Consider the following 71,089-nt stretch of genomic DNA (forward strand, 5'->3'; position numbering starts at 1 on the left):
AGGAAATGTAGATGGCCTGTTTCTTCCGGTGAGATGCAGAAACACTCGTTTTTGCATGTAGTGAGGAAGTAAAAAAAAAAATTATGACACATTAAGATAATAACATATACATTTTATTTGATTTATATAACCTTTATTTAACTAGGCAAGTCAGTTAAGAACAAATTCTTATTTACAATGACGGCCTACCCCAGCCAAACCCGGACGACGCTGGGCCAATTGTGCGTCGCCCTTCGGGACTCCCAATGGACATATACAGTGAAATAGCAGTGGTAAAATTTCCCTTTAATAGAAAGACCGTGCTGCATTTTCCTGAGCCCTTCTGTAAAAATACCTTCCTTGTTCAGCCTTCTCAAGGACCAGATAAGAAATAGAGAGGGCAGGAGTGGTTTTAGAGCTAGTATTAGAGGACAGAGGGTGGAGTTCACATTTGCTTGTCCTAAAAATATATTTTTAGTATGTATTTTATTGATACACTTTCCTTGGACACCTATGTACAACCCCATTTTATGGATCATGATTTTTTATTTTATTTAGGATGTCGTCCTAACCTAAACTGGCCCAACTATCTCCTACACCTGTTCAGGCTGTGGCTTCTGCTCTCTCTGGTTGTCTTATTGACTTTTATTCATTCAGTGTAGCACAACTGAGACCAGGGTCTCTTTACCAATGATGCCCTGAGTACAAAATGTTTCTCACAAACAGGAACAAAAAGTAACATTACAAGAAAAGAATCACCTGGTTCATGACTTTATTCATTAATGTGTTTATCAGCTTCTCCTGTTGCGCAGACCTTTGATGTGCTAAATTACGGGCTGGAGGGCTGGGGCTGTGGTTGGTAAGGAGGGCTGGAGGGCTGGGGCTGTGGTTGGTAAGGAGGGCTGGAGGGCTGGGGCTGTGGTTGGTAAGGAGGGCTGGAGGGCTGTGGCTGGTTAGTAGGGCTGGAGGGCTGTGGCTGGTTATTAGGGCTGTGGCTGGTAAGGAGGGCTGTGGCTGGTTAGTAGGGCTGGGGCTGTGGTTGGTAAGGAGGGTGACTCAGCAGGGTTAGTGGCACAACCATAAAATTATGGATATAACACATATATGTATATACGTAAATAGATTTTCATCAGTGGAGAGAATGCTGTATTCATTAGCAGTTTGTAGGGGGCCCATGGTCTCCTCTGCATAAAATAAACCCAGGTTTCTTAGCTCTTGAGTACAGTTCAGTTTAGACAGTGCTCACACACCCTCAAGGCATTCTATGAGGCTTCTCTGTCGTTCTGAATATCATTTCCGAGGTAAAAATCCATTTTCAGATGTGCTCCACTGGCGCTGACGAGACATATGACTCAACAGTGTAAACTGTTGTTTACTCTAGTTCTGTACTGTAATCACATCGCTGCTGGTTTTGTAGAGCATTCAGTACATTTACTTTTCCCATTTGCTTTCTTTGTAGTACTGATCTCCTTAAGCAGTCTATTAGGCTCAGTCAGGTTTTATAACATGTCTCTCTGCCTTCTCTTCATGGGATAAAATAGTGTATGATAGTGTACGTCCATACACTACATATTTCCGAACATACTTAAATTTGATTGGTAGAAATAATTTCAGAACTGTGTCTTATTTTCACCATCAAAGCCTCTGTTTTTGTGCGGTTCACTGTGACCATGTGGTGTCCAGGCAACCGTCACTGTGTCACACCCGCGAGTAGCATTACTGTGTTATAGTGAGTCAAGTATTGTTGCTTTTCCTTCCAAAAGAAATGAGTATTTAAATAATTTATGTTATCTCTGTTGTTTTATCCCCACAGTGCTTCTCCTACAGATGTTTATTTGTGTTGTGTGGGTTGAGCTGTACAGAGTCAGGTTTGTGGTGGTGTTGCCCTGTCGTGTTGACACAGGCCTGTTATCTCTCTATGATGCTGTGCTATGACGTGTTTCCATGGTGCGTAACCACGGTGATGGTGTTAGCTGATGATCTCTGACTGTATCAAGTGCACTGTGTGTCTTGGCTCCTGTCTCAACGAGGGAGGCTACAATATGTGTCTGAATATCACAGAGGGGTTCAAATGGGAACGAAAGTCTGTCACAATTATTTTAATTTCAGGTTGATGTTTGAAGCCATGAAGCCAGATGAGTTTGCTTTGGTTATACACACACACTAATTATGTCACAGCACATCCACATCTGGAGAAGGAGATTCCTATACATGGTACAGTATGGATGAGGAGAGGAACAGCTGTGCCAATATGAAGTCTGTTGCTGAACCTCAATTCTCCTGAAAACCAATACAAATAATCCAAATCCTAATAGGACACTCCCATGACTTATCTGTTGTGTGTGGCATCTTCCATGTTTTAACTGACAATCAGCAGGAACTGTTTTACTCCTATAACGTGAGGTGATCATCAGCCCAAACAGTTAGTTTGATTAGGTTATATTTCAATAGGGAAATATTGATACCCAGACCTCTTAATAACCCAGCCAGAAGAGAGGTGCCATTTAGTCAGCCAGACCTGACAGAGCTGATCACTTCCCCCAGATGATGCCTGATGGCTGGGTAGCATCATGTTCTGTAGCACCATAAACTGAATGAGGAAACAAGTTTACTAATGGCCTGATTTGTGGATTAATGTGCAGAAGAGAGTGCCAGGCGTTTTGACAGAGCTCTGGTCTGACAGAGAGATGCCTGGATGGAATCCTGTGGTTGTTTCTGATTGTGTTCACTTGTACAGTCAAACATTGTAAAAGTAATGTGATACAGTACACAGGCAGAGTTGTGGCAGTGACTCCAGTACAGTAGTTCAGTGCCTATAAATGTGAGGTAATGCCTCGAATATATGAATTCTATAATAAAATATTTTGACTTGATGTCTGATTCCATTGGTTGTGTGTGCCATTATTTCTGTCAGTTGTTTTCTCTTACTTTCACATGCAGGCAGCAACCAGGTGCCTCATCTGCAGTGTGTAGTTCAATGTCTGGTTCGCAGAGGTGTATCAAAATGTGTGAACATTTGACCTTGTTCATTATAGATGAGCCAGGTGGTACAAAACAGTTCAAACATTACTCAAGGTTTCTGCTCCTATGGTGAGAATGGAAGTGGTTTCCTTCTTGTTATAATGATGTTAATGTATGGCTCCACGGTCCACAAGTTTTCTAAATGAATTTCCTTCTTTTTACCATTTCACTGTAAATGGTATGTCATCCGCACTGAGTGTCATATTCAAGTGAACAGTGTGTAACGTAGAATTCCAAATACTGAATTATGACAGGGAAGTATTGTATGTTTCTACTGTGGTACTCTGTTTAGCACGAGTTTAGCCCATATAAATAATCTGCCAATGTCCCTGTTTCCAGCTACACAGTTTCTTCATTGTACATCATATCAGTGTATAAAACCCAAAATGTTGTCTTAAATGTGATGCCTCTTGGCAGTGAACTTGGTAGGGGAAACTCCCATGAAGTCAAGGGCCAATTAGGCAGCTCCCTACCCAGAACACTCATGGTCCACACAAACGGCAACACAGTCGTGAAGAGGGCACAACAATGCCTCTTCCCCCTCAGGATGCTGAAAAGACTTGAGTCCTCAGATCCTCAAAAAGTTCTACAGCTGCACCATGAGAGCATCTTGACTGGCTACATCACTGCTTGGAATGGCAACTGCTTGGCATCCAACTGCAAGGCGCTACAGAGGATAGCGCGTACAACCCAGTACGTCACTGGGGCCGAGCTCCCTGTAAACAAGCACCTCTATACCAGGCGTTGTCAGAGGAAGGCCCTACAACTTTTCAAAGACTCCAGCTTCTACCCCCAAGCTATAAGACTGCTAAATAGCTAGTTACTGTTTATTATCTGGCCCTACCTATATGTACATATCTACCTCATGTCGACTCAGTACAGGTACCCTCTGTGTATAACCAAGTTATTGTTGCTTATGGTCTATTTATTCCTTGTTTTATTCCCTAAATTATTTAGACTAGTTCTCCATTTAAAAAATAAATCTCCGCATTGTTGGGAAGGGCCCACTAGTCTGCACCTGTTTCTTAAGAAGCATGTGACAAATATCATTTGATGGATTTGATTTGATTTTGAATCCCTAGCCCTGAACTCTGCGCTTAGTTACAGTGGGGCAAAAAAGTATTTAGTCAGCCACCAATTGTGCAAGTTCTTCCATTTAAAAAGATGAGAGAGGGAAAAGATGCAAAGGGACCAGGACGACTGATCCGTGGAAAGGAAAGAATGAATGGGACCATGTATCGTGAGATTTTGAGTGAAAACCTCCTTCCATCAGCAAGGGCATTGAAGATGAAACGTGGCTGGGTCTTTCAGCATGACAATGATCCCAAACACACCGCCCAGGCATTGAAGGAGTGGCTTCGTAAGAAGCATTTCAAGGTCCTGGAGTGGCCTAACCAGTCTTCAGATCTCAACCCCATAGAAAATCTTTGGAGGGAGTTGAAAGTCAGTGTACTTATTTTCCACCACAATTTGCAAATAAATTCATTAAAAATCCTACAATGTGATTTTCTGGATTTTTTTTTCTCATTTTGTATGTCATAGTTGAAGTGTACCTATGATGAAAATTACAGGCCTCTCATCTTTTTATGTGGGAGAACTTGCACAATTGGTGGCTGACTAAATACTTTCTCGCCGCACTGTAACTGAGAGGTAATGTGTTCAGGTTCACCAACCAGAACCCAGGGAGAAGCAGGGTTTGATGAGCTTGTTTCAAAAACCCATTGTGGCTATTTGAATATAACCCAGATACACATATTGAACTAAATGGTTTTCTCTTCTCATCTTGTGGCTTTCCCTGGCCTCTACAGTATATGCATTCATAGATGTGTCATGCCCCAATAACTGCTTCCTTACCTATGCATATTTTCTGCTTCTTTTTCCAACTGTTTTCTTGATAGTTCATTTTCTATTCTTGTCAATATTCATGCATACATCATTGGGTTTGTTTTGTTTGGGACGGTTTTGATTATTCCTGGAGTTCTGGTTTTGTTGCTGCACTTTGGTTCTTTGTGAGGCATTCAGTAATAAACTACTACATCTCTAGATGCTTTTATAGTTTATTTCATGGTTGTAAATGAGGTTATTCAAAAATATATACGGTTAGAGCTAAGGTCAACATCCTATCACAATGCTCAGGCCTTTACTTATGTATTTATCAAAATATCAAGGTTGTCTTTTGTTTTTGGAGGTAATTTAAAAATCTAATCTCTGATCTAGTTATGTCTGGATGGTAGAATCATTCATTAGGGACATCAGAAGGAGAACGTGTGTAAGGTACAGTACACCATTAATTGAATCACTTATTTACCAGCCAAACTTGATTAGAGCACTGAGCCATTGACAGGAGCCCAGAGGGATTCTATAGAAGCCTCTGAAACACTATCTGCACTAATTGAGTTTAAGGGTGAGGCAATTAAAACGATGAACACTATTCATGCACTACAGATTAACAAGAGGAAACATTTCAGTATCAGCAGTGCATGTTCTCGAAGGACCTACTCAGACCGGTTGTCCGCAGACAAATAGTGAGAAATGGACGTCATTACATCCTCATAAGAGGTAATGATAATGAGCACATAATGTCTCCTCTGCATCTTCCCAAGACGCATCAATCATTTTCTGATACATACGATCATACAACAGGATGATGCACACTACTGCTGGATAGCTTGTTTGTCTTGATTCTCACTAAGCAGAAAAGTAGAAGAAGAACATGAAGTTGTGACTGGAGAACTTGTGAACACAGAAAATGGAATTAATTCCACCACCACTGAGTATTATTCTAAGTCCACATCAACACTAACATCAAACGCTAACATCTATTTGTTGCCTTGTTTCTTATCGTATTACAAGACAAAGACCACTTTTAGTAAGGCTTGAGTGACGTGGGTAAATGTGTGAATGTACTGTATGCACACGAAGATGAATACCCGGCTGCACTCACACCCACCCATGCATCCTCACATGCCCATGCACAAACACACACATACAGTTGAGGTATAGGCTACATGCTACGGCTGGATCTGAGTGCATAAAAGCTTTTCCAGTTGAGAACATGGCGATGATGAGTAACTAACACAGGAGCAGAGTCGTTCGCTTATAGACTCAGTTGTTGTTGCCGCTGCCTTCCACTGCTCTGCCTGGCTGCCTCACCATCCATTAGGAAATTGGGAGCTAAAACTTCACAAACTCAATTAGCTCTCTCTCTCTTTCTGAATTCTCTTTCTAATCTCTCTCTTTTCAGTATAATTAAATTTTCAGTAGAATGAGATACTCATTAAGGCCTACCTCTCCATCAGTTTCTTTCATAGTTTGTCAGATAGAGAGAATCACATAACTTAACTCATACCACATCAACCTTCTATATGCTACGCAATTAACCCGGTAACCCTAGAATAGTAATACAATGTACCTACAGCTATAACACTAACCGTTAACCCTACAATGGTATTACAATGTACCTACAGCTATAACACTAACCTTTAAACCTACAATGGTATTACAATGTACCTACAGCTATAACACTAACCGTTAACCCTACAATGGTATTACAATGTACCTACAGCTATAACACTAACCTTTAACCCTACAATGGTATTACAATGTACCTACAGCTATAACACTAACCTTTAACCCTACAATGGTATTACAATGTACATAACAGCAATCCTGACCCTAACCATAGAATGGTATCACAGTGTTCCTACAGCTGTAATGCTAACAGCAATCCTGACCCTAACCATTGAATGGTATCACAATATACCTATAGCTGTAATGCTAACAGCAATCCTGACCCTAACCATAGACTGGTATCACAATATACCTATAGCTGTAATGCTAACAGCAATCCTGACCCTAATCTTGAAATATATCTTAACCTAACCTCAGCTGTTATCCATAACCCTGCAGAGTTGTGGTTGATAGTTTGAGCATCTACAGACCATCAATAGATGCTCTATCCAAATAAAGTGGGACCCTAGATTACATGCTAAATCAAATGCAACAATAAATACATAAATTGTTTTTACATACAAAACATATTCAATTTGTGATGACATTAATTTAATCTAGTATTTATCAAGACTATATGAAATGAGCAGCGGTCTAAGGCAATGCATCTCAGTGCTAGAGGTGTCACTACAGTCACCCTGGTTCAAATTCAGGCTGTATTCAAAACCGGCTGTGATTGGGGGTCTCATAGGGCGGCACACAATTGGCTCAGCGTTGTCTGAGTTTGGCCGGTGTAGGCCGTCATTGTAAATAAGAATTTGTTCTTAACTGACTTGCCTGGTTATATAAAGGTTAAATAAAGGTTAAATAAAAATGGGTGAACTGTGCGTTTTAATACAAAATAGTTGTCTGTGTCTGCCACCTACTGGTACAAATTTGTGGAGCAGCCTGTTCAATGACGTCACTCAATAATGTGAAGGAAAATAATCCATGTTTGGATAGAAGGAGTTGGCCATAGTTTCAACTCTCATTCCATAGGAAATGAGTATTCAGTTGCTTTAGAAATGAACTTTGCCAGTTTACCATATTTCTATTTGGTACAGAGTATAATGTGAGTATGGACGTAATTGCCTGACGGGACACACACATAATGGTGGGTTTAGTACACTGAAGATTATTAATAGATTATTTTTCTCACCATGTGACATTTGAAACCCATGGCCCTTTGGCAGTTTATAATAAGTGGGACAGTAACATTTGGGTTTGGGAAATAAGGATGGTATTTAAAAGGTCCTATGCTGCCATTGTTATCTCAATATAAATATTCTGGGTAAAAATGCAATACCTGTGAATGTTTTCAACTAAAATGGAAAAAAAAAAAAAACTAAAATAGCTTCTTTGCAAGCAAGAATTTAGCTAGGACTTTCTGGTATTGGGCTGGGTGGGCAGGGGAAAACTGAAAACTAGATGTTGGCAGAGAGGTTAGGAACTCTCTTTCTTATTGGTCTATTAACAAATTTACTGCCGGATCATGTCACCAGGCAGGACAAAACTCCATCCAACCAAAACAGGCTGAAATCTTTTTAAGCAACTTACACTAAAAAGGAAATTAACATAATGTTCACAATTTCACAGTATTATTACAACCTCATTCTGTGGGAAATATATATAAAACACAGCAAAATCACACTTTTGACTGCACTGGGCCTTTAATTTGTAGTTTAGAATGAAAATGAAAGTCAGGAGATTTGATGCATTTCAGCGTTTTTATTTGAGCACTCAAGAAAGTATTCATAACAACCATGTTACCTGTCCTTCGCAGCCATGGATTTATCTTTACGACTACGAGCAGAGCTTGGACACACAGGGCTTATCCACATGACAAATGGAAACCGTTATGAGATCATATTCCAGGCTAGAACGAGCATTTCATACCATTTGATAATTGTTAACACGATTTGATCATGTTTTGTCCTACATTTTGTTTTATGTCATGCAACACTAATCAGAGGTGTTCTGGACCACAACTTTAGGCTATCATCAAAACCGAAACCATAAGGAACTCTTGTCTGAAATGTTGTGGCACATCACTTAGACTGCACTCGCAAATGTCTGACTGACAAAGAGTGGTGTCAGGGGAATATCAGCCCTGTGAATCCAAGCCCAGTTAGAGAGGTGACATTGTGACATGTGAAATAGTGCTGTCATGTCCAGTTGCCAGGTTTGTATTGAGGATAGTCTACATGCTGGGAATAAAGGTACTTTGTCCTCTTATTCAACACAGGCTGTAAAAAGAGGTGAAACAAGAACATCAGAATGTTTCATGACCACACACAATGATTGTGCAACTTATCATGAGGTGAATATTACACATGATATGACTTTATTTGGGGGGGGGGGGGAACAGTTCACAGTGCATTTCTCATGTGAGTGATGGGGCTCTTGTCCATGTACAGTACAACACATCATTTACTACCTGAGGTTTCATACAAAATATAAAGTCTGTATCACTACAATGATGTGGTTTTAAACCGAGGTCACATTGAGCCAGATGTGATGCAATGATATGAAATGATTTCCAATACATGTTTTGTTGATTGAATTACAGTGATATGGTTATATCCACTCTTTGGGCAAACAAGCGAATTAGATTGTATTTAACTGTAAAAGGTGTATGTTGATGAAAGGAGTCACCACCATTGAAACGCAGCTGTATCTTCTGTGCAGTAGCTAACCCAAAACCCACGTAGCTAGCTTTAAAGTAGCCCGGTGAATACTAACATTTAGATGGCTTAATACTGCCATTGGTGGAGTCTGTTGGACAACTACTGCTCTAGGTTTGTGTTCAGGAACATGAGTGGAGAACAAAAGATAGTCAAACTATAGTCATATCACTGACCCTCTTCACAATCAGTAGCACAAACACACGCAGGCACACACACAAGCACACACATACATACAAACATACACACACACACACACACCTTAATGTGTCATTATACAGTGGTGACAGACAATAGAGGGCTGTGACCGAGAATGTTGTCCCCCTGCCCCACCCTTGTCCCATGGGTCAGCAGCTCCTCCACTGTGGTCCAGTCATCCAGCAGTTTATGGTTCCTCAGACGGCTCTGCTTCCTGTGGCTGAGCTCCAGCACTGTGCTGCAGCCTCCTCCAGGACCCCCTGCACCCCCAAGGCCCCCAGCAACCCCTGTACCTCCAGCCCCATTCTCCCCTGCCCCCTCAGCCCCACGGTTCAGCTTCCTCTGCCTCTGCTCCCGGGCCCACGCCAGGTGGCGCCGGCGCTCCGTCCTGTTCCAGTAGCGGCCTGCCCAGGGCTCCCCGCGGGCCTCCTCGTCCGTGGTGACCTCACTCCGCTCGTCAGCCAGCCGGGAGGCCCGTGCCTTCAGGAGCTGGTTCCTCACCGCCCGGGGATTCCCAGAGAGACCCCTCCTGGAGCGGGCAGAGGGCCCATCCAGCGTGCTATAGAGGGGACCGCAGGGACAGTCTGCTTGGGGCCAGTCCCCACCAATGTGAGGATGTCCCAGTGTCGCAAACTGACGCCAGTCTGCTGGCTCCTTCCCACGCTGTTTCTTTGATGGACTCTTGGAAAGACCCTGTTTCTCACTGTTATATTCCTCACTGGCCATACTGCTTCTGTGGTTATCCACACATCCTTGCCAGGTGCCTTCCACATGGTCACTCAGTGGACATCTCCTCTTCTCACTGATGTCTGTGTTGAACCCCCTGTTGTATTGTCCTGTGCCAGAGTTCTCAGTGGGCACGGCTAGGTGGTTTGGGCTGCTGGGCGGTTGTCGGTTCACGTGTCTGTATTTCCCTGTGGCAGTGTTCCCAGCGGGCAGGGCTGGGTGGCTGGCCCGTCTCCTGTCTGATAAGTCATGCACAGTTTGGCTGCGGCTGGGAAGGTCCTCAGAAGAGTGCTGGTTCAGCATCAATGCTCTCCTCTGGCAGGGTTCTGTACGGCAGCTGGAGGCAGCAACCCTAGGAGCAAACCCGGTGCCATGCCTGCTCAGCTGGGGGCTCCTGGCTTTGCGGAACTGAATGGAGCTACTACCCATGGTGCACTGGTGGGTCATGGCTGTGTGAACTCCGTCTGCGGCTCTACCAGCCTGGGGGTCACAGGTCAGGGTCTCAGGGATGGACTCCAGGTCCCAGCGAGACTTCGATCTCTGTTCCCGGGGCACGACGCGACTCCGGTAGTTGTGGATCCTCCCATCTATAATCTTCTGGAAGTGGCGGAACTCCCCTGTGCTGACGCTGTGGAAGCCAGAGTCACTGAGCTCTGACGAAAGGAGGGACTCAGAGGAGGGAGAGCTTCCCCGGCTGGTGTTTCCTGGAGGAGAGGACATAGGGGCCTCTACCCCCTCCTCTGTCTCTGGGTCAGACAGGTCCCCCTGGTGGAGGCTGCCGTCGGTGCAGCCCAGGCCGCTGTCAAGCTCGTGGAGAGGCAGGTAATTCAGAGGCCTGTCCAGCCAGTGGCCCTCATATTCACTCTGACATGGAAGGATGGAAGAAACATTGCTTGTTATACTTGTGAGTGTTTATGACCACGTGTTCAAATAGACAATTGTTTTCTATCTTTTTATTTCTTACAGTACCTGGCTCAGGAAGCTGCTAGGCTCATCATTATCAGTGTTACAGCAGCCAATCAGACAGTTCCTGTTATTGGGCTGGTTAGTCATCATCTCTGGATCCTATAGGTGAACATAAGGAGTGGATACACAAGTCTTAGATATCAATGGGATGTACAAAATCTAGGCTAGACTCATTAACAGATGTAGGATATTAATTTGATCACCCTGTTAGAGGAGAATGTATAACTTGTGTATTTGAGGTATAAAAAGACTTCTGAAGTTTGTCATTTCCACTTAGAAATGGTAGACTTGATTCTTCCTTACAAAAAATGTACCAACCCTAACAAAAAATTTACCAACCCTAACAAAAAATGTACCAACCCTAACAAAAAATGTACCAACCCTAACAAAAAATGTACCAACCCTAACAAAAAATGTACCAACCCCGACAAACATGTCCATTCATTATAATCCACATAATACATTTCCCATTGCAGCAGGATTATTTTCCTGCTGTAGCAAACCGGCTCAAATTAATAACTCACATCATCATACTCTATCCTGTTAATGTCCTCCAGATTGTAGGCAACACTGGGGAGGTATCCAGTGGCTGCATAGAGTTCTGGTGGAAGGGTCATGTGATCATAGTAAGGTCTGTGGAGAATGAGGTCATCACATATGAAAACATGGCTGTTTCACACCGTAGGCATTTTAAGCGTAAGTGACTATGTTTACACATTAGACTGGTTCAAGTCAGTGGTTCCATTCAATTCTAACACCGCTTCTGTATACATCTCACGGCTATTCTCTAAATGACATAACCCAGAGCCTCAATCATGGGACATCACTGGTTCAATATAACTGGGTCACTATTCATCTGCCATTATACTTGCATACACAAGCAAAGAAAGAGACAGAGAACAAGTAGAGAGGCCCAAACCAAGCAGCACATACCCAGAAGCGTAGGCACAGAGGCCAGGCCCGGCCCCCTCCCCCTCCCCCTCCCCCTCCCCTAGGGCCCTCAGAGCCTCCCAGGATTGCTGCTCCGTCTGGGTGCCGCAGTCAGACACTGGGTACTGGGAGTGATGACGCCTTCTTCCTCGCCGGTGTCTCCCCTCAATCTGCATAGTGATTGGCTGCTCATAGCCGTCCCCCCGGAACTGCAACTTCTCTCGGTGGCTGAGATGGGACGGGTCACGCCCTTTGACCTGGGAGACATATGAACATGCAAGGTCAGATGTAGAGGAAGTGAGGTAGTTGAGTTTTGCTGGTTCATTCATGCCATCTGATATCTTATGTCTGTTTTGTCTTTTGTTAGACACAAGGACATCACAGGACCGGGATGGCACAGTTGATTTAATGTACAGTATATGTGTGGGCCATGTCCCATCGAACAAAAGCACTATGGTGGAAAGAATAATATAGGATCAACACCTCAATAAAGATCATGTTTGGAAGTGGCAGACAGTACTGTAAGCAGACATTAGCTTCTTGTTATTATAATGCGTGAAGTCTCATGGGTCTAGAAATGTAGGCCAGCTGAGCTGGACTGATTCTCGCCATGGATTCTGGGCTGTGCTTTCTGGCTCATCTGAAAAGCTTTGTGCTCAATAAAACCTCAGAGATGCAACTCAGGAAGATATTTTCCACCCCACTGCACTCTAGGGCTGTCCCCGACTAAAGAAAATCTGGGTGGACCAGGAGTCATCTGCTCTTTTGACCAATCGATTGTTTGACATTTTAAAACGCACATTTTTCAATATATAGACACATCCTAAGTGTTAAAATCATATCAACTATATGCACTGAGCTTGTCTGATGCTTTAAGCACTGTTTCTCTTTTATGCTCTGTTTGATGAAATAATTAAGACACACAAAGAACTAGAGGGAGTACAACCACAATTGATTTTCCTTCTGCAGGGCCGGGCTCACACTTGATGTGCTGGGTTTTAAAAAATCACAGCCAGTATCTGTGTGACTCGTACCCATTGTGTCTCTCTCCTCCCTGCTGCAGTGACCACCACCGAACATCAACAGTGTTTATCGCGCTGTCCATGTTGCTGAAGCTGGAACATAATCACAGCCATTTCTGACTGAAAAGTTCTGTTACCGAAATCCTTCACTTCTTATGGAAAGAACATTCCCTATTCCCTCAACCGTTGCTCTCTTTATGTGACACGTGTGCATTGAAAGCAAGTGACCAATAGGGCCTGACCTACAGCATAATCACATCAATAAAATGGTTATAACAATCTCAGAACACCGTAACACATGTGACAGCAAAATGGATGCAAAGGACGTGACAAATAAACTTGAAACAGGATTGTTAACTGCTTGCTCAGGAGGTAAAGGGGAAGTCAGATGTGTGGAATAAATCTTACTAGTTGTGTAAAATACTGGAGATCAACAAATAAAATAAAAATAAGAAGCAACACTTCTTTATATATATTATGTGTGCCAAACAGGTGCTGTTCGATTACAATATAATTTTCCTGATCGTTTGGAAGAAAGAACAAAACTAAATCAATCATAAATCTATCAGAGAGTCTGTTGTAATGTGTTTTGTAAAGCCTTTATTACAGCAAAGACTAAAAACAGTCACATTCATTTCTGAATCCAATTTCCCGAAATGGAACGGTTTATTTATTGCTTATGCTAATTATTCAAGGGTCGCATTGTCATTTTATTTTAAAACAAAAATGCTTGATTGCATTTCGAATCATGAATGACTTGTATACTGTGTGATGACATGAACAAATGAATGATTGATTGATACAGTAGCCTATATAAGTATTGAAATATAGGCCTTACTAAGTTACGGTTTCAAGACTGAACAGGATGCGCTCTTAGGCCTACAATGGTGGTTATACAAGGCTGTTATATAAGATTACTAATGATAATGACGTTACTTATTATTATAATGATGATCATAATAATAATAGTAATAACAACAATAAGAAAGAGATCAAGAAAAAGGAAGATTAATGTTATTACTATAAATATAATTTTGGAACAGTGTAAACAACACAAAATAAGTTATAAACAATACCAGAGGCTGTTCTAAGGAAAGAAAAAAAGTGTAAAGCCTTTATTACAGCAAAGTAAAGATAAAAAATAGCCGAATTTGTGAAATCGTTTATCCAACATGTTGTGATTGGATGAGGCTTGGTGCTCACGGAATCAGTAGGCTACTAAACAAACACTCAGGCATCAGAAGTAGGATCTGTCTTATTTCTGTAGATATACAGTACCAGTCAAAAGTTTGGACACACCTACTCATTTACAGTGGCTTGCGAAAGTATTCACCCCCCTTGGCATTTTTCCAGTTTTGTTGCATTATTAGATTTTGGGGGGGCTTGTATCATTTCATTTACACAACATGCCTACCACTTTGATGATGCAAAATATTTTTGATTGAAAGCTTGAGCACGCAAAATATTACTTTTTGTTTAACACTTTTTTGGTTACTACATGATTCCATATGTGTTATTTCACAGTTGTAATGTATTCACTATTATTCTACAATGTAGAAAATTGTAAAAAATAAAGGAAAACCCTTGAATGAGTAGGTGTGTCCAAACTTTTGACTGGTACTGAACATGGATGATTTTTAAAGCTAGGCACATTTAACAGCTAGTATATTGATTATAGACCTAAATAATTGGGGTTTCCTCTCTTCTCACTTTTCTTAGACAATAAGGCAAGGGCTGTTTTCTCGTCTCCTCATTCTGCTGTTGCCATTGTTCTCAACACCAATATGCTGTTTAACTGCTATTATTCACAATCAGTGCATTCGGAAAGTATTCAGATCCCTTCACTTTTTCCACATTTTGTTATTGTCACGATCGTCGTAGTGAGGAGACCAAAGCGCAGCGTGGTGTGAATACATCATTTTAATGTACATGAAAGAACACGACGAACACTAAACAAACGAACAAAATAATAAGACGAACGTGACCGCTACAGAAACTGAGTGCTAACATGCAACATCACATAGACAATAACCCACGAAACACAATACAAAACAGGCTACCTAAATATGGTTCCCAATCAGACAACGACAAACACCTGCCACTGATTGAGAACCATATCAGGCCAAAACACATAGAAACAGACTAACTAGACATGCAATATACAATGCCCACTCATATCACACCCTGACCAAACAAAACATAGAAACCAACAACGCAAATAATGGTCAGAGTGTGACAGTACCCCCCCCACCCCCCCCTAAGGTGCGGACTCCGGCCTCAAAACCTAAACCTATAGTGAAGGGTCTGGGTGGTCATCTGGCCGCGGGACGTGAACCCCACTCCACCATAGTCATTTCCCTCTTCAAGGGCCTCTTTAGAGTGACGACCCTCGCCTCTGACCTTGGGTCTAAGACCCTAATTAAAGGCCCCACTGGACTGAGGAGCGCCTCTGGACTCAGGGGCAGCTCCGGACTGAGGGGCAGCTCCGGACTGGCTGGCGGCTCTGGCGGCTCCTGGTCGGCTGACGGCTCTGGCGGGTCCTGGCCGGCTGACGGCTCTGGCGGGTCCTGGCCAGCTGACGGCTCTGGCGGGTCCTGGCCGGCTGACGGCTCTGGCGGGTCCTGGCCGGCTGACGGCTCTGGCGGCTCCTGGCTGGCTGACGGCTCTGGCGTGTCCTGGCTGGCTGACGGCTCTGGCGGCTCCTGGCTGGCTGACGGCTCTGGGGGCTCCTGGCTGGCTGGCGGCTCTGGCGGCTCCTGGCTGACTGGTGGCTCTGGCGGCTCCTGGCTGACTGGTGGCTCTGGCGGCTCCTGGCTGACTGGCGGCTCCTGGCTGACTGGCGGCTCCTGGCTGACTGGCGGCTCTGGCGGCTCCTGGCTGACTGGCAGCTCAGGACAGACGGGAGACTCTGGTGGCTCAGGACAGACGGGAGACGCTGGCGGCTCAGGACAGACGGGAGACTCTGGCGGCTCAGGACAGACGGGAGACTCTGGTGGCTCTGGGCAGGAGGTAGGCTCTGGCGGCGCTGGACAGGTGGGAGCACCTGTAGGGATGAGACGGAGAGACAGCCTGGTGCGGGGGGTTGCCACCGGAGGGCTGGTGCGTGGAGGTGGCACCGGATAGACCGGACCGTGAAGGCGTACTGGAGATCTTGAGAGCAGGGCTGGCACCATACGCCCTGGCTGGATCCTCACCCTAGCCCAGCAGATGCGGGGATGTAGTGCACCGGGCTAAGCACGCGTACTGTGGACACCGTGCGCTCCACCGCATAACACGGTGCCTGACCAGTACAACGCCCTCCGCGGTAAGCACGGTTCGGAGAACTGTTACGCCGAGCTGGCACAGGACGTGCAGGGCTAGGGAGGCGCACAGGAGGCCTGGTGCAAAGGGCTCAGGTCTGACTCCTGACTCTGCCACACTCTCCCTGTGCCTCCCCCCAATACATTTTTGGGGCTGCCTCTCGGGCTTCCAGCCGCGCTGCCGTGCTGCCTCCTCATACCGGCGCCTCTCTGCTTTCGCTGCCTCCAGCTCTGCTTTGGGGTGGCGATATTCCCCTGGCTGTGCCCAGGGTCCTTCGCCGTCTAGAATTTCCTCCCAAGTGTAACAGTTAGCGGTCATGGTATGAAAGTTTGGCTTTGAGTGGTTCTGCACTGAAGTTCACAAGTGAAGGGAAAAGGTTAGAGGAGGAGAGTGAAAAGGAATTTTACAACTAGCTTTGAAAGTGAACTGTGTGCGGGTGATTCGGGGTGTATTCATTCCGCTGATTCTGTGGCAAAACGTTTCTCAAACGGAACGAAGCGGGGAGGGACCTACCTGATTTTGTCCAATAGAAACTCTTGTTTCAGTTGAAAAACTGAATGTTTTGCAACTGTTTGGACTAATGATTACACCCAAGATCAGCTAGATCCAGGCAATAGTGTGCATGGCCGTATTGAATGTGTCGCTTTCTGTCACCTTGATTACTCCAATTTGTCTCTTGACATGTGCACCTACATTATAAACGTTCAATTGTAGGCTAAGCTGAAGCAACCTCATGATGGGTTTAGGACAAATTTGAGTATCATGTAGTTGCTTAAACCTATCGATGATACATTGAGCTGGGTGAATGGAATATAAATGACAGTCATCCAATATGCTGTAATAGAAATAAAGTCATGCACATAAAAAATTTATTGTCCTCAATCATCTTAAACGGCACCGACCGCCACTGGTATACTGTGTGTCTGTGCTTGCAAACTTGTGAATTTATATGCATGTGTATTGTGCTCAGATTCCAGTTTATAAATTAAGGACAGGCAGCCAGGTTGAGCAGCCATAGCTATTGCTAACAGTAGTTACTCCATTGACAATGGAGACATACACTCTATCAGGTCACCCATGAACACATTCACCCTCTGGTCACCAACGAGCAATCTTCTCTTAATGCACAGTATACAATTATTTTGATGCATTACAATTCACAGTATCTGGACCATGGCTACAAAAATGGCCAGAGGCTGCTTGGGGCAAATAGAGATAGACAGTGTGTTGGTGAATAGTCGGCCTGTCTAGAGGCATCTACATGGCTTCCTGTGAGACCAGAGCAGGTCACCACAGCCACCATCAGTCCCTATTAGCTACTCTTCAACACACACAGAAACTGCAGTAGTGCCTGTTCTTTTCATGGAAATTTTTTGCCAACACCAATACGGTATGCATGCTAAAGACCCTCAGTTATGCAAACACACTCAAACGAACGCACATGAGGTCATACCATAAAATTGTGCGTGACCACACAAACACTTACGCACGCACACACACACGGTCTGCCCCGATCGGGTCTTCAGATTACGTAGCCTGCGTATGCTGACTTTTCTGTGTGAAGGAAGACATGATGGCAACAGTATAGGCTGCTTTGTCTATAAGCACACAAATCCCAGAACAAAGGCACAGGTTGAACGCACTCATGCAAACACACACACACACACACACACACACACACACACACACACACACACACACACACACACACACACACACACACACACACACACACACACACACACACACACACACACACACACACACACACAGCCACCCTTACTTACCCCATTCCCATTGTCAACCCACTGTCCCTGTCCAGAGAGCCGACAGCCCATGTCTGTGTCACTCTGGTGGAGGTCTGGCCGATCCACTTACAGCAGTGGAGGGGGAGAAAGGAGGAGGGAAGGCCAGCTCGAAGGTAAGAGGAAGGTAGACAAGCCAGCTCAGAGGTATGAAGGATGAAACCAGTGCAGCAGTGCATCGATCCAATCTGTGCCAGAGTCCTGGGAAGAGGAAAGGCGGGCAGAAATGCCCCCCCCCCCCTCCTCAAATGATAGAGAATGTGAGCCTTGTCAGTGCGTGGATTCTGCAGTGCTGGAAAATAGAATGCTGCTGTTACTCGCTTCACTTCTCTCTCATCCTCTCTCAGAGTCAGCCTCTGAGGCTCCACCCACGAACAGACCCTCTGCTCATGCATATTCAGCATCTGTCAACACCAATGAACCAATCCCAGAGCCAGAATGAGAGAGGGAGGGAGGCCTGTGGATGGTATTGGTTCAAAGGATTAGCAGTCAAACATTCATTCATTTATTCAGTCTTCCCCACAGTGTTTATCACCATTTGTACTTGATGAAAATGAAATGGTCTTTCCCTTTTTAAACCCTCTCCTCCCCAAACGAAGGTACAGTATGTTGGTAATTGCATGGCAGAGATTACTCCCATATCAATGTGATATTTTGCATTATGTTTATATTTGCCATTTTAATGATAGAAGCTAAGAGTGTCAGTAAACAAATACAGTATCTCATTATTATGCTTAAATATTCAAGTAGCTAACCCTTGGCAAGAACTCTTACCAGCTGTGGAATTATTGAATGCTGGGGAATTGGTTTAGTTATGGAACATTGTTGTAGTGGCATAAGGTGTCCAGAAGGAGAGGGAGTTTTGCAAGAAACACTAATGCTGGTTAATGAGCTTTCATTCTAAACTCTAGGGAGAGAAAGGCATAAACACACACCCACCAGCACACATTACTTCACATCACCTACAGCACCCAGTGTCACAGGAAGGCCAAAAAGATAATCAAGGACAACAACCACCCAAGCCACTGCTTGTTCACCCTGCTATCATCCAGAAGGCGAGGTCAGTAGAGGTGCGTCAAAGCTGGGACCAAGAGACTGAAAAACAGCTTATATCTCAAGGCCATCAGAACGTTAAATAGCCACCACTAGCACATTAGAGGTTGCTGCATAGACTTGAAATCACTGGCCACTTTAATAATGGAGCACTTGTCACTTTAATCATGTTTACATATTTTGCATTACTCATCTCATATGTATATACTGTATTATATTATATTCTACTGTATCTTAGTCTATGCCGCTCTGACTTGAATTACATGTGTGTGTATTGTTGTGTATTGTTAGATATTACTGCACTATTGGAGCTAGAAACACAAGCATTTCGCTACACCCGCAATAACATCTGCTAAGCACGTGTATGTGACCGATAACATCTGCTAAACACGTATATGTGACCAATAACATCTGCTATACACGTGTATGTGACCAATAACATCTGCTATACACGTGTATGTGACCGATAACATCTGCTAAACACGTGTATGTGACCGATAACATCTGCTAAACACGTGTATGTGACCGATAACATCTGCTATACACGTGTATGTGACCAATAACATCTGCTATACACGTGTATGTGACCGATAACATCTGCTAAACACGTGTATGTGACCGATAACATCTGCTAAACACGTGTATGTGACCGATAACATCTGCTATACACGTGTATGTGACCGATAACATCTGCTAAACACGTGTATGTGACCAATAACATCTGCTATACACGTGTATGTGACCAATAACATTTGATTTGATGATTTTGATTTGATCACCCGTTTTATAGCAATAACACAGCCATACTCACAGAGGAGGAGTCAACCCCCAGCAGAGGCAAACAATCTCCGTGTCTATCTGCAGGGCACAGTTACTGTCATGTCAGTCACTCTGTCAGCATACCAGACAATTTGGCGCTCAAAAGCATGGATTTGCTATTCACTTTGTGTGTGTGAGCTGTGTCTTTGGGATCAAGTCCAGGGTTCTGCTTTGCCTGCTAAGAATATCCCCTTCACCAATAATTTCCTCTTCTAGATTTTCAGTCCGTTATTATGAAGGATGACGTGAGTGGAATAGATCAGTTAGAGGTAGCCTAGAAATCCTGAGAACAGAGAGCGCTTCAGAGGAGAGACAATAAAAGGAAACATAAAACGAGAGAGAGAGAGAGAGAGAGAGAGAGAGAGAGAGAGAGAGAGAGAGAGAGAGAGAGAGAGAGAGAGAGAGAGAGAGAGAGAGAGAGAGAGAGAGAGAGAGCACACTAGTTCATGTCATCTTCAATCACGTCCCCACGGAGTGCCAGCCTCCCAGCTTCTTCTCCCAGTCCCAGCTAGCCTGCAGGTGGTGTCCTGCTATCCCCTCTCACCATGCCTGACTTTGCCTGTTGTTTTGGTCTCTGGGCTCTCTGCATCCACTACTTGTGTCTGTCTGTATTGATATGTCTAGCCATATTTCATATATAAATGTTGGCATTGTGTTGTGCAATGGCGCAGTCCGTGTTGTACAATTAGCCACTGTAACCCACCGGGAGTCTCTCTGTCTGTCTTTGAATCTCATTCATTAAAGACTGTGTGCACACACCCATTAATACAGTACAGACATGCACTTTAACAGCTGACAGGGTTGGTTAACTGCTGACGTCAGCACTCGGAGAAACCAAAAAAATGTCACATCGAATCATCTAAGGAGGACATGCATTTAACGAGCCCGTGATGTAACGTGACATTTCAATGCCTAGGAGAGTTTTAAAAAAAAAATCAAGTCTCTTAAAAATCTATCTAAAATACCAGAGCCAGGGAGCGAGAAAGTCCTTCAGTTCTGGGTACCTTATAAGTGGAGCCCGGGCCCCCCTCGATTAATTCTCATTTCTCTGTGAACGCTGTGGAGGCCTGAGTGTCTAAATGCACCTCCAGAAATAGCCTCACAGAGAAGTGGTAAATGAATATTTCAGTTGTGCTGCTGACTGTAAGCCAGGCCAGGCTGAGCCAGATGTGTTTGGATTTTTATATTTTTCTCCCCAGGTGTTAACCTTTTGTTAACAGGGCTTTGCACTTTCCCACCAACCACTTTATCCCTTCCTTTGCATAGGCCGACTCTGTTTTTCTGCTGTTTGTTTTCTCCACTTCGTTATATATCTATTTGACATGCAACACACCTAACTGGTGAAAATGGTTAAAGGAGAGAGAATGATAAAACGTTACAGAAAGAAAGGACTATAGGAAGACACAAAGCATATTCTGATACAGAATAACCTTTGAACTCACATTTTTATGGCCCTAAAAGAGGTCATTTTGATGAGGAGCTCGTCTGCTCATCAGGCTGCTGGTTTCTGTTCTTTGTGGTAGTGAGACACATGTATTCGCAGTATATGACACATGGACCCGGCAAGTAGAACAAACAATATTTATTACACTCTATATACAGACATTTACAGAAATATTCAATATTGACAATAGTTATGCTCCTTTAGGCTTAGGAATCACGTTCATGTTTATAGAGGATGTGCCTTGCTTTAAAAGGTAGTTGCTGTTAGATTGGTCACAGGTCGTAACTGTTATATTACATTGTTAACTACTGTATGTTCTATGCTTATTGCTAAAAAGGCATATGGCAAACTACCAACTGTAATTATTTGCCAGCAAATAATGGCTAAATAACCATCAAATTAGCTACTTTGGTTTATTTCATATAAATCCATGCTGTATACATAATTATAAACTGGGTGGTTCGAGCACTGAATGCTGATTGGCTGACACCCGTGGTATATCAGAACGTATACCACAGGAATGACAAAACATTTATTTTTACTGCTCTAATTACGTTGGTAACCAGTTTATAATAGCAATAAGGCACCTCAGAGGTTTGTGGTGTTTGGCCAATATACCACGGCTAAGAACTGTATCCAGGCATTCCGCTTTGCGTCGTGCGTAAGAACAGCCCTTAGCCACCTCCTCGTGCCTTATTGCTTAACTATAAACTGGGTGTTTCGAGCCCTGAATGCTGATTGGCTGACAGCCGTGGTATATCAGACCAATGTATATGACCAATATATATATATATGACAAATATACCACAACTAAGGGCTGTATCCAGGCGTTCTGCGATGCGTCGTGCATATGAACAGCCCTTAGCTGTGGTATATTGGTCATATACCACACCCCCTCAGCCCTTATTTGCTTAATTATATCACAATGTAATTCAACTTCCAGCAATGTCCAGTTCAGCTCCAGATAGTGTGTGTGTGTGTTGTGTGTGATACCTTTTCCCTCATGCAACTCCCTCACAATCCCAGTGACAGTAAAGGCATCAAGCTAGTAACCAGAATTAGGGAAGTAGAAACACTTCCTGCGTTGGCCGGAGGTTGTTCCCTAGTACTGTCCTTCTCCCTCTCTGTAGCTCTTTCCTCCCCCTCCCACTTCTCCTCCTCCTCCTGCTCCTGCTCCTCCTCCTCCTCCTCCTCCTCCCCATCCCCAGGCTCTGTGCCTGTCTCCTCTCTGTCAGCCATGGTTGGCTCAGGGGCTGATGAGTAGTCTGGTTGTGTCCTCGGTGGTGATGGCGGTGTGTCCTCTGTGGCTGTGGCTGTGTCTGTGGCTGTGGTGGTGGCTGTGGCTGTGTGTGTGGAGGGCTCATCAGTGCCTGGGGGAGAGCTGTCCATTGTCTCCTTCTCTACATCAGGCTCCTCTGTAAGCTCAGGTGCATCAGGCACTGTGGGAAACAATAATGAGAAATCTGTCTTCGAAACTGATTACAGGGTCCCTAGCCCAAAGCAACAAATCAATCTTCACAAAGAGGGAATATCATGATCAACCACAATTGGCTCGACACTTAGGTCAGGTTGGAGAGAATAAGATTTTACATCTGTGTGTTTTCCAAGACAATGGAGGTAGATAGTGAGGTAAAATACATTTGGGGGACAGGAGAGGGGGCAGGCAGGCGGAGTTGCGGGCAGAGTTGTGTGATTGACATGTGCTGAATTCCTACCACAGAGGTTCTGGTCACATCGTGGCAGGTTGTCTGGACACTTGGAGCACCATTCACCTTCCTCATAGGGTTTCTCATCATTAAAGTTACCTCTGAAATGCAAAAGGTAACACAGGTCAGTGGTCACTCTGTCAGGGCTGTTAGTCAGGGACCAACCCTAACCCTAACCCCAGAATGGTATTACAATGCCTCTACAGGTGTAACGCTAACCCTAACGCAATCAGTGAAATGCAATGGTAAGGATTCATTATGTTAACTGAATGTCTAAGGGTAGAAATAGGAGATGAATGTGTAATTTAGTCCATGTTCTCTGGTGACATACTTACGCTGGGTAATAATTGCAGACTAGGAAGGTGGCTTTCTCAAAGGACAGCCCCTCCATGGTGTCACAGCGATGAACAGCACAGCCCACTGAGTGAGAGTCCGCCCACACCATCTGAAACATCCCCAGCAGTCTTGTATTGATGTCTTCATCATCATCACCATCATCATCACCATCATCACCATCATCACCATCATTATCATCATCATCATCACCATCATCATCATCATCACCACCATCATCATCATCTTCACCATCATCACCATGACCATCATCACCATCATCATCACCACCACCATCATCATCATCACCATCACTACCATCACCATCATCACCATAATCATCATCACCATCACCACCATCATCACCATCCTCACCATCATCATCATCACCACCATCATCACCATAATCACCATCATCATCATCATCACCACCATCATCATCATCACCACCATCATTACCATCACCATCATCATCAGCATCATCACCACCATCCCCATCCTCACCATCATCATCACCAACCTCATCACCATCATCATCACCATCATCATCACCACCATCATCATCACCATCCTTACCACCATCCTTACCATCACCACCATCATCCCCATCATCATCATCACCACCATCATCACCACCATCATTACCATCCTCACCATCATCATCACCAACCTCATCACCATCATCATCACCACCATCATCACCATCACCACCATCATCACCATCCTCATCACCATCATCACCACCATTATCACCATCATCATCTCCATCTCCATCATCACCATCACCATCACCATCACTATCCTCATCATCATCATCATCATCATCATCACCCACTTTCACAGGGGTTATACACACAGGAGTAAAGACATAAAGGAATATTCAACCTGTCACAGTTGTAGTACTGTGTTATAAGAAGTCTATTCTACAAATACAGTAACCATTATCTCCCCGTGTCACTCACCTGAGTGTAGTGTCCACACATCTTGTCATCCTGGCAGCTGTTGTTGTTGTAGTCGTAGTCTAGGTGCTCCAGGAACCACTTCTCCATGGCAATGTTGGGGTCAAAGAGTCCGTTGGACACAAACAGGTTCTCTCCCATGTTCAGCTCCTCTAGATCCGGGTTGTGCTCCCATATACATTTCACAGCATAGCCCTCAGCTATGATCTTCAGATTCTCATCCCATTTCTGAAGGGGGAAAAGTGACAAACCATCGTAAACTACCAATAATCTGCTTGACTGCTACCTGTCATCTGTACAGCTGTAGTGCTGCAGACTGAACGACAGAGGGAGACATTAACCAACATTGAGGACCAAAACAGAACTCTTTGTACATTGCCTGCTATGCAACTCTATTATATCAGTGTTCCAATAGTGTACAACTTCAAACTACTTCAAATGAATCATTCTATTCAGCATTGGAATTTCCTTCTAATACTGCCTGTAGCAAGAGGAATTTCCTTGTAATACTGCCTGTAAGCAAGAGGAATTTCCTTGTAATACTGCCTGTAGCAAGAGGAATTTCCTTGTAATACTGCCTGTAGCAAGAGGAATGTCCTTGTAATACTGCCTGTAGCAAGAGGAATGTCCTTGTAATACTGCCTGTAGCAAGAGGAATTTCCTTCTAATACTGCCTGTAGCAAGAGGAATTTCCTTCTAATACTGCCTGTAGCAAGAGGAATTTCCTTCTCCGCTATTGAAATGTTAATACCTCAAACCGATAAGGGATGGTTTGTTATGTTAACAATGGAGGAAGACAATGACTATGTCTGTCTAAAAGGGTCCTTTTAACTTTAGACATAAACCATACTGTACATTACTTTAGTCACACCTTTAACTAGACATAAACCATACTGTACATTACATTAGTCACACCTTTAACTAGACATAAACCATACTGTACATTACATTAGTCACACCTTTAACTAGACATAAACCATACTGTACATTACATTAGTCACACCTTTAACTAGACATAAACCATACTGTACATTACATTAGTCACACCTTTAACTAGACATAAACCATACTGTACATTACATTAGTCACACCTTTAACTAGACATAAACCATACTGTACATTACATTAGTCACACCTTTAACTAGACATAAACCATACTGTACATTACATTAGTCACACCTTTAACTAGACATAAACCATACTGTACATTACATTAGTCACACCTTTAACTAGACATAAACCATACTGTACATTACATTAGTCACACCTTTAACTAGACATAAACCATACTGTACATTGCCACTGACACGGCCCGCAACCAAAACATGCACTCTCCTTCACTGCAGCCGAGGTGAGTAAAACATTTAAACGTGTTAACCCTCGCAAGGCTGCAGGCCCAGACGGCATCCCCCGCCGCGCCCTCAGAGCATGCGCAGACGAGCTGGCTGGTGTGTTTACGGACATATTCAATCCAGCCTTATCCAAGTCTGCTGTTCCCACATGCTTCAAGAGGGCCACCATTGTTCCTGTTCCCAAAAAAGCTAAGGTAACTGAGCTAAACGACTACCGCCTCGAAGCACTCACTTCCGTCATCATGAAGTGCTTTGAGAGACTAGTCAAGGACCATATCACCTCCACCCTACCTGACACCCTAGACCCACTCCAATTTGCTTACCACCCAAATAGGTCCACAGACGATGCAATCTCAACCACACTGCACACTGCCCTAACCCATCTGGACAAGAGGAATACCTATGTGAGAATGCTGTTCATCGACTACAGCTCAGCATTTAACACCATAGTACCCTCCAAACTCGTCATCAAGCTCGCGACCCTGGGTCTCGACCCCGCCCTGTGCAACTGGGTACTGGACTTCCTGACGGGCCGCCCCCAGGTGGTGAGGGTAGGTAACAACATCTCCACCCCGCTGATCCTCAACACTGGGGCCCCACAAAGGTGCGTTCTGAGCCCTCTCCTGAGCCCTCTGATGTCCCTGTTCACCCACGACTGCGTGGCCACGCACGCCACGACAACACAACAGTGGTAGGCTTGATTACCAACAACGACGAGATGGCCTACAGGGAGGAGGTGAGGGCCCTCGGAGTGTGGTGTCAGGAAAATAACCTCACACTCAACGTCAACCAAACTAAGGAGATGATTGTGGACTTCAAGAAACAGCAGAGGGAACACCCCCCTATCCACATCAATGGAACAGTAGTGGAGAGGGTAGTAAGTTTTATGTTCCTCGGCGTACACATCACAGACAAACTGAATTGGTCCACCCACACAGACAGCGTCGTGAAGAAGGCGCAGCAGCGCCTCTTCAACCTCAGGAGGCTGAAGAAATTCGGCTTGTCACCAAAAGCACTCACAAACTTCTACAGATGCACAATCGAGAGCATCCTGTCGGGCTGTATCACCGCCTGGTACGGCAACTGCTCCGCCCACAACCGTAAAGCACTCCAGAGGGTAGTGAGGTCTGCACAACGCATCACCGGGGGCAAACTACCTGCCCTCCAGGACACCTACACCACCCGATGTCACAGGAAGGCCATAAAGATCATCAAGGACAACAACCACTCGAGCCACTGCCTGTTCACCCCGCTATCATCCAGAAGGCGAGATCAGTACAGGTGCATCAAAGCTGGGACCGAGAGACTGAAAAACAGCTTCTATCTCAAGGCCATCAGACTGTTAAACAGCCACCACTAACATTGAGTGGCTGCTGCCAACACACTGACTCAACTCCAGCCACTTTAATAATGGGAATTGATGGGAATTGATGTAAAATATATCACTAGCCACTTTAAACAATGCTACTTAATATAATGTTTACATACCCTACATTATTTATCTCATATGTATACGTATATACTGTACTCTATATCATCTACTGCATCTTTATGTAATACATGTATCACTAGCCACTTTAAACTATGCCACTTTGTTTACATACTCATCTCATATGTATATACTGTACTCGATACCAGATACCATCTACTGCATCTTGCCTATGCCGCTCTGTACCATCACTCATTTATATATCTTTATGTACATATTCTTTATCCCTTTACACTTGTGTGTATAAGGTAGTAGTTTTGGAATTGTTAGCTAGATTACTCGTTGGTTATTACTGCATTGTCGGAACTAGAAGCACAAGCATTTCGCTACACTCGCATTAACATCTGCTAACCATGTGTATGTGACAAATCAAATTTGATTTGATTTGATTTGACATTACATTAGTCACACCTTTAACTAGACATAAACCATACTGTACATTACATTAGTCACACCTTTAACTAGACATAAACCATACTGTACATTACAGTAGTCACACCTTTAACTAGACATAAACCATACTGTACATTACATTAGTCACACCAACATTCCCATGTAAACCACATACTCCTTTGTATGATCCTTCCTTATTAAATCAAACCTTTTACGAAGGAACTTATAAGGAACCTTTCAGTAATACGGGTGTTAGTGGTTGAGGAATGTGAATTTATCCTACATAGTTTCAGTGTCACGAATTCCGCCGAAGTTGGTCCCTCTCCTTGTTCGGTGGAATGTCCTTGATTTTCCATGTGCTGGACACAGCATCTAATGCTGACCAGATGGTCAGGGGGACGCCTTTGTTTTCTCTGGCTGAAGCATGACAAACATGTACAGCTCTGTTTGCCCAAGAACAGAGAGAAGGAGATCTGATGTCCTGAGGCTAGGATGCAAGATGTTGTGGAATTTCAACTAGTATCCCCGGCCTCCAACACAAGACCTCTGTTTGTTTAGAGTCATGGGGTGACTGGACAAATAAACTGAACTTCACATGACTCCACACTGGACGTCTCTGTCTGGACAGGTCATGATACAAAGACAATACGCGTTCGTACAATACTGCATCTCTTCGAACCAATTGCCACCATAACATTTGGCGAGCTAAATCACGATCAAGCCTTATCTGTCAAGTGCCATCTTATCCTCTTGCTCATTACAATACTTGTATAGGAATTGAACTGAACGTAAGGAGTTCGTACTGGCGGCAGAGAAGTCCGACGCAGGAGAGCAAAAACTGTGTTTCCAAACGGCACAGTTTAATAACAACAACAAAAACACCGGGAAACAGAACAATCAAATAATGGGCACATAACCTGACGCACACCAGGACAGACGTGCACAAGCTCTTACAACAAACAATCACATCAGGGGGAACAGAGGGTTAAATACACATCTAATTGATGGGATTGGAAGCAGGTGTGACGGAAGACAAGACAAAAACCAAAGAAAAATGAAAAGAGGATCAGCGATGGCTAGAAGGTCGGTGACCGCCGAACGTCGCCATGGGGTGTGACTCTGCAGATGAAACCTGACTCAATCAATTGATCACCAAGTAGTGACGTAGAAAGCTGTGATACATGAGTCAATGACATATGGCTATGTTTTGAAACACCCATTAAAATTTAATTGAATCTTCCATAAAAATACAAATGAAAAGTTACATTAATTTCTTGTTTCAAATAGGTATGTTCTGTTTCTTCTTGTATAGTCCACATGATCTGTCTTTCTCCAAGTAATTTATTACTGTGATGTTTGACAGACATTCCTGTCATTCACAGAAGGTAAGGATGATGCAATGCGTCACAGGAAGTTACTGTTTAACTGTTGGAATGTTGCGGTTTTGTTGGTCATGATGACTCATGATTCCACTCAACTGCAATTAATGCTTTAATGCTATGAATTAATGATAAGAACCCATTCATGAAAATGGCCTCGGTGTTGCGTTCATCTTAACAGAGAGACAGGCAGAGACCTGTCCCTGGGACTGTCAGATATGTATTAGGTATGATGCATCTTCTGCGGCACTGTGGTAAATGTTCTGCACAACAAGCTTTTTGTAATTTATAACATGCTGATGTCATGTCAAAGCAATGGCCATGACACTGTAGATGCAGGCAGAGTTCAGTTTTGATGCAAGACCGTTTCAAAGCTGAATACTTTTTAGATATTTTAAGGTACTGAAGCACCCATTTCATGTACAATACTGAACAACTGGCAGCATTGCACAAGCATAAATATCAATCAAAAATCCCCTCAACAGAAGAAACCTATGTATCTACATCCACCTGAGATCAATTCTAATACATGTTAACCCCATGAGAACAACGAGTATAACTAACCACACCAGGTGACGGAAGTCAAAACAGGGGTAAACTCCATCAATCCCACCAGCCATACAGTAGTATCCCAATATCCAAGAAGCTCCTCACCACAAAGGGCTAAAACGTATCATTTCCACCTATTCTGATGCAGAGGTGCCCAGACTGAACCCATCCCGCAGCGGACAGGTAGAGAACCTCCTATCCGCCCCCCCAGTCATGCTGCCCTTACCACTTTATACATGTAGGTGGAATTGGGCACCACCTGGCCACGGTAGCTGTTGTGCAGCTCCACGAGGGTCTTTGCGTCGTCCTCGCTCAGCTGGCAAGAGGCTGGACACAGGGTGATGATGACATAGAATCCCATCAGCCCAGCCCAGAGAAGTGTCCCCCTCAGCATGTCTAGGCAGTAAAGTCCTCTCTTTCTCTCTCTCAAGGGTCACTTCAGATGTCTGACGGTATCAGAGGGTGTTGCTGTATGTGAATGTGTGTTTCCAGTGTGTAGATGTGTGTTCTGTGAGTATGTGTATGTGTGTGAAAATCTTTATTTTGGTCAATGTACTTGTGTGTGTACTTATAGTGTATGTGTGTATAGTGTGTGTATAGTGTGTGCTTCAGCTGCTCTGTCTCTTCTCCTCTTGGATCTCAGGCTGGAGATATTAAGAGGGAGTGACTCCACCCCGCTCTCAACAGGAGAACACCCACACCACCCTCACCCTCACTAGGTCACATTACACGCTGCTCTGACTGGTACGCACCGACACCACTTGAAAACAATCGGCCTATTCTTACGAATCTGGTGTGATTTCAGGCTGGACACAGACACAGATCGAGATACGTTGAGATACAGATACTGTTCAAATCTCTGACTCACACGCAGTTGGCCTTCACTCTGTGCTCTCAACACGGAGTCAGGACACAGATTTCCCCATAGTGCACCTGACAGGAAAGATCTTAAATCCAAACATGGGAAGAGTGAGCAGCATCAGGCAGTTGACCTATGTTGTGTTGTATCTCACCCCAGTGTCATATTGACTTTCATTCTCCTTCCGTTACAGCTCTTCATAACAGAGGAATTTCCATTGCTGATAAAGAATGTAATGTGATCCTATGCGTTGGGTTGAGTGGGACGTGATTCACTTGGCACATGCACATCTCTGTACCATCAACATTTGGTAGCTACCAGACTCTTTTCTGCAATCCACCTCAATGTGGTCATTCAGATTTCAATTTTAATTTCCAGGAATGCATTCCTTATGACAATCAAATTAAAGAAATGCTTATTAATATTAGGGACACATTCCTAAGTCCTGAATTGCAACGGGATTTCATGATTTCAGTTATGACAAATGTAACAAACAAAGCAGTCTCCCCAGTCCATAATTCATAGAATCCTGCTGGAACCGGGGAATGTCCCATTGCTCACACCAGGGTGTTTTTACACAGGGTCTTTGTAAGGTTCAGGGCAGTACGTTCAGCACACTGAGACCCTTCCATACATGTTTCTCAATACTACTTCATGAAGACATACCCAGTATGAGTCTATGAGAGACAGGGGTTTTGCACGGCAGTAAAACAACAGATTTGAGCATGTGATGTTTGCTGTCATTCAGTCTAGTGGTTAACATTCCATTCATGAATTACACATGCGGTAGGTATCAGTCATATTGGAGTGTTCACAGGAAAGGTTTATTTCATTTTTTTTGCGTCACTAGAGCCATAGAGGGTGTGGACCTCTGAGCTCCTTAAAACTTCATTAGACCAGAGAAGTGGGGCCAAGTCCCTCACATACACATAGCAACCAAACACTCCAGCTGTCCATGGTCAGTAGCTCGGTATGCACAGGTCTGCAGAATGAACTGAAAGCTGAGACCTGATAAGCTGATCCTGAACCCTCCCAAAAGCCCTTCTTCCAGAATGTGCTCCGTGACTGTAATGCCACAGGGAGCACAAGTATTAGAGCCGTTCTGAGAAACCTTGCCTGAGAGAAAAGCTTTCAAAACAACTACGACTTACTTACAGGAAATGTACAATATTACTACCAGCTGAGAAGAGGATTGCATCATTTCATGACGTCACGTCTCCACAGAAAGGATCTCTCCGCAATGTGCTGTATCTCAAATACACACCCTGGTATCCATCCCTCTCTACACAATGTGTTTGTGTGCTTTAGCAACTTAATGGACATAGGGCTTGTTTTTCTCACACATTAAGTAGATTCATGCGCAGGCAGTAAGGGAGTAATTTATTAGGACTTGTCCATGGATCCGCCCTAGATGTCCTGCCATAGTGGAAGAGCCATTTCTCCCTGGCTAAATAAGAGCAGAAACCACAACTCGTTAATCAGAGCCACATCTGAATTAATCCAAATCAGATACATTAATTTTTCAGTGATGGAACACAACAACAACATGTCACGAACTTGCACTTAGCTTGTTTTTCTCTGTCATAATCTTACCTGTTATCTTTCATGCAGGGCTAATGGATGATTCGACTAGGCCTTTCTGAATCCTGGTTGTTACTTATCAATTGTTGTTTTTCTAGGACACAGCTTTCATGGTTGCAAATGCAGTTTGATATCAAAAGTACATACCACTACAACACTTGAATGAGCACTAGCAGCCTCACTTTGTCTTTATTCAAATCAAAATCAAATCAAATCAAATCAATATTCAATAACACCACATTCAGTGAGTTTATCTCAGCCTACTATCTCAGAGGTCTTAGCAAAGGAATGAATGGTTAAGACAACAACATAAAGGCATTAGGCATTCCCTCATCCTGTCCTGGGGGGTTTCAGATGTTCACCGTAGATGTGTCCCTAGTCCTCCAGCATCATACCTGCCTTGGTCTCGACTGGATTCAGCAGGCCTATGACAGGCTTCAGATGGCCAGAGGAGAGCTCTGGAGATCCACACTTTTAAGGGATCTAGAGCCCAGTGCTGAAGTCATGGTCAGCTATGGTACAGGTTAACACACCCCAGGGCTGCCTGTGCCCCTTTGGCCTGACCCAAGCCATGGTTGAGCAAAAAGATTAAGTCCAATCTCAGATTACTTTCCAAGAGCTTGTTGATATTGAACAAAGCTCAGTATGTTTGATTGTTCTCTCTCTCTCTCTCTCTATCTCTCTCTCTCTCTCTCTCTCTCTCGCTCTCTCTCTCTCTCTCTCTCTCTCTCTCTCTTTCTTTCTTTCTCTCTCTCGGAGGACCTGAGCCCTAGGACCATGCCTCAGGACTACCTGGCCTGATGACTCCTTGTCATCAAGGAGTCCTCCAGTCCACCTGGCCGTGCTGCTGCTCCAGTTTCAACTGTTCTGCCTGCGGCTATGGAACCCTGACCTGTTCACCGGACATGCTACCTTGTCCCTGACCTGCTGTTTTCAACTCTCTAGAGACAGCAGGAGCGGTAGAGATACTCTGAATGATCGGCCAACTGACATTTACTCCTGAGGTGCTGACCTGTTGCACCCTCAACATCCAATGTGATTATTATTATTTGACCCTGCTGGTCATCTATGAACATTTGAACATCTTGGCCATGTTCTGTTATAATCTCCACCCAGCACAGCCAGAAGAGGACTGGCCACCCCTCATAGCCTGGTTCCTCTCTAGGTTTCTTCCTAGGTTCTGGCCTTTCTAGGGAGTTTTTCCTAGCCACCGTGCTTCTACACCTGCATTGATTGCTGTTTGGGGTTTTAGGCTGGGTTTCTGTACAGCACTTTGTGACATCAGCTGATGTAAGAAGGGCTTTATAAATACATTTGATTTGATTGTTATGAATGGGGTCAAAATAACAATTCTTTCAAAGTGACCCAGAGGCTAGTTTTACATGTCCAAGTGTGAGGAAACATTCTGAATGACAGTGATTACATGGGTGGAGATAATGATGATTTTATTGTCCATTACAAAAACTTAAAATCATACAACCATCAACTTCAGCATGGTAACCAATGTTTGATTGATTGATTTATTTCACCTTTATTTAACCAGGTAGGCCAGTTGAGAACAAGTTCTCATTTACAACTGTGACCTGGCCAAGATAAAGCAAAACAGTGTGACAAAAACAACACAGAGTTACACATGGGATAAACAATCATACAGTCAATAATTCAATAGAAAAATCTGTATACAGTGTGTGCAAATGAAGTAAGGAGGTAAGGCAATAAATAGGCCAATAGTGGCGAAGTAATTACAATTTAGCAATTTACACTGGAGTGATATATGTGCAGATGAGGACGTGCCAGTAGAAATGCTGGTGTGCAAAAGAGCAGAAAACAAAAACAAGTATGAGTATGAGGTAGGTAGTTGGATGGGCTATTTACAGATGGGCTATGTACAGCTGCGGCGATCTGTAAGTTGCTCTGACAGCTGACGCTTAAAGTTAGTTAAGGAGATAAAAGTCTCCAACTTCAGCGATTTTTGCAGAGAACTGGAAGGAAAGGCGGCCAAATGAGGTGTTGGCTTTGAGGATGACCAGTGAGATATACCTGCTGGAGCTCATTCTACGTAGGTGGGTGTTGCTATGATGACCAGTGAGCTGAGATAAGGCGGAGATTAACCTAGCAAAGACTTATAGATGACCTGGAGCCAGTGGGTTTGGTGATGAATATGCAGTGTGGACCAGCCAACGAGAGCATACAGGTCGCATTGGTGGGTAGTATATGGGGCTTTGGTGACAAAACAGATGGCATTGTGATAGACTGCATCCAATTTGCAGAGTAGAGTGTTGGAGGCTATTTTGTAAATGACATCGCCGAAGTCAAGGATTGGTAGGACAGTCAGTTTTACGAGGGTATGTTTGGCAGCATGAGTGAAGGAGGCTTTGTTGCGAAATAGGAAGCCGATTCTAGATTTAACTTTGGATTGGAGATGCTTAATGTGAGTCTGGAAGGAGAGTTTACAGTCTAGCCAGACACCTAGGTATTTATTGTTGTCCATATATTCTAAGTCAGAACCGTCCAGAGTAGTGATGCTCGTCGGGCGGGCGGGTGCGGGCAGCAATTGGTTGAAGAACATGAATCTCGTTTTACTAGCATTTAAGAGCAGTTGGAGGCCACGGAAGGAGTGTTGTATGGCGTTAAAGCTAATTTGAAGGTTTGTTAAACACAGTGTCCAAAGAAGGGCCAGATGTATACAGAATGGTCTTGTCTGCGTAGAGGTGGATCAAAGAATCACCAGCAGCAAGAGCGACGTCATTGATATATACAGAGAAAAGAGTCGGCCCGATAATTGAACCCTGTGGCACCCCCACAGAGACTGCCATGAAGCGCAGCACTCTTTTTGGAAGTGTTCCATCCTGCTTATCATATTGTAGCGATCCTCGTCCTATGAGACACTTAACAATTCCCACCAAGTGAGTTATTGCTATTGGTGCGATGATTAGGGTGTTTGCCTTTCACCCCACCGACCTGGGTTCACTGCTGTGCGCTGCAATATTATCACCTCAGAGAGACATGAGATGTATTTTGCAATTAGACACTAAGAGGTTCAGTAAACCCTTCATACTGTGTTATTTATTACAGAGTGAATGAAAGTAAACGGCAATTCGAGTCTTACAGGTGTTAGCCCTGGAAACTATGGTGATGCCTGACTGCTTCAGTTCCGTCTGTCTGTGTATGCAGCATGGAGCTTCTGGATGTCTGGTCCTGGACTTTGCTGCTGTCCTCGCCGTTCTCTGGCCTGGCTGTTGCCTTGGCGACCATGGTGCAGGAGTACAAGCAGATTTTGGGGTGGAGTGTCTACTTGCTACAGCTGAGTATGACTTCAGCTCTGGGCTCTAATTCCCTGTGTTCAGCCCCTTAGGACTCCCCCCAAAACTCCCCTCCTCATGCATCTGGAACCTTTCACATCACAGGCCCTCAGTGCAGAGCAGCTGCCCGTCATCCTCTCTCTCTCTTTATCTACCAGGATGCGTGCTGTAGAGAAGTAGGGTTCTGGGAGGAGCCTTTTCTGTTCAATTTGATGAAAACTAAGTTCCCAAGGACAAGTTAAATGAACATCTTATGCCTTTGTCACGTTCTGACCTTAGTTCCTTTGTTTTGTATTTGTTTTAGTATGGTCAGGGTGTGAGTTGGGGTGGGCAGTCAATGTGCGTTTTCTATGATTTGGTATTTCTGTGTTTGGCCTGGTATGGTTCTCAATCAGAGGCAGGTGTCGTTCGTTGTCTCTGATTGAGAATCATACTTAGGTAGCCTTTTCCCACCTGTGATTCGTGGGTGATTATTTTCTGTTATGTGTATGTCACCTTTCAGAACTGTTTCGTTCTCCTTTGTTGTTTTGTTTAGTGTTCTCGGTTTAATAAATATATGATGAACACTTACCACGCTGCGCTTTGGTCCTCACCTCATTCCACCAACGATTGTCACAGCCTTGTGGTCAGCAAAGACATAGAACTTGTGTTCCATAACCTATTCTGATTCTCAGAGATTGACTACAAAACAACTGCTACTCGTCATCCAGTACATGCAAGTATGCATGTGTAACCCTAGAAAAAGTAGGATATTTCTTACATTAAAAATGTAACCAAATCCAATCAATGCACCAAACTTTTTCCAGGCCTGGAATTTAAGCATGACTTATTCTCTGGACCATCACAGGCAGGGACTTGTTTCCTTGGGGATATTACACTATTTGTTTTCTGATGGAAATTCTGCAACCACTGCATGGTGCTCAGAAATTCTGAACAGGAAATTACTTCTCAAAGAGACACTTTGTTGCTTGTTTTTTCAATGATTATATGGAGTGAAGAACACTTCAGAACCCCTAGAAGTATCAGCACCCTTCTCTCAGATTGGAGACATGCACCGACTGTACTCTATGTACTCTATGTACCTCAACTGAAAATCGAAATAAAGCATTGCCAAATCAAAAGCATTAGTCGTTTTCCAGGCAAGACAAATGCAACATAAAATGACTCAACTAATGGACAACTATCATTCAAACCAAACAAAACAAGCGCTCTCCGAAGAGCAACTGATGACATTCTACGGTCTGTTGGTTGCCAAATCGAATCTTGATTTGATTCATATTTACACAACCTCACTTTTTATTAGATTTGTCCTATTGACGGTAGTGTGGAACAGGCTATGAATATAGTATTGTGAAAACTAGGCAGAAAACGATGAAAGACTCATCAGTGCCACCTGCTGTTGATTACATTTACATTACATTTTAGTCAGATCCAGAGCGACTTACAGTTAGTGCATTCATCATAAGGTAGCTCGGTGAGACAACCACATATCACAGCCTTAATAAGTACATTTTTCTTCAATAAAGCAAAGTCAGTGTCAGTGAGAAGTAAAACAATTGAGAGTGCTAGTAAGAATGGCAAGGGTGTTCTTCTTTTCTGGTAATGAATCCTTGTGGGCTACAATATTACTGTTATCCGACAAAGTACAGTACGTGGATCTAATTCAATCTTTTTCATTCTACAAAATATGAATGTTTCTAAGCCTAACACGTTGTAGCTGTACTATTTCAACTATTTGCAGAGTTGTGTGTAAGAATGTTTCTAAGGTCAGAACAGCGGGTGTGCTCTTAGCGTGTGACTTACTGTAGTCATCATTGGGAAATAAAAATACAAGCAAAACATCCACATCACATTCAGAGTGTTGCTGCCTGGCCTGTGTGGGTGGAAGGTCCTGAGGACCCATATCCTCATCATGACTGAGAAATAATGCAATGGCCATGGACCTCCATTCAACTGTACAGAGCTAAATATTTAAGAGATAAACATGTACTTTTACACTATGGTGTTTATGTTAACGTTGATGGTATGGATGACTAATATTGTTGAGTCTGACTTAAACAGTCTGTTAAAAGCAGGAAGTGATGTATGGCCATGACAGGAAGTGGCTCGCTCAAACCCTCAGTACCGGATTCAGGCCTGTTGACCAGCCTCCCACCCACGTAGCAACCACCACAAGCCTTACACATCAGGGATCTCTGTACAGGTGATGCATAGATCTTATGTTATAATTAAGCATTATCACAGAGCTCATTCACCCTCACTACGTTTCATGTCATTTATTGGGCACATATTTGGCTCAACTTGTACCTCCAATATGAATACCTCTAATGTGTTTCTATGACCTTTCTTTACTTTGGTTTTCTGTAAACTTACTGTTATACTCTCATTTTATCTTTATCTTGCTATATATGACCAGCTTGTCGCTTGAAATGCCCTCAATCCACGGCGGTAAAACAACATCAACGTCACGTAATAGGAAAGTACCAAACATTTCTGATGTTTGTGTTAAATCAACATTGTTGTTATAGATCAGATCGCTATTGTAAAAGATAATGTGTTCTCAATTACTTACCTGTTTAAGTAAAGGCTAAATAAATCATTAAAATAACACTGTTATTCAATTTGTCGCCCAGCGGTTTCCATCACATCAATGCTCATTTCCACTACAGTTTCATAAACAACATCTGACAGTTCGCCCACAGTGACTGTTATTCACTTTTTCACTGTCAAGACACTGTGATGAAATTAGAAAATGCTTGCAATATGGCTCTCACATTTGACATATTATCCACTCAATGGTTGTATTGCTGTAACTGTGCATACTGGTCCATTGTTTGCATGTTGTAGCTCTAGAGAAAATAATATTCAACTTAAAATTCAGGTTTGAGGTTAGTGCGCTCTCTTTCCAGGTTACACAGAAGCCGGTGGCACTGAGTCTGCAGGGGTGATACAGCCTTGAATATCTGTGTGTGTGTGTGTGTGTGTGTGTGTGTGTGTGTGTGTGTGTGTGTGTGTGTGTGTGTGTGTGTGTGTGTGTGTGTGTGTGTGTGTGTGTGTGTGTGTGTGTGTGTGTGTGTGTGTGTGTGTGCGTGCGTGCGTGTGTGCGTGCGTGCGTGCGTGTGTGTGAGAGTGTGTGTGTGAGAGTGAGAGTGAGAGTGAGAGTGAGTGTGTCTGTGGTGTGCGTGTGTGTGTGCGTGCATGTGCGCGTGCGTGTGCGGGTGTGTGAGTGAGTGTGTGTGTGTGAGAGTGAGTGTGTGTGTGTGTGTGTGAGTGAGTGTGTTTGTGCGCGTGCGTGTGTGCATGTGTGAGAGTGAGTGTGTGTGTGTGTGAGAGTGAGTGTGTCTGTGGTGTGCCTGTGCGTGTGCGCGTGCGTGTGGAACTGAGAGTATGGGAGAGTGAGTGAGTGAGTGGGTGAGTAGAGAGGAAGCGTGGAGAGGTAGAAGAAGTAAAATAAAAAAACTGTGCTCTCATCAGCTTCCCTAAAGCCAAGGAGCCCAGTGTTAAGACTGCTACTCACGAACAGAGGAGATTCTGAGGGCCAACTTTGATTGGCAGTCCCTTGCACTGGTAAGTTACCTTCCAGGCCTTTCTCATTCAGTGCGATAGCGACAATCACAAGCCAAAGTAAAGGCCTAATTATACTGCACTGTATGGCTGCAGGTGGACTACAGATTGTTTTCCCCCATCATCATGTTAATGTCACCTTTTAGCCGAGAACATGGAAGACTCTGGCCAGTCTGATGCTGTATGTCAGCCCATACAGATGAACTGATGCATACTTTCAGCTCTTCCATCATTGCAGTACGGCATACGGTTATGTTCTGAGCTTCCTTACTGTATCATTCGTTGTGCTATAAGTAATAATCATATCATTGACCACATCACCTCCTCATCATTTAGTATTCCAATGGTCACTGAAGTGTTTAGTTCCTTAAAAATGCTTTTGAGCTCAAATCAAATACAATTTTAAAGCTATTTATGTATCTGAGAGTATTTCTCTGTCTATTGTTTTTTTAAAAACATAATTTACTTGTCTGATACAATGCAGCTTCAAGGACTTCATCAGCAAATCCAATACACTGTGTGCACACATTTATGCAAAACAGTATGTTAGTATGATGAATAAATCATGGGCAGCTATTGACATGCACATTTGCGTCAGACTTGAGCCTGGAGTCATTGAGGAATGACTACTGATTCACCTATTCCCAAAGCAGCTCAGCTTCACAATATTCTCTCTGCCTCTCTTTCCTCCAGGAACTTGTCAGTGATGTTTCAGCCACTCTCACGTTTAGACGTTCACCTGAAGCCAAAGAGGCTAGCCTACTAACATACCGAGGCACTGTGTCAAAAAGATTGCACGTCTGTTCTTGCTCACTCTCTATTTCTCACTGTCTCTATCTCTCTCTCCCCCTCTCGCTCTCTTTCTGTTTCTCACTGTCTCTATCTCTCTCTCCCCCTCTCTCTCTTTCTGTTTCTCACGGTCTCCATCTCTTTCTCCCCCTCTCTCTCTCTTTCTGTTTCTCTCTCTCACTTTCCAGTTATTACTTGTTTCTTCTTGCCCTGGTTGGTTCATGTCAACGGCAGATATTGAACTTGTCTTTGGATTATTCTGACACATCGGCAGCCCAGCATTCAGGTATGGATAGATCCAGTTTTGCGACAGTTTGGCAACAAGAGATGGGAAAGAAATGATGATCTGAAACAGAAATTGTTAATCAATGGTGTTTTTCTACTGAGTGTCATGTGTTGTGAATGTCATTTCTCAGTTTTAGGGGATGTGAGATATTTCATTAGCTGTTGTACTTTTGACAAGAAGAGCTGATAGGGGTAAATATTTCAAATTCCATCTGAATTGAATTGCTATTGTGGTGTGTTGGTATAATAAGGAATAATGTGATAAAGCAATAAACTTATAATACAGTTGTGATAAAAATAGAATAGTTAATTACAAGATCCATGGAGATTTTGGATGCTAAAATCGTGTGTGATTTATGCCAGGTTTGAGGTCTGGGTAGACTAGTTGAACAGAGAGAAGGAAAAAAAACAACGGCTGAGTATGTTTGTCACAGAATTAGTGATGTGGGCAGTAAAGGTCAACAGGTCAATTGACTAACAGTCTTTAATACTCTCTCTCTCCCTATCCATCTCTAGTGTTGGGGAAGCTACTCTGAGAAGATAGTTTACCAAGCTACCAATTACTTCACACTGACAGAAGTTAAGCTACCCTAGAGCTACCCCTACGAAAAATATAGTTTACTTAACTAAAGTTACTGTGAAAAAGCAGTTCACTACATCCAAACTACTTTGTGAAAAATTATCATATGTAAATCTAAAATGTCATAGACCAGGGTTCCCCAACTGGCGGCCCACAGGCAATTTTTTTGGTCCCCCCAAGTAAAAAAAAAAAAAGTAAAAAAGAAATATATAAATATATGTGATTGTATACAAAAGTAAGAAAGGTTTGAAATGTATTACGCGGAGTGGAAAAGGGGAACAAAAGAGCAGACTCAGATGAGGAGACTGGGATAAAGTAACCAAGGTATTTATTAAAACACAAGGGGGAGATGGAGTGCAGGTCAGGGGAAGCTCGGGCGGGTTGCTGGAAACCAGGTACGGAGGCTGAGGCTGGAGCGAGAGGGGTTGGGGCAGGGTAAGCAGGTCCAGAGGGGAATCCAAAGGAGTAATAGAGTGAGGAATCCAGGAAAGAGTAGCAGGATGAGGAGACGTGGGACTGGAGACAGGGACCAGAGTCAGAGTGAGCAGAACTGTAGCGGAGAGGAAAACAGGCACAACAGGATAACAGGATCTGAATAGTAACAAATGGCGAGCAACATACACTGACTGAGCAGAGATTACGATCTGGCAGCGTGGAAGTGGCAGGGCTGAGTATTAGTAGAGGTCTTGATTATGGAACAGGTTGCAGCTGGTGGAGATCTGCTCTGACCCCAGCACACCTGTCTCCACCCACACAATCACACACACACACACACACACACACACACACAAACAAACACACACACACACACATTCACACACACACACACACACACACACACACACACACACACACACACACACACACACACACACACACACACACACACACACACACACACACACACACACAGAGGGAAAGAGCACTGGGGGAGACAGCAGATCAAGGCGACACAGGATGAGCAGTAGAGGGCGTTGCAGGAGAAGATGTGACAAAATTATTATGTTTTAGTCAATTATATCGGTTTGGGCTTCTTGCGGTCAATTTGCGGTCTACAAATTATTAGTAATTATGTTCCAGCCCACTCAGGCAAAAATCGGCCTGTGGCTGAATCTAGTTGATGATCCCTGTCATAGACTATGAATGGCAAGAACATTTCACTTTAGCCTATTAAACACGAAAACAATATTTCAAGTGACCATTAGGCAGGTCTGATGCTGGAAATGATTGGCTCCTTCAGCCAAAAAAGGTAGTGTGTACTTTCAGTAGTTACTGTAGCTACAACACTACATGGCAGCAAAAAAAAAGTTATACTGAAAAGACTACCTAGATTCGAATTTAGTTCAGCTACCACCAAGCTAATGCAAAATATAATTAAATTACTAGTTGAACTAGATGTAGTTCACTACTCTCTCCCTCTCTCTCAGGTCCGTTTTCACTCTATGAGCAGATGTCAGTAGAGTATGGTTGTATGGTATCCTTCTAAACCTCCCAGTCGTTCCACACACCACCATGAATGAGTCAGTAGAATCCCCATCATCATCACAACCTGTGGACCAGGAACAGTCATTCCCCTGCCCTGCTGCCACAGCTCCTCGCAAACCATTCCAGCTCCAGGAGAGGTAGAGAGACATCCATGATAATAAACAGTACTGTCATTATATTTATTGAACAGAGTTCCTGACCTTTTGTCCTCTCTGTGGTTCCATACATCCTCAGACGGGGCTCCAATGTGTCCCTGGTGCTGGACGTGAACAGTCTCAGCCTGGGTGCGGTGGAGCCCTTGTGCTCCATCTCCACCCCCAGAGAGACCCTCCTCCACCTGCTGAGGACCTCAACACGCCCTCTGACCCCCTCTCAGCTGCAGGAGGCATCTGACGAGACCAGCAGGCTGAACTCAGAGTACCAGGTTAATATCTACTGTAACTGTACGTACAGAGATTGACTGCATGTAAGATCAGGTGGAATTTGTAGCCTTAACCTGTCCATTCTTTCCAACAGAAGATTCCTCCAAACTTTGTCAACCCTGCAGAGCTGGACATTCCAGGACACGCCTTAAAAGACAGATACAAGACCATACTGCCAAGTGAGTGCCTAAGTCATATGTGAAGAAATAGTTGATAAATGCTGAAACACGCTGGCACCCAGGCAATGTAAACACTATAATCATGTTAACCAGATCCTGAGACCCGTGTGTGTCTGAGAAACCCTGCAGCAGAGGAAGCGGGTGAAACTGAGAGATACATCAATGCAAACTACATAAAGGTTAGAATCATGCATTATTACAACCACGGTCTTTATTTATGCATTTTTGACACAACTGTGTCAAGCGAACTTAAAGTAAGAGTAATACAAAAGGTGAGGAGAAAGTCAAGAATACACACTGCACAGTGTATGTTAAAGGGGCAATCAGCAGTTGAAACTATAACAAAGCGTACTCGCCACCACTATTTTGCAAAAAAACTGTGGGATGGGACTGGAGAAATGTAACCATTCTCAAATTCATAGACAGAGCTATAGATGCAAGTACTGACCGTCCATGAAATAAAAAAAATTATAGTTTTAATCATGTATGTGTACATTTACTTTGTTTACAAACATGGGAGTAAAACAAGCTTATACTTTGGGTGCTATCTAGAACTTAAAAGGGTTCTTCGGCTGTCCCGATAGGAGGACACTTTGAAGAACCATTTCTGGTGCCAGGTACTGTAGAACACTTTTGGTTCCAGGTAGAACCCTTTGGGGTTCCATGCATAACCTTTTCCTCGCCAAGTTCTACATGGAACCCAAAAGGGTTCTACCTGGAACCAAAGGTGTTCTACAGTGGAACCAAAAAGGGTTATCCTATGGGGACAGCGGAAGAACCCTTTTGGATCCCTTTTTCTAAGAGTGTACTACAGTTGGACTAAGCTCATGAGGCTTAGTTATATTCTTCAAAAATCAATCCTACATATCACTCATTTATCAGTCCAAAAATGGATGCAGCAACTGTCGCTTGCCCCTTTAATGATGTAAAGAGTGATACGGTTGGTTTACGTGGGTGTATCATGTCAACCAAGGAAACCCACAGGAAGTCAAAGTGGAAACGAACGACACAGCCTCAACTCTTGCTGTCTCCCACGCAGGGTTACAACGGTGCACCCAGAGCCTACATCGCCACCCAGGGCCCCATGCTCAACACTGTGCATGACTTCTGGGAGATGGTGTGGCAGGAGGGATCCACCACCATTGTCATGATCACCAAGCTAAAGGAGAAGAACGAGGTGACAGGGATATGTCCATTTTATCCCACCTCCATAGCTTTCATCAATGGTTTCCGTTGACAGACATATTGATGTTTACGTCTACAGTCTACAAAAAGTGTGTCCTGTTTTTCAGAAGTGCGAGCTTTACTGGCCAGAGAAGGACGGCAGCTATGGCAGATTTGAGGTCAGAGTGTCCATTGTGAAAGAATGTGATGGCTACACCATTCGAGATATGATTATACAGGTGAGATAGTGGGTTATTACCATCTGTAAAGTGTGAAGTAATGCCAGTCAAAGTGCTGGGTTACACCAGTTTTAAAAATTCCGAACTTCTGAATGAATGATTGAATGAATGAAAGAATGAACCAAATAATTCACTAACAACAATGTGTCTGACAGGTGGGCTCAGAGAACAGGCAGGTAAGACACTACTGGTACTCCACATGGCCAGACCACCAGACCCCAGACTGCACTGGGCCCCTGCTCAGACTGGTGGTGGATGTGGATGAACACAGGCAGTCCATACCCAGCCCAGGACCCACAATCGTCCACTGCAGGTCCCAATGGCACACCCCTTAACACGGGTTCTCATTAGCTATCAATATAATAAATGTGAAAGATCAAACAATGATGTATGATAGAATGTCCTTGAAAAGAAAATATCACTGGGCTACTTGAACGGATCTCACTTCCAGAGGATTTATACGTTGCGACACCTTAGGGAGGCTCCTTTCACATACCATGTCAGTCAGAATTAGGCTCCGAAATGATTAATGGTGAATGGCTTGAATTCACTTACTGACGGCAAAGGTGAATGCTATGGAATTCCGTTTGTGTTGTGATATACAGTATAATGTATAAGTGGGCTGTGTATTTCTGGTAGATACTGTATCAGAAAGACTGAAGTATAAGTACATTGTATGACAGACGTTTGAATGTTACAGCTCTATTTGACATGATCTCATGTGCTCTGTCTTGCAGTGCAGGGATTGGCAGAACAGGTTGTTTCATCGCCAGCAGCATTGGATGCCTACAGCTGCAACACATTAGTAAGGCTGATGTGCTTCGGATCGTCTGTAAGCTGCGCCTCGACAGGTACTAGCCACTACACACTTTGGCCATCCGCCCTGCTTCTGGTAGTAACCTGTTGCCTAGTCACCTTACCCCTATACATGTCTACCTCCATCACTCCACTATCCCTGCACATGTAAATATGCTATTGAAACTATTTTTTTTAATATTTCCTGTATATAGTATGCTTACTTACTTAATTGCGTATTTCATATTTATTATTCTTATTTCTCGTGTTTTTTCTTTATTTCTAGTAATACACTGTTATTGACTATTGCATTGTTGGGCTTTGAGTTCGCAAGAAAGACATTTCACTGTACTTGTGCATGTGACATTAAAACTTGAAACTAAAGTGACAAGCAAATTTAAACCGAACTCTGTTACTTATCACATAAACTATCAAGTGAGCACTTTGGTTCAAACACAGCATTTTATATTTATCTTGAGTTATGAAAAAAATGGTGTAGTTTGGGGATGCTGCCCTAATCGATGCTGCTCCCTCACTCTCTCTGTGTCTGTGTTTTTAGGGGTGGTATGATCCAGACCAGTGAGCAGTACCAGTTCCTGTACCTCACCCTGGCTCAGTACAGTAGGCAGCTGGGGAACACAGACAGTGGCTCAGAGAGCCCTGTCCCTATCCAGACCATTAAAACCACGGGGACATGCGGTGACAGAGAAAGCCCAGCTAAAACTTGATATTTCCACATGGGGGAATAAGCTCCTGGAAATCTGCTCACACACTGTGGCCATCTCATCCTCTTGACCGTGACATTGATTGTGGCATTTTGATGGGCATGTGATGTGGTACTCACCACACCATGCAGTTAGAATTTTATTGAATGTCATTAGTATTAATATTGTCCATATTTGCTACCGTGATAATAAAAACAAGTATTATGCATAATGTCCTTGGCTCTAATTAGACCTAATTGCAGTTCACTAGACATGCTGAAGAATAAATACATATAGTAGATAAATACATGTATTATTATTTGATGCTTATCCAGGTTCCAGGTTTATTTCATCATTGATCAATACATGTGGTGATATGTAGAACAGAAAATAAATACACAAAAGCTACGGTAATGTTCCTTCTATCCAGCAGAGGGCAAGTCTCGGGAAAGCAGAGCCTCATTTGCGCTGAGTACCCTCTTTATCGAGCACTCCTCTCACTACGTGATTCTGAAACCCCACTCAATGAGGAAGAACAACCCTTATTGGAAAATACAGACAGGGAGGAAAGAGGCATAGTAAACAAGGCAGATAACTGAAAAAAAACATCAAATAATATAGCCAACACGTGCGCGCAAAACAGATTATTTAGCGAGTATTCATTATAGGCACGCTATTCGTTCTGTATGTAACGTTACTGTGTTGCCACTGCACGCTAGATAGCGCTAGCTAGGGAACTTGTAACTCACGTTAGCTAGCTGGCTAGCAAGCTCCCTTTCCCAGTAGTAGCAGTGCCATCACAACGCTCCCAGAATGATCGCTTTGATCAACAAGCTCCTTGACTGGTTTAAAGCACTATTTTGGAAGGAGGAGATGGAGTTGACTTTGGTGGGGCTACAGTATTCGGGAAAGACAACCTTCGTGAACGTGATTGCGGTACGGTCAATCATTTATTACTGTCCTCTGATCTGCTGATGTGTCCTTGTTGAACATATCGAGATGTCCGCTCGTGTGCTCCACCAACGCAAGCGCTTGCTAGCTCAGCAGTTAGATAGCGTTAGCTAGCTTCTCTTGTTATATCCATTTTGTATCACGTTAGCTAGCTACGTCTCGATGACATAATTTAAATATCGTCTTTAGCGAGGAAGCTAACGTGTGTCGTTGCTGACATGTACGGGCGCTGATGATGACCCTAGCTCTGTTCGCTTAACGACAGCATGCACATGAGGCATGCAGTAGTGCCACCACACCGTGACCTGTGGAAACAATACTCGCCTATTATCATCCCCCCATCACACACGTGTATGTCCTGACAGTTCACTTGTGCACAGTGCATTCAATCGTATTTCTTAAGTCCCTTTCATGAAATTACTAGGGTCAGTTTTATGAGCGACAGGATCATATTTTACAATTTAAGTCCTAGCAATATTGCAAACAGTATTTGCCAGGTGATTTCATTTAACTTAATCTGTAACCCACCTCTATTCTTAACCCCTTGCAGTCAGGCCAGTTCAGTGAAGACATGATTCCCACAGTGGGCTTCAACATGAGGAAAATCACCAAGGGAAACGTCACCATTAAGGTCAGTACACTGCCAGGTCAACGGACAGGGGTCAGGCCACTTAATGGTCATACTTGATTCATCACTTGGTTACTCCAGCGAGAGGAGAGTTAAGTATTTAGGGGGATCTTGGATGGGCTCTCGGATTGACTGTGACTTACTGAAGCTATTTTATTAATTGTGAAAGGTGTAAAACGGATTAGCTTCACAGTATCAAGGCTGTATTGATGTTTTGATCCCTTGCTTTTCTAGCTGTGGGATATCGGTGGTCAGCCTCGATTCAGGAGTATGTGGGAGCGATACTGCCGAGGAGTCAGTGCCATCGTGTGAGTAACAGCATTGACTCAGTCATGCCTCCTACCCCTTGTGGTGGGGGTGGTCAATTATATTGGTTGCCCATTTCAAATAAGGATATTTATTCAACCTTTTGAAACCACATCATTTTAAAGGTACATGGTTGATGCAGCTGACCCAGAGAAAATCGAGGCCTCTAAGAATGAACTACACAACTTGTTGGACAAGCCCCAGCTCCAGGGTATTCCTGTGAGTACCTCATACAGAACTGGCTGATCTAATAGCTACAGTAGTAGGCCTAATTGCTTCATTTTCCTCGTGTGGTCCTCTAGCTCTGTTGGTAGAGCATGGTCGCTTGCAATGCAGGATAGTGGGTTGGATTCCTGGGACCACCCATACGTAACATGTATGCACTCATGACTAAGTAGCTTTGGATAAAAGCGTCTGCTCAATGGCCTATATTCATATTACTTTGACTTTGTCCAACTCTCCATATTGTTTCCCCCTCACAGGTCCTTGTCTTGGGGAACAAGAGAGATCTTCCTGGGTCGCTTGATGAGAAAGAGCTGATTGAGAGGATGTAAGCACCAGCTGTGTGTGTGTGTGTGTGTGTGTGTGTGTGTGTGTGTGTGTGTGTGTGTGTGTGTGTGTGTGTGTGTGTGTGTGTGTGTGTGTGTGTGTGTGTGTGTGTGTGTGTGTGTGTGTGTGTGTGTGTGTGTGTGTGTGTGTGTGTGTGTGTGTGTGTGTGTGTGTGTGTGAGAATGAGTGATACTCATGGCTGTTCTGTGATCCACAGGAACCTCTCAGCCATCCAGGACAGAGAAATCTGCTGTTACTCTATCTCTTGCAAGGAAAAGGACAACATTGGTCAGTATCTGACGACTTTATGACTTGTTATCTCCGGTTTTCTTATTTATTTCATTGCATTTTAAACTTCTGTTATTTTACCCCCAGATATAACACTACAGTGGCTGATCCAGCACTCCAGAACCAAGCGGAGCACTTCATGAGAACCTCATCTCACGGTCACAGCCCTGAGACCGCCCCACAGTCCTGCACAGGTCCCTTACACCCTGTCCTCTATCCTCCCAAGCTTGTCCATTCTCCCCCTATTTTCTTTGGATGGCCCTCTCTTGCCAAGACTCCTTGCCTGATTCCACTCTCCTGAAGAGAGCCTGGAAACGTTTTACTTGCACTGTTCATTTTCTTTTTTGTAATATAATAATTATTGTAGTGACATATGACCTCTGATGGATAAAGTGGTACTTAGCTGCCCTGAAAAATGAAAAAAATGATAATTGTGTTCATATTTCATACTTCATCATCTCTGTTGATGTTAAGGTTCATATTCAACTGATCCGGAGACAGGGCGGAGTACTGTACGTAACCTCTGATCCCAATAGGTAGAAAAGACTATGGACTCTGAACACTGCATCAATTAACAGCCCCAAGTCAAGTTTAGAATGCTGATATCAAATCTCAAACAATATAAGACTCAGGCCATAGTCTTATCACTTCCCAATGTCGGTGCTCAACTGAAATGGTACTGTACATGTATGTACCTTTTTTGAAGGGGGAGCATTGCGCCATTTGATTTAAATACTTGGAGTGTGTACAAGTATCTCCGCCTCTCATTTTTTAAAGGCTAATGGTAGGTGTTGTTAAAGAGTACCCTTGACGTAATCTCTATTGTCAATATATATCTATATATACATTTGCGTGATATGTCGTCATCTCTGTCTGTCGCCCTGACACCCTTCTGTTACTTTAGAAACAGCAGACAGGGTTTCTTTAAACTAAGCAACCTGGCCTTTTTACATTTTCATAGGCCATGTCTATGGTCAAGCATTATCTGCAACACATGGTTTATAAACAAAATATATATTTATCGATTTTTGCATATTCTTTCCCCTTTCTTACCATTAATTTATGTAATAGCTCATTTCCAACCAGTAATGTACAGATACTACTTGGCCAGTTTTTATCTCATCACGAGTCATGAATAACCCCATTATAAAATGTCAAATCTGTTATTCAGTGACTGTTGATAAAGAAGTCCTCTCGATACATTGAGATTGTACAGGTGCCAGCCATATGAACTAACGGTGAAGGCTTCTATCTAATTTTGTATAAACTAAACTTACATGTCTATGAATTATTCTGCTTCCTACATTGCCAAAATTACCTAAGTCATTTTTGATTATTGACAACCCGCAGCAAAATATCTTTACTTATTTGTTTGCATGCTTGGGCATAAGTATTTGTGGGACCTTTGAGAATGAACTAAAAATTGTTATTTTTTATGGCAAATAATAGTAAATACTGTATCTGGTTTAACCTGTTTGTACATTGCTTCAATTAAATTGATGATTGTGTATAATACTAACTAAAAACAATGGTGAAAACAACTTCATACATGGTCTGCAGAATTCATATGGTTATTGTTGCCAAACAATATAGAATCTCACTGTAGCTTTGGGTTGTTGGGATGATGGTTGGTGCTTTCCATGTGATGTTGTCTGTCTGTTTCGTGTGTATGAAGGAGTCAATGTGGGAGAAACCTGAGGGAAAGGTTGTGACGAGGTTGTAATCACTTCAGTCAATGAGGAAAAATAGCAGTGACACCGCCAACTTTTACCTCTTACCATATATAAACTCAGCAAAAAAAAGAAACATCCCCTTTTCAGGACCATGTCTTTCAAAGATAATTTGTAAAAATCCAAATAACTTCACAGATCTTCATTGTAAAGGGTTTAAACACCGTTTCCCATGCTTTTTCAATGAACCGTAAACAATTCATTAACATGCACCTGTGGAATGGTCATTAAGACACTAACAGGCAATTAAGGTCCGTTGTGAAAACTTAGGACACTAAAGAGGCCTTTCTACTGACTCTGAAAAACACCAAAAGAAAGATTCCCAGGGTCCCTGCTCATCTGCGTGAACGTGCCTTAGGCATGCTGCAAGGAGGCATGAGGACTGCAGATGTGGCCAGGGCAATAAATTGCGATGTCCGTACTGTGAGACGCCTAAGACAGTGCTCTTCACTGACGAGTCGCAGCTTTGTCTCACCAGGGGTGATGGTCGGATTCGCGTTTATCGTCGAAGGAATGGGTGTTACACCGAGGCCTGTACTCTGGAGTGGGATCGATTTGGAGGTGGAGGGTCCGTCATGATTTGGGGCGGTGTGTCACAGCATCATCGGACTTAGCTTGTTGTCATTGCAGGCAATCTCAACTCTGTGCGTTACAGGGAAGACATCCTCCCTCATATGGTACCCTTCCTGCAGGTTCATCCTGACATGGCCCTCCAGCATGATAATGCCACCAGCCATACTGCTCATTCTGTGTGTGATTTCCTGCAAGACAGGAATGTCAAGTGTTCTGCCATGGCCAGCGAAGAGCCCGGATCTCAATCCCATTGTGCACGTCTGGGACCTGTTGGATCGGAGGGTGAGGGCTAGGGCCCCCAGAATTGTCCGGGAACTTGCAAGTGCCTTGGTGGAAGGGTGGTGTAACATCTCACAGCAAGAGCTAGCAAATCTGGTGCAGTCCATGAGGAGGAGATGCACTGCAGTACTCCATGAGGAGGAGATGCACTGCAGTACTTAATGCAGCTGGTGGCCACACCAGATACCGATTGTTACTTTTGATTTTGACCCCCCCTTTGTTCAGGGACACATTTTTCCATTTCTGTTTGTCACATGTCTGGAACTTGTTCAGTTTGTCTCAGTTGTTGAATCTTGTCATGTTCATACAAATATTTACACATGTTAAGTTTGCTGAAAATAAACGCAGTTGACAGTGAGAGGACGTTTCTTTTTTTGCTGAGTTCATATGTATGTGTGTGTGTAAAGGATTTCCTCAAGGGAAGATCCAAGCCTACCTACATTAAGCAAGTATTGTGAACAGCAGGGGGCAGTAGCTTCCCAGTCACAGGTCCTTTCTGGGTGATTGAGAGTAGACTAAGGCAGTCAAACCCTCAAAACTATTCTGAACGCATACATGGTATACATTTGTATGTGTGTGGTTTAAACTACTTCAGATCTGGTTTCTGTCGCATTATAATGAGCATTCTGAGGGACATTTTCTAATGATAGAAGGTCATGCATTAGATAGGACGTTTGGCAGGATTCATGGTTAATAACCTCAGGGCTGTCACTTTGAGATGATCCACTTCTGCAGTATTTAGCCTAGCAGCATGGTGAGCAGGCTACTATGTTGCATCATTATATTGTTCTGTCTGTTGCACACAATGCTGCCCTGTGGGGAAACTAATACCACTGACTGGCACTTTTACTTTCAAATAATTGATTTTAGAGATCTGTTGTCACTGTGTATTTTCTCTGTATATTTAACTATGCAAAAATGGCCATTTTAGATTTAGTCAAACGCTGGTATGGAAGAGGGATTTGTAAACTAAGAACTCTACACCTAAAACAGCAGTTAGGCTCTAACATGCTTACACGACACAATTAAGGGGATTTCTTTCTACCCCCACAACACAATCTTTCTCACTCCCTTTAGCAGAACTGATTTTCAACAAGTGTGTGAAGCCTTTGTGTATGGCAAATCTCACCTCAATCCAACGGCTTCCCAATCACCCAGACCCCAAAGAGGGGAGTAATTGTGGGTACCAGAGAGGTGCTATCGAAGTGGTGATCTCAGAATGGCCAGACTAAAGCTGAAAATAAGTTACTTCCCTCTCTACTCTCCTCTGGGTTTAACCGCCATTGGCCATGAATACAAACGAGTTGTGACAAGTTCTGTTTTTGTCTCTCCTTGGCATCACAGCACAATATAATGAGGCTGACCAGGACTTCCTGTCCAGAGAGAACAAGGTGGTCCGGTGGCTATAGAAGCCTGGGGTCCGGAGCGGGCCGGTGTGTGTGTGTGTGGCCGTTCGTGCTCAGGATCTGCGCCAATCTCTCTGATTCAGATCAGTTTGTGTTTCTCGGAAGGGCCAAGGCCTCTGCCTTGTCAGGCCTCTGCCATGACAACAGGGGTGAATGGTTCTGAGAGCTCCCCCCCCCACCCTCGTCAGTATTCCCACAGAACAAAACAAACACTGTTCCCGCATCAGGGGGAGGTGAGGCAGCTCTGTGTTCATAAGTGGGGACATTCAGGGCATATTAGTCTGCGTTCACTGAGCCAACCCAAAGAGGACATGCAGCATGAGAGAGAGACACACTCTCTCTCCTCTCTCACTCAATGACATAGGCATACATACAGAATTGCCTCTCACCATACAAAAAACATTCACATGCAGTCACAGATTCACACGGAGAGTGTCTGAGACAGCCATGAGAGCCATTCACAGTCTGAAAACAATCACGCTTTCTCATACACACCTTTTAAACCAAGACGTTTTGTTACCAACTTTAGCATGCCGCCAACGTTTTTTAAATATCTGAACGGTATTGCCGGCAACAAAGCCTGTATGTTTATTTCTGCCAACTGAGCTAGTCATGATTGTGGTAATATGTTTAAAAGTCTTGCCAACTCCGTTTAAATGTCCCCTATCATCTTACCTACTTTGGCACATATTAAATCATGGTCATTGCATTGTTGCTCTCCGACATCAACTTGTCATTGTTATTATGAAAAAGCATAATCAAAGCATCAGTCTGCATGCAGCAGCCTGGTCAAAATAGCAACGTTACCTGCTCTATTTTTTGCAACGATCGCAACAATAAGGTCAAAGTTGAATTTCTCTTTCTCAATTGCCACCTAAGTAATGGCTATATATGGCTTGGTGACATGATCATTTTCTGATGGATGGGCTAGGTTCAATCAGAGATCACCGCCACAATGAAACTCAAGAAAACCTGATTGGAAAGCATGTCAAAGATCACCTGTAAGCCAATAGGGCCTACCAATAACCAATGGTGATTGACTTAGAAGTCAGTGGGAATCTACAGAGACAGTCTGGTTCCTTAAAATATGCACTGATTGACAGGGTTAGACAGAGGAGGGTGTTTTGTCGGGGGGTTGACCTCTTAGAGTTTCTCTCTCTGGGTCTTGGAGCCTGTTCAGAGGCTGTCAGGGCCTGGGCAGATGACTGTGTGTGTGTGTGTGTGTGTGTGTGTGTGTGTGTGTGTGTGTGTGTGTGTGTGTGTGTGTGTGTGTGTGTGTGTGTGTGTGTGTGTGTGTGTGTGTGTGTGTGTGTGTGTGTGTGTGTGTGTGTGTGTGTGTGTGTGTGTGTGTGTGTGTGTGTGTGTGTGAGAGAGAGAGAGAGAGAGAGAGAGAGAGAGAGAGAGGTGCTGGAGCCTCATTAGCAGTGAGCACAGAGCTCTTCAGCTCCCCTGGCCACTAATGACTGCACAGTTAACAGTCCCCTCTCTGTTTCCTTAATGAAGCCACCAACACAAATCAACAGACAGCCCCTGCCACAACATCCAACGCCAGTCCACTAATATACAAGGACTGAGGCAGAGGGATGGTTTATGAAGCACTACAACAGGTGAAGAAACAGAATGAGTCATCCAGGATGAAAATGTCAATGTACATGATGACATAGCGAGCTGGCATCACAAGCAGAAATAGGATAGAAGGTATCAACATAGATCAGATCATATGCACTTGTACAAAGCAGAGATCGTGGCTCATTTGAAAAGAACATGACTGAATACTTTATGGAACTATTTCAGTTTTGCCCTGCATTGTCAGATTACTGAAAACATGTTAAGTAAGAAGTCATTGTGGAGAAATCATTGGTATTATATTTGTGAAACACCAAAGACAAGTGTGCAGAAATGTAAATGGATCTATTTTCTGGCACTGCCAGTGTGTGTTATTTGTGTGCAAGCTTGTAATACTGTAATACTCTAATACTGTAATATTGTAATACTTATTTCAAAGGATTTATGGTATGTTGCCTGTAAAAACAATTGGGCAATGTTTATGATCCCCTTTCAAACAGCCCCATCTTACCTCTTTCTTGTCGGCATTCACCTTTTATAAAGCCATTACTTCGGTGGCAATTGAGAAAGAGAAATTCAACTTTGACCTTAGCCCTTGTCCGTCTCCATTTAAAAAAAAAAGTGAAATAAAACAAACTAGAAACATTTCTACATCATTTATTTTCCTTCTATCCTTCACCACAACATGAGAGAACATGCAGCAGCACCCCATGTTGATTTGGACAGTTAAAACCCCCTGTTTCCGGGGGAACCAGGCAGGGTGAGAAAATGGTGGAAAGCCTGCCCGGCTTTGGCCAGTCTGCAATACACGTGAATTTTGGGACGGTAACCTGGCAACTCAACTGTAGTAACAGGGCATTGATATTCAGAATGTAGGGTTCCATCGGCCCCTGGAGAACAAGGATACCCTTATGAGAGCAGCTCTGCTGCTGTCCAAAGCCTGTATCAGTGAGAGGAAAAATATGCTCCAGCTCAGGGGGACAACCCCATTATTGAGTTTCAGATGGTCAATGGGATGCTCAGTCAAGCACTAATCACCCAACACCCCTCTAGGAGAAAAATGACAAGCGCTGATAAATTATAAACCTTTATTGGATAAATTAACAACACTACAGCCGGATTTACATCTCAGAACCATTTTTTCTCTTATTCACAAAATGAGGCGACTTCTCTCTTGACCTTCTTATAGGTTGATAACCTTGACCTCTGTACAGTGACTTTTCATGATGATCTCGTCAAATATTTATTATTCACAGCACTTTGATGGAAATTACTACGTCTTAACCATCCCTCTTGATTATTAATAAAACTCAAAGTAATAATGTATACAGTGATACAGGATGGCTAAAGATGAATTAGCTCCATCTGGAGTTGGGGGGGGGGGGGGGGGGCATGAAGAAAATTCTATGGCACACTTGTCTGTGTTGGCTAGTGAGAGTACACACATTGTTTAACAGATATGTAAATAGGCTGTGACATCAAAAATAATTATCTCAGTGCCCCACACTCTGAGGCTCCAAGGGAATGTTAGTTAGTCAAACCTATCATAATAATCTAACATAATACTCAGTTTATCTTGATCTAATAATCCGTAGGATGAAAACATTGGGGTGACACTTCTACAAAGATATTAAATGGAGCTCTTCTCCTAATCTGCACTTAGTCAGTCTTAACTTCCTGTAAAATGAACCACCTTAAAACTGGATGGGGTGTGGTCTCTATTTGGAGAGAACATCAAAAGGAGAGACATTACAGACTTTAAAGGTACAGAGAAGGTGACACTGACAATGGTCCCAGTCCTCTGACTAATAACACTGAAAACAAAAGGCGTGTCCATGGAGAGATCCAGCATCTGATCCCTGTGTGGTGGGACTGGGGAGGAAAGGGGGTGAGGTTGAGGTTGGAATGTCCACTGCTGAAAAGTGAGTTGTTTTGTTACCACATCTAATCAGGTTAGGTGATAGGATGGAAAGAAAAGGCAGGCAGGAGAAGCCAATTCAGCTGGACCCACTGATTGACAGGATGGTGGAGCTGTCCTTGGCTTTGTCAAAGAAGATGGAGGATGTGCTCTTGAGTTTGGCCTCAGTGCCAGGGGAAGAGGAACTGCCGGGTTGGCACTCCTCACAGCAGCAGCAGCAGCAGTCCATGAAGGCCTGGCCCAGGGACTTACAGAGGCACAACAGCAGCACCGGCGTCACCGACGACTTGAAGAACAAGAAAAACTGGTTGATGAGGGCCAGTAGGGTGGCGGTGTCATCAGAGATGGGCATGGCGGTGTAGGCCAGAACGATGTTGCACACGTTCTCCGGCAGGGCGCAGATGCCGTAGACCACGGCCAGGGCCATCACGGTGCAGTTGAGCTGGCGCTCCACCTGTTGACTGTGTTGTATCTTCTGCTTCTTGGAGGGGGAGCGCTCCTCAAGACGCTCAGGGATACCGTCATTGGACACGTGGCAGGTAGCCAGCTGGCACAGCAGGGTGAAGACTACAGGCAGGCAGAAGTAGCAGCCAAAGTACCACCACATGCGGCACTCGTGGTAGTTGATGACCAGGGCGTAGATGGACTCGGGAAGGTTGGAGGTGGGGTTCATGGTGCAGGAGTCCATCAAGGCCCCTGTGGCTGGAGACACGGCCTGGCTGAGCTGCCATAGGAGCAGCTCTGGGGCCGCCAGCACCATGGAACCAACCCAGATGACCAGCAGCTTGGCCAGGACGGACTGACAGCGCTCCACCCGACGGGTCTTGGGCTGGGAGCTAGTGGTAGCATTAAAGCGGTCGATACCCAGGGCACACAGGCTGAAGGAAGTCACCCCTAGGGAAGTCACCTAGAGGGATAAATGGAGTTAAACTTGTTAGCTATGCTAGAATTTTCATGGTGTGCTGTTGCTTCTGCAAAATCCTTACCACAGATGCTTCTTTTGTATGACAGTTATGATCTGATGACCTACAGATGTGGGTGGAATGAGGGAAACGTTTTCACACCTTGCACACACCATTTACACAGCATGGTTTTATAGCAGAATGTCACTGGAACTAGAAATATCCCATTAAGACTCTGAACCCATCACTCATAAATGACCCGTCTGAGAGAACAGATCAACGGCAGGATCACTGGCCATTTCAATTAGACAACAGTTTCAACATGGAAGCAGTCTTTCCAACCTGTTACATATGAGCTGTAGAGGTTTAAAATTATTAGTTTAAATTGTAGTTTGACAAGATAAAATTGTACACAAAATGCATGGCTTACATACAACTATGTAATTTACCATAAAATGGTACTATAAATATTACACTGGTAAAAGTTTTAAACATTTACAACATTTTACATTTCAAAACACTGTGTGGCCCATAAACATTATTCAACCCATACGTTTATTTTACTGGCTGATTTGCAACAATGTCATAAATCAGAGTAAATATGTCATAGTCAAAAGCACAAGAAAATAAATGGAGGGTTGTTTTAGGCAACAACAGGTACTAAACCTGTCCTTGGGGATCATAGCCATGCTCATTAATCATTTTCATACAAGGCCACAGTGATTCCACCATGGCGGGAGGGGTGAGGGGTGGTGGGGTGTGATGATGGTTGTGTGTGTGTGTGGGGGGGGGATCAAACCCACCTCCATATATGGTACCACTCTGCATGAGATGTCCCCCAGCAGCCTCTTATTGGTGAGCTCATTGAAGACCACCACAGGTAAACAGAAGCAGAGCACCAGGAAATCCCAGAAAGCCAAGCTGGCCAGGATGTAGTTCCAGGCACTCCTCATGTAGTAGTTGTGCCAGACGATGCACATCACAGCCAGGTTCCCTATAATCCCCACAGCGAACACCACCAGGGACAGGAACATGACAGCGTAGGCAGTGTAGGAGCTGTCAGTCACTGGGTACAGAGGGTTGTGGATGTGGGTGATGCCCCGCTCTGTGGTGCTGGTATTGTCCTGGTCCCCATCTGTGTTGGCTCCAGTGTCTAGGGTTGAGTTAGAGAACTGGGTGGCTCTGGGTGTGGTGAAGAATTCATTCTCATAAGACTGTGAGAAGGTAGACTGAGGTTCACCTGCGTCTGTGTCCATGGTCTCTGCGCCCCGCGGCGCTCTCTTGTGCTGTTTGTCAAATTGCAGTTGTTTTACATCCTCATCACCATAACCATGGCTTTGAATGACTTGAATGTCGAGATTTGACATATCCTTTTCAACAGATGCACTGTTTGTCTGTGGAAATTTTTTTGCATCGGAAGCCCACACTGTCAATAGTATCACCAATGAAATAAAGCGAATCATCGTGAGATGAGTAGCCTGAAAAGTAGATTTTCTTTAAATTCCAAAACTTGCCAGCTTTGATCACTGCAGGAGACGTGGTAAAAATTAGGCCCCTCAGCAGAAGTTAATTTAGGAGAAGAGAAGAATGTGCCAATCCGTGGTGAGATGCTGAAGCTTGGGGAACTCTCTCTCTGCGTCCTGTGGCTGCAGTCCTATAGGAGCATCTGTGAGTCTGTTAACAAGTACACTGCCTGCCCAGACATGGGTAGCTGGTCCCTTTGGAAAGGGAAAGACAACAGTCGAACCCCATCTGTTTTTCTTTGTGGACCCCCAAAAGTGCCCTCTGCTGGTCAAAATACTTGGACATATCAGTTGCAGTTTCATGTTTTTCATGTAGGGGGCAGTATCTACACAAAAAGTACATCAATCCCCAATCCCTATCTATTCCCATTCATTTCAATATCACTTTCTGGTGGAATCCCTCAGGAAATAAAATGTCATGCAAACAAAGACACTGGCACAACATCAACAAGGACAAATGCAGAAATCTTTATTGGATGTGTAGTATCTATATAACCAGATCTGTTGTGTTATCCAAAGGTGCCCTATATTTTGGTAGTAAAGGAAGTGTGTCCTGTTTCAGCTCCCCCTACTATACCTACAACAGTATCAACAGGAAATGCCCATAGGAAAGGTGGAGATGTTTACATAATCTACAATCAATTGGAATGTGGGTTAGGGGTTAAGGTTAGGGTTAGGGATTAAGGTTAGGGTTAGAGGTTAATGTTATGGTTAGGGGTTAAGGTTAGGGTTAGAGGTTAATGTTATGGTTAGGGGTTAAGGTTAGGGTTAGAGGTTAATGTTATGGTTAGGGTCAGAGATACTGTATATAATCATTCGATGGTCTTGTGTCCGCCCTAACAATGGGAGGCGTTGTCCAAAAGGCTGAAAGACAGGCCACTTGTTCTTGGTCTGCTTGGTCTGCTTAATAACCAGACCAGGTGGGGATTTGTTTTCGAATTCTCATGTGGACAGATTTTGACGGGGGTAGACCCTCTAGCTTCACCTCTTCCTCTCTGTTAGGGGAAGGGTTAGCTAACATGCTAAGAAGTTGCAATGTAGCTAAAAAAGTAGTAAGTAGTTGCAAAGTTGCTAATTAGCTAAAATGCTCAAATTGTCCATGATGTGATTCAAACACGCAACCTTTGGGCTGCTAGACATTAAATGTTATATTCCCACCCATCCTTCCCGTAACCTTCTGTCTTATGTAACATTAGCAAAAGTAACACATCATACTAATTGGAGGGACATACATTTACTATGTTACATCTTTGAGGACAGGCTGCACATTCCCACTGCCCTCAATGCTTGAATAATTTTTGAAATACTTGAAGCAGGATGGTCATTCCCTGTTTGTAAAGAGGGAGGTGATGGGATGAGTCTTCATCTCTCTGTAAATAAATGGGTGAGCAGGTTCCACAGTAAAAGGTGACTTCCTAAGACTCAGATACTGTATGTTTCTAGTGTCCTTTGAAGCGGAGAGCATATTTTACAGTCGACAAAGTACAAACGCCATTCATGAAGCAGGGTATGGAACTCACTGTCAAAGCCAAAATGTTACCTAGTAGGCTTTAATTGTCTCTTCTGTTCCAAATTGACAAAAACATGTTGGTATTTTCACTCTTACACCTGTGTTGGCCGATATATTTTATAATGTAGTTTCTCTTGTACCTATATATGGTGGTCATTGGCTGCGGATGCAGGGGCAAGACTGAGGCTTTTTCATGGGTCATCTGTGGCAAGGACCCCAGAGAGGCTAAGTTTTGGGGTCAGACTGAAATGTGTAATGCTATGCCCTAATGAGGCAGTCGGCGTGTCTCCCCAGCAGGAGAGGCCTTTTATGGTTGCTGTGCCAATAGAGAACGAAGAACGTGGTCACTGCAGGGCAGACATATCTATGCACAAGAAACATCTTTAAAAAAATAACTGTTCAGCTTTGGACATAAAGAGACGGCCTGGCTTAACTGTGCTATGTAAAACACACTTACCAAAATTCAAAGGATTTGAACGTATTACATATCAAAATGCTGAATCTGTAGCACTGATGATCAGGTCTCAAGTCAGTTACATACAAAAACACAGATCTAGTTTATTTTGTTTTGTTTCATAGTCAGAGCCCTCATACATCTATAGCTTTGAATACAGTGCATCAAACCACAATAGCAAAAGTTGTAATAATAATGACATTGTGTAGAAAACAATGGGTCTCACTTTTTGAGTGACCCAAACATTCCCAAGTCGCTGACTTCAGGTGAACAATCAGCTAGTTCCTTCCTTCTTTAACATTGGTTGTTTTAACAGTCAACTGCCCCCCTGTAACCTCTCTCTCTCTCTCTCTCTCTCTCTCTCTCTCTCTCTCTCTCTCTCTCTCTCTCTCTCTCTCTCTCTCTCTCTCTCTCTCTCTCTCTCTCTCTCTCTCTCTCTCTCTCTCTCGCTGATGAAATAGATGACGGTCTCCTTGAGAGACAGCAAATCTCAGAAGTATCTAATGACTATTTGATATGGCTGAAACTATTACGATAGCTTACTGTGCTGACTGAGTAAACATGAGCAAAGCCTAAAGCGAAGCCTAAATCAAATCTCTTTCGATCTCTCAACTGATCTCTCTTCTTGGAGCATTTCAAAACAGATTCAGATACGCTAGATATATACTGTATATACTGTACTCGATACCATCTACTGCATCTTGCCTATGCCGTTCTGTACCATCACTCATTCATATATCTTTATGTACATATTCTTTATCCCTTTACACTTGTGTGTATAAGGTAGTAGTTTTGGAATTGTTAGGTTAGTTTACTCGTTGGTTATTACTGCATTGTCGGAACTAGAAGCACAAGCATTTCGCTACATTCGCATTAACATCTGCTAACCATGTGTATGTGACAAATACATTTGATTTGATTTAGAGCAATGAAGATAATAATCATTTCAGCATGCTACTTAATTTTGGGGGAACTAACAAAAGTTGGAATGGAGTGGATCGTAATGGTGCATTTGGTTACAAGAAAGTGGATGTTACATGCTTGACAAAGCTTAAAGTGTCTGTGTGTTACTTGTAAAGGAGAAGGTGGGGTCTCTCCAACCATCACTGGAGGTAGCCTACTAAAGAAGGTGAGAGTGAGACAGAATGTTCCCCAGGTCCAGTGGACCTCTATGGGCCTCACACTCCTTCATTGGGCCTTTCTCTCCATCACTATGGAGACAAGACTGAGGAACCTTGAAATGCAAATGGTCACCATGGACACATTCACATGGGCCAAGGAATATAATCAAATTCGCTGCCTGGTGTACAGGTATGGCCCAGCCGGGGACATGAACGGTAAGGGAGTTAAAGGCAGTCAGTCAGTCAGTTACAATGGCCTTTCAATGGCAGCGCTAACCAGAGGAATCGTGGAGAAAATAGAGGGTCTTCTGGCTGTCATTACAGTTTGGAAAATGTTCCTGGTGGAGGAAGCAAATCAAAAGGATCCCACATTTTTGTGACATGGCCTGACTGCCATGTGAAATCAATATTTCATGACAAATTGAGAAGGAAAGAACTGCATGTTTATAGAGTTGTATTTTTGGGAATACTGCAAGAAAGTACTTTAGATAAGGTTGGAAAACTATTGCTATGATAAGTTAACTGGCACATTGTTAGAAATGTCATTTTCTCAAACACTGACCTTTTGAATGGCCAGATGAGATCTCAACCGATTAGAGCTTCCCTCTAGAAAACCATGAAAGAGAGGCTATATTTGGATTGAATAGGCCTACATATTGTGGTGTGTAAGGAAAGCAACAAGACGTCTCTTACAACAGCTTGGCTCAGCCTCAGACTGTATCACGCCTTGACTGCGACAGGAAGTCCAGGCCGAAGGCTGAGCATGATTTGCCAGTCACTACATGAGTTGTCAACAATCAACACAAGCCCAGAGGCTGTAACGTGTTTGCTACATCAGCCTAAATGCTGTTCAATACTTTATCATGCTTTTACTAAAGCAAACCATGACGATGTAGTAACCGAGAACCCTAGATGGTAAAGTATGGTAAGAAAGTGACATCTGGAATAGTAAACATCCAGCAGAGTATGGCAATAGGTTGAGATTCAGATTCAAATACAGGATCCTTTTAAATAATTCCAGTTAAACAGGATTAGTCACCATAGGCTGTGTAAAAGAGAAAAGACAAGGGAAATGTCTGAATCTCACTACATTTGTTTATTTATTTCACCTTTATTTAACCAGGTAGGCTAGTTGAGAACAAGTTCTCATTTACAACTGCGACCTGGCCAAGATAAAGCATAGCAGTGTGAACAGACAACACAGTTACACATGGAGTAAACAATTAACAAGTCAATAACACAGTAGAAAAAAAAGAAAAAAAAGAGAGTCTATATACATTGTGTGCAAAAGGCATGAGGAGGTAGGCAAATAATTACAATTTTGCAGATTAACACTGGAGTGATAAATGATCAGATGGTCATGTGCAGGTAGAGATATTGGTGTGCAAAAGAGCAGAAAAGTAAATAAATAAAAACAGTATGGGGATGAGGTAGGTAAATTGGGTGGGCTATTTACCGATAGACTATGTACAGCTGCAGCGATCGGTTAGCTGCTCAGATAGCAGATGTTTGAAGTTGGTGAGGGAGATAAAAGTCTCCAACTTCAGCGATTTTTGCAATTCGTTCCAGTCACAGGCAGCAGAGAACTGGAACGAAAGGCGGCCAAATGAGGTGTTGGCTTTAGGGATGATCAGTGAGATACACCTGCTGGAGCGCGTGCTACGGGTGGGTGTTGCCATCGTGACCAGTGAACTGAGATAAGGCGGAGCTTTACCTAGCATGGACTTGTAGATGACCTGGAGCCAGTGGGTCTGGCGACGAATATGTAGCGAGGGCCAGCAGACTAGAGCATACAGGTCGCACTGGTGGGTGGTATAAGGTGCTTTAGTAACAAAACGGATGGCACTGTGATAAACTGCATCCAGTTTGCTGAGTAGAGTATTGGAAGCTATTTTGTAGATGACATCGCCAAAGTCGAGGATCGGTAGGATAGTCAGTTTTACTAGGGTAAGTTTGGTGGCGTGAGTGAAGGAGGCTTTGTTGCGGAATAGAAAGCCGACTCTAGATTTGATTTTAGATTGGAGATGTTTAATATGAGTCTGGAAGGAGAGTTTACAGTCTAGCCAGACACCTAGGTACTTATAGATGTCCACATATTCTAGGTCGGAACCATCCAGGGTGGTGATGCTAGTCGGGCGTGCGGGTGCAGGCAGCGAACGGTTGAAAAGCATGCATTTGGTTTTACTAGCGTTTAAGAGCAGTTGGAGGCCACGGAAGGAGTGTTGTATGGCGTTGAAGCTCGTTTGGAGGTTAGATAGCACAGTGTCCAAGGAAGGGCCGGAAGTATACAGAATGGTGTCGTCTGCGTAGAGGTGGATCAGGGAATCACCCGCAGCTGTTGGCCCGAGGTTGGAGTAGCCAGGAGGAAGGCATGGCCAGCCGTTGAGAAATGCTTGTTGAAGTTTTCGATAATCATGGATTTATCGGTGGTGACCGTTTTACCTAGCCTCAGTGCAGTGGGCAGCTGGGAGGAGGTGCTCTTGTTCTCCATGGACTTTACAGTGTCCCAGAACTTTTTGAAGTTAGAGCTACAGGATGCAAATTTCTGCCTGAAGAAGCTGGCCACTGACTGCGTGTATTGGTTCCTGACTTCCCTGAACAGTTGCATATCGCGGGGACTATTCGATGCTATTGCAGTCCGCCACATCACTCTCTCATAGACAGTAGCTTAGTACAGCAGTGATCTTCTGATCTTAAAGGGATACTTCAGGATTGAAGCCCTGCATATTTTTTCTCTGAGTCAGATGCTAAATAGCATTAGCGCTGTTGCTAAATAGTGTTAGCACAATGACTGGAAGTCTATGGTAACTGCTAGCATACTTCCAGTCATGCGCTAATGCTAGTTTTGTGCTGCTACCATGTTGTGCTGCTGCCATGTTGTGTTTCTATCATGTTGTTGTCTTGTTGCGTTGCTACCATGTGGTGTTGTCATGTTTTGCTGCATTGCTATGTTGTTGTCTTAGGCCTCTCTTTATGTAGTGTTGTGTTGTCTCTCTTGTCTTGATGTGTGTTTTGTCCTATATTGTTATTAAATGTTTTTATTTTAAATCACAGCTCCCGTACTCCCAGCCTTTTGCCTTTTGGTAGGCTGTCATTGTAAATACGAATTTGTTCTTAACTGACTTGCCAAGTTAAATAAAGGTTCAATAAAATAAAAAATTAAAAGTTAGTGGTGGCTTGCGAAACTACCTCTTAACATTCCTTCATACTGGATGCAGTGACATACAAATTGTGTCCACGAGTTCATCTGGGGAAGAAGATAAAGGGCTTTACTTCATTGCCATTGCTGTTCATAGGAAACTCAATCAATTAAATGTAAAATATATCTCATAATTATGGTTTATTCGTTTATATGGTTTAAATGATGGTTTATTGACAGTATTTACATCATTTGACTGATTATGGCTCTATATGAGCATGTAGGCCTAATCATGTTCACTGAATAAAAACGTGAATGTTGACTCTGACACCCTTGCACCCTACATATTTTTCCAATTCTCAGTGCATTATTGTATGTAGGAAAGAGAGGGTATGAAGGGGTGTGTGGATCTTTCTAATCTACATTGTCAGAACAGGCTACTGCTGCTCACTAGAGGATTTATCATCATCACACACTTCCTGGTTCTAAAGCTTTCTGTCTTCAGGTGCAGTGACAACATGAGGACTACGCTGACACATTTGGACTTTCTCTGCTTTCATTTATATTGGGCTATCATTGCTCTTTTTCGGGTTTAAACTTTATTTCATAGAACATAAACTATTATTTGAATGAACTACATTGTCCTCCTCGATGCAGTACAACAAAGTCTAAAGTCGTTCGAATGTGGGTTCTTAGCCCTCGGGGGGAAGAGCGACATTAGATAACGCGTAGCACTCCAATAAGTTGTTGCAGTCAAGTAGAGAAGACAGAAGGGGACAAAGTTTGTATTTCAGTTGATCATTTTCAAGGAGAAAGACACCGAAGATGTCGGATTCAATGTCCAGCTTTTTGCACATTGGGGACATCGTTTCCCTTTACGCAGAGGGCTCTGTCAATGGTTTTATAAGTACACTTGGGTAAGTATTTGCATGTCCCTACAAATACTACCTATTTTGACAGATGATAATATACATGTACCTTCATGTCAACATACCGATAGCTACTCCATCCGTTGTCCTTACTCTGACTTCGAGACTCATATCCCCTTCATACACAGAGCAAAATCTACTAATTTGCCTGCTTTTTTTATACCAGCATTGTCGTATATCTGAAAAGGGCAGGGGGGCAAATAATATGGTTAATGAAAAGCCAACTATAGAGCTAGTACCTAAAATACAGCTGTCGGGTCCGTGTGAATGGTTCTCAGCTTTTTTTGCAGGTAAATTCATTAACACTTCCAAAGTTTAACACATCCCTAATTATTTGAAACGCAAACAGCCCCCATGGTTCAACAACACCCCACCCAGCTGCTCCCAGTTGGCAGTTAAACACTGATATTTGTAAATGGGTATACCTTCAAGAAAGTGTTAAATAAGGGACTGTTTGACACAGAGGCTACAATCTCGCTGAGAGAGATTTGATTTAGGCTTCGCTCATATTTACTCAGTCAGAACAGTAAGCTATTGTAACATTTGCAGCCATATCAAATAGTCATTAGATACTTCTGAGATGTAGTGTCTCAAGGAGACCCTCATTTATTTAATCAGCTAATGACAAAATAACTTATACCCAGTCTCAATATGGCAAGAGTGGGCCGTGGAGTCTCAGTTCCACAGTATTAATAGTGGATGACCGTGATCTCTAGATAGTCATGCATACCCATATGCAAACATCTGTTCTCTAGTAAAATTGTGTTCAGGGAGCTCATTGTTGAGCTGTATTTCACAATGCAATACACTAGAGTATCTCAATTATGAGCACAGTTGCACTATATTGTTGTTGATGAATACGGTTGTTACACCTGCTTTTGTGTGTGCCTAAAATAGTGCTGTATTTCCTCAATAGTAAAGGTTGAAAAAATGTCTTGGCCCCTATTAGTTTAACACTGATCTTTCTCTGTCAGTGAAAGGTGTGAAAACACAGGTGCACTATTAACAACGTTGTCTCTAGACAGCTAAATACACTGAGTGTACAACACGTTAGGAACACCTTCCTGATATTGAGTTGCACCCCCTTTTGCCCTCAAAACAGCCCCAATTCATCAGGGCATGGACTCCACAGGGTGCCAAGCATTCCACAGGGATGCTGGCCCATGTTGACTCCAATGCTTCCCACTGTTGTGTCACGGGAAACTGTTGAGTGTGAAAAACCCAGTAGCGTTGCAGTTCCTCGTGTTTCGTACGCTCAGTGTATTTTTCCCTGACAGTGGTATATGTTGTTGTTTATGTTTACGTAAAGGCTACGCTGCAGCCCACCTCTCCCCGTCCCACCCCTACTTGATCGTTTGCCTAAATGAAAATACTGCAGTAGGGATTATGTCAGGAAAAGGAAATGATGCCAGTGTGTCCTTTGTAGATTTCCAACGGAGTGGTGCTCATGTCACATGGGACTTAATAGCTCTCTATTCATAGTGCTTCCTGTGGTTTCCCCAGTTGCTGCTGGAGCAGGGGCAGCTTTGTATGTGGTCTGGTGCCCTCTGTGCACCAGCCTGGCTGTGACCGCCGCACCCAACCCTGTCCAGTCAGGCTCAGCAACTAATACAGTCCTAGATCTTGGCCTTTGATGCCTGTTCAAACAGCTTCTTGAGGAGTCACCTCTTAGCCACACTTAGTTCATTCACTTCATACTGTTCAAAGTAGGCTACAAGTGTCTGGCTGAGTCATATTTGTAACAATATGTAGTCAATGTTTAACTTCGATTTATCATCTGTGGGGACAATAGATTCCTTCCGATGGAATGATGGTGAAATGGTGCAGCTCAATAAAATGTAAAAAAATAAATAAATCAGACCCTAGCCCTAGTTTGCATGAATTTAAATACTGGGAGTTACTGCTCTCACTTGTCTTTCGAGGACACACATTTGACTGTCTAACAACATAGGGCTGCTTATTAGATATCTGTAGCTCGGCTAAAGCTGCTTTAAGTGTGGTTTAGGAGTAGTGGTGGCGGCTATTCAGCATGATAAATGTCTGTTGGGGTGGGGCGTAGCTGACTAGTGGTGGCTATTCAGCAGCCTGATGGTCTGGGGGGTAGAAGCTATTGGCCAGTCTGTTAGTTTTAGCCATGATGCTCCTGTACTGAGTGATGGAAGCGGGGAGAACCGGCCGTGGCTCAGGAGGCTGAGGTCCTTGATGATCTTCTTGGCCTTCTTGCAACACCTGGTGTTGTAGGTGTCCTGAAGGGCAGGCAGTGTGCACCCAATGGTGCATTCGCCTGAGCATGCCACCCTCTCTAGTGCCTTGCGGTCAGCAGTGGTGGAGTTGCCATACCAGGCTGTGATGCAGCCCGACAATATGCTCCTGAGGTTGAAGAGTTGCGAACTTGATGATTGAGTTTGGACTGTGTGAGGCCACTCAGTCGTGAGTATACAGGGCGTACAGGAGGGGACTGAGGACGCACCCTTGTGGGGCCCCTGTGTTGAGAATTAGTATGGAGGAGGTAATCTTCACCACCTGTGGGCGGCCTGTTAGGAAGCACAGGTCCCAGTTGCATAGGGAGGAGTTCAGTCCCAGGGCTATGAGATTTGTGGTGAGCATAGAGGGCACTATGGTATAAAAGGCCAATTTATAGTCGATGAACAACATCCTCACACATTCCTCTTGTCCAGGTGGGTGAGGGCAGTGTGCAGTGCATTGGCAACTGCGTCGTTCGTGGACCTGTCGGGGCAGTAGGCGAATTAGAAAGGGTCGAGGAGGGAGGAGGTGATGTAGTCTTTGACTAGCCTCTCGAAGCACTTCATGATGACAGAAGTGAGTGCTACGGGTCGGTAGTCATCCAGTTCAGTTATTTTCTCTTTCTTGGGCACGGGGATGATGCTGGACATCTTGAAGCAGGTGGGGATAACAGCCTGAGCTAGAGAGAGAACATTTCAGAAAACACAACAGCTAGCTGGTCTGCACATGCTCTGAGGGCTTGGCTAGAGATGCTGTCTGGTCCAGCAGCCTTGCCAGGGTTAACACGTTTGAATGACTTGCATATGTCCTCCATGGAGACCGCAAGCACTTAGCCCTCATTGTCCTCAGGGGCTCTCCTCGGGCAGCTCAGTCATTTTGCTCGAAGCATGAGAATAAGGTGTCCGTGATGTGACTGGCTTTCTTTTTGTAAGTCATGATCGTTGAAGCTTAATTGCTTCTCCACTTGTCTTGCCATCTTGATCAATCTGCGTAGGTCGTATTTGTACTGTTTAGTGATACAGTTGCCTCGGGTCACCTTGACTTGTTTCTAAGTAGCATCTCTCAACTTCAATCCATGGTTTTTGATTGGGAAAAGCTTTGAAAGATACCATCGGTATCACGTCAGCGATGCATTTCTTTATGAGTATGGTGACTGAGTAGGCGTGTTCACTGATGTTATCCTCAGAGGCAACCCGAAACACATTCTTGTCCACGTGATCAAAACAATCTTGGAGCATGGATTCTGATTGGTCAGACCATTGTTGTACAGACCTGACCACCGGAACTTTCCTCTTAAGTCTTTGTTTGTAGGCGGGGAGGAGGAAAATGGAGTCATAGTCAGATTTGCCAAAAGGAGGACGGTAGATGGCCTTACAGTGAAATGTGTAATTACAAGCCCTTAACCAACAATGCAGTTTTAAGAAAAGTAAGTGTTAAGTAAAAATAGATAAGTAAAAAATAATATAATAATAATAATAATAATAATTAAAGAGCAGTGGTAAAATAACAGTTGTGAGCCTACATACAGCCGGTACCGGTACAGAGTCAATGTGCGGGGGCACAGGTTAATCGAGGTAATTGAGGTAATATGTATATGTAGGTAGAGTTAAAGGCACCTTCTGTAGTGCCTTGCGGTCGGAGGCCTAGCAGTTGCCATACCAGGCAGTGATGCAACCAGTCATGATGCTCTCGATGGTGCAGCTGTAGAACTTCTTGAGGATCTGAGGACACATGCCAAATCTTTTCAGTCTCCTGAGGGGGAATAGGTTTTGTTGTGCACTCTTCAAGACTGTCTTGATGTGTTTGGACCTTGATAGTTTGGTGATGTGGACACCCAAGGAACTTGAAGCTCTCAACCTGCTCCACTACAGCCCCGTTGATAAGAAATGCTTGGTCCTCCTTTTCCTGCAGTCCACAATCATCTCCTTTGTCTTGATCACGTTGAGGGAGAGGTTATTATTCTGGCACCACACGGCCAGGTCTCTGACCTCCCTATAGGCTGTCTCATCGTTGTCGGTGATCAGGGCTACCACTGTTGTGATGTCGGCAAACTTAATGATGGTGTTGGAGTCATGCCTGGCCATGCAGTCATGGGTGAACAGGGAGTACAGGAAGGGACTGAGCATGCACCTATGAGGGGCCTCCGTGTCGAGGATCAGCGTGGCAGATGTGTTGTTACCTACCCTCACCACCTGGGGGCGGCCCGTCAGGCAGACAAGGATCCAGTTGCAGAGGGAGGTGTTTAGTCCCAGGGTCCTTAGCTTAGTGATGAGCTTTGAGGGCACTATGGTGTTGAATGCTGAGCCGTAGTCAATGAACAGCATTCTCACATAGGTGTTCCTTTTGTCCAGGGGGGAAAAGACAGCTTGGAGTGCAATAGAGATTGCATCATCTGTGAATCTGTTGGAGTGGTATGCAAATTGGAGTGGGTCTAGGGTTTCTGGAATAATGGTGTTGATGTGAGCAATGACCAGCCTTAAGCACTTCATGGCTTCAGTTATGATTTAGTGTTTTATTCTCTTATGTTTGTTGTGTAGTAAATATTTACATTTTATTTATTGTTTTTCATAGTTTTTTCCTGTGAAGAACATTGCATTGTATTCCATGTCTGAAATGCGCTGTATAACTAAAGCTTGTTTTAATAAATAAAGCTCGATTAGACATGTATCAGTGGTCCAGCATAGAATCTCTGCGGGTTAGACAGTCAATGTGTTAATAGATATTCGGGAGCGCTGTTCTCAAATAACTTTTGTTAAAGTCCCCTGAGACAATGAACCATGTACCAATAAAGATCTTTGAGAGCGACATTTGATGACCAAGTATTCCAAGCAGAAGCTCGTAACTTGCTGTGCATTTCCCCCATCGCAACACTTATTATTGGTCATAAAACAGAGCCCTCCGCCTTTTTTCTTGCAAGAAAGAGTCCTCTTCCTATCCGCTCAATGAACTGTAAAACCCACTGGTTGTACATAATCCCTTTTGATATCGGTGGAAAGCCAGGGTTCAGAAAAACAGAGTATGTTGAAGAATCTGATGTCCCTTTGGAAGGAGATCCTCACTCTGAGTTTGTCAAGTTTATTCACTAATGATTGAACATTGGCGAATAGTATGCTTGGTAATGGAAGATTGGTCACCCAGTGTCTCAATCTCAATAAGCCCCCCCCCCCCCCCCCCCCCCCCCCCCCCCACGGCTGCCTCTTCGTTTACAACTCTCCGGTAGGACTCTCAAGCAACCCGGCGCCTCAACCCGGCGCCTCAACCCGGCGCCTCAACCCGGCGCCTGAAGAAGCTAGACCATTGTTCCGCCGTCTCCGGGAATTGGGGAAATTCTGGTGGACGGTGAGTGGTGATTCATATTCCAATAGTTCTACCCGGGTGTTTGAAGTAAAGCACGAAACAAACTGGGTAAGAAAATTTGAGAAACACAGTAGAAAAAAAACAGTTAAAAAAGTAGAAACCTGCAATGTTTTGTAGGAGCTCAAGGTGAGGCGCCATACGTCGGCGCCATCTATGCGCCACCACGATACTT

General features: G+C 43.8%; 6 protein-coding genes across 7 annotated transcripts in view; 3 read left to right on the plus strand and 3 right to left on the minus strand.

The window, feature by feature from the left end:
* Positions 1-9,446: 9,446 nt before the first annotated feature.
* LOC139417566 (E3 ubiquitin-protein ligase PDZRN3-like) lies at positions 9,447-18,107 on the minus strand. Its single transcript, XM_071166804.1, has 8 exons — positions 18,103-18,107; positions 16,210-16,371; positions 16,004-16,058; positions 15,448-15,714; positions 11,997-12,250; positions 11,588-11,696; positions 11,067-11,162; positions 9,447-10,961 (listed from the first exon to the last, which is right to left on the minus strand). Exons 1-8 carry the CDS (start codon positions 18,105-18,107, stop codon positions 9,447-9,449), a joined length of 2,463 nt encoding a protein of 820 aa, XP_071022905.1.
* A 3,453-nt stretch (positions 18,108-21,560) lies between these two features.
* LOC139417282 (peptidase inhibitor 15-like) lies at positions 21,561-30,227 on the minus strand. The gene is made up of 5 exons (XM_071166542.1): positions 29,823-30,227; positions 24,438-24,662; positions 23,478-23,587; positions 23,152-23,243; positions 21,561-22,875 (listed from the first exon to the last, which is right to left on the minus strand). Exons 1-5 carry the CDS (start codon positions 29,988-29,990, stop codon positions 22,451-22,453), a joined length of 1,020 nt encoding a protein of 339 aa, XP_071022643.1. The 5' UTR covers positions 29,991-30,227; the 3' UTR covers positions 21,561-22,450.
* Positions 30,228-39,920: 9,693 nt separating this feature from the next.
* LOC139417284 (tyrosine-protein phosphatase non-receptor type 7-like) lies at positions 39,921-45,773 on the plus strand. 2 transcript variants are annotated; one of them, XM_071166543.1, is made up of 10 exons: positions 39,921-39,977; positions 41,984-42,178; positions 42,276-42,465; positions 42,558-42,642; positions 42,736-42,821; positions 43,682-43,819; positions 43,935-44,045; positions 44,201-44,358; positions 44,783-44,896; positions 45,400-45,773. In XM_071166543.1, the coding sequence occupies exons 2-10, from the start codon at positions 42,069-42,071 to the stop codon at positions 45,566-45,568; spliced, it is 1,161 nt and encodes a 386-aa protein (XP_071022644.1). In that variant the 5' UTR covers positions 39,921-39,977; positions 41,984-42,068; the 3' UTR covers positions 45,569-45,773. The 2 variants fall into 2 exon arrangements, with proteins under 2 accessions (XP_071022644.1, XP_071022645.1); XM_071166544.1 differs by having other exon boundaries at positions 42,561-42,642.
* A 261-nt stretch (positions 45,774-46,034) lies between these two features.
* On the plus strand, positions 46,035-50,072 carry LOC139416496 (ADP-ribosylation factor-like protein 8A). Its single transcript, XM_071165169.1, has 7 exons — positions 46,035-46,480; positions 47,046-47,126; positions 47,358-47,431; positions 47,555-47,648; positions 47,912-47,979; positions 48,196-48,266; positions 48,354-50,072. Exons 1-7 carry the CDS (start codon positions 46,358-46,360, stop codon positions 48,407-48,409), a joined length of 567 nt encoding a protein of 188 aa, XP_071021270.1. The 5' UTR covers positions 46,035-46,357; the 3' UTR covers positions 48,410-50,072.
* Positions 50,073-54,894: 4,822 nt separating this feature from the next.
* Positions 54,895-58,308, minus strand: LOC139416497 (G-protein coupled receptor 37-like 1). The gene is made up of 2 exons (XM_071165170.1): positions 57,444-58,308; positions 54,895-56,645 (listed from the first exon to the last, which is right to left on the minus strand). Exons 1-2 carry the CDS (start codon positions 58,101-58,103, stop codon positions 55,818-55,820), a joined length of 1,488 nt encoding a protein of 495 aa, XP_071021271.1. The 5' UTR covers positions 58,104-58,308; the 3' UTR covers positions 54,895-55,817.
* Positions 58,309-64,861: 6,553 nt separating this feature from the next.
* The window catches only part of LOC139416498 (inositol 1,4,5-trisphosphate-gated calcium channel ITPR3-like), a 47,842-nt gene continuing 41,614 nt past the window's right edge, over positions 64,862-71,089 (plus strand). Inside the window, exon 1 of the mRNA XM_071165171.1 lies at positions 64,862-65,304. Coding sequence (XP_071021272.1) covers positions 65,213-65,304 — 92 coding nt within the window. The 5' untranslated portion in view covers positions 64,862-65,212. The remainder of the gene's footprint in view (positions 65,305-71,089) is intronic.

The sequence above is a fragment of the Oncorhynchus clarkii genome, chromosome 9 (genome assembly GCF_045791955.1).
Source record: "Oncorhynchus clarkii lewisi isolate Uvic-CL-2024 chromosome 9, UVic_Ocla_1.0, whole genome shotgun sequence".
Lineage (NCBI taxonomy): Eukaryota > Metazoa > Chordata > Actinopteri > Salmoniformes > Salmonidae > Oncorhynchus > Oncorhynchus clarkii.

Bases quoted from the DNA above. Each gene is read 5' to 3' on its own strand.
- LOC139417566 (XM_071166804.1), bottom strand. The intron at 15,715-16,003 runs GTCTCCCGTCTG...GCCAGCCAGGAG, and splicing joins TCCTGCCCAGAGCCACCAGA to CCGCCAGAGCCGTCAGCCAG. The intron at 10,962-11,066 runs GTACTGTAAGAA...CTTCCATGTCAG, and splicing joins CTAGCAGCTTCCTGAGCCAG to AGTGAATATGAGGGCCACTG.
- LOC139417282 (XM_071166542.1), bottom strand. From the start codon at position 29,990: ATGCTGAGGGGGACACTTCTCTGGGCTGGGCTGATGGGATTCTATGTC. The intron at 23,588-24,437 runs GTGAGTGACACG...GGGATGTTTCAG, and splicing joins TGTGTGGACACTACACTCAG to ATGGTGTGGGCGGACTCTCA. The intron at 22,876-23,151 runs GTAGGAATTCAG...TGTTTCCCACAG, and splicing joins ATGTGACCAGAACCTCTGTG to TGCCTGATGCACCTGAGCTT.
- LOC139417284 (XM_071166543.1), top strand. From the start codon at position 42,069: ATGAATGAGTCAGTAGAATCCCCATCATCATCACAACCTGTGGACCAG. The intron at 42,466-42,557 runs GTTAATATCTAC...TCTTTCCAACAG, and splicing joins GGCTGAACTCAGAGTACCAG to AAGATTCCTCCAAACTTTGT. The intron at 43,820-43,934 runs GTGACAGGGATA...CCTGTTTTTCAG, and splicing joins AGCTAAAGGAGAAGAACGAG to AAGTGCGAGCTTTACTGGCC.
- LOC139416496 (XM_071165169.1), top strand. From the start codon at position 46,358: ATGATCGCTTTGATCAACAAGCTCCTTGACTGGTTTAAAGCACTATTT. The intron at 47,127-47,357 runs GTCAGTACACTG...TTGCTTTTCTAG, and splicing joins AGGGAAACGTCACCATTAAG to CTGTGGGATATCGGTGGTCA. The intron at 48,267-48,353 runs GTCAGTATCTGA...TTTTACCCCCAG, and splicing joins CAAGGAAAAGGACAACATTG to ATATAACACTACAGTGGCTG.
- LOC139416497 (XM_071165170.1), bottom strand. From the start codon at position 58,103: ATGATTCGCTTTATTTCATTGGTGATACTATTGACAGTGTGGGCTTCC. The intron at 56,646-57,443 runs GTGGGTTTGATC...TTATCCCTCTAG, and splicing joins GAGTGGTACCATATATGGAG to GTGACTTCCCTAGGGGTGAC.